The 72,089-nt window shown below is 36.6% G+C and overlaps 4 protein-coding genes across 5 annotated transcripts; 3 read left to right on the plus strand and 1 right to left on the minus strand.

The window, feature by feature from the left end:
• Positions 1-362: 362 nt before the first annotated feature.
• On the plus strand, positions 363-4,623 carry LOC105224581 (endoplasmic reticulum metallopeptidase 1). Its single transcript, XM_049451529.1, has 9 exons — positions 363-1,069; positions 1,137-1,497; positions 2,088-2,477; positions 2,540-2,720; positions 2,789-2,973; positions 3,231-3,374; positions 3,461-3,666; positions 3,769-4,051; positions 4,372-4,623. The coding sequence occupies exons 1-9, from the start codon at positions 387-389 to the stop codon at positions 4,537-4,539; spliced, it is 2,601 nt and encodes an 866-aa protein (XP_049307486.1). The 5' UTR covers positions 363-386; the 3' UTR covers positions 4,540-4,623.
• A 116-nt stretch (positions 4,624-4,739) lies between these two features.
• LOC105224576 (endoplasmic reticulum metallopeptidase 1) lies at positions 4,740-36,888 on the minus strand. 2 transcript variants are annotated; one of them, XM_049451528.1, is made up of 11 exons: positions 36,428-36,888; positions 8,692-9,442; positions 8,419-8,624; positions 7,460-7,614; positions 6,997-7,380; positions 6,755-6,935; positions 6,506-6,690; positions 6,296-6,439; positions 6,018-6,229; positions 5,674-5,956; positions 4,740-5,135 (listed from the first exon to the last, which is right to left on the minus strand). In XM_049451528.1, the coding sequence occupies exons 2-11, from the start codon at positions 9,375-9,377 to the stop codon at positions 4,968-4,970; spliced, it is 2,604 nt and encodes an 867-aa protein (XP_049307485.1). In that variant the 5' UTR covers positions 9,378-9,442; positions 36,428-36,888; the 3' UTR covers positions 4,740-4,967. The 2 variants fall into 2 exon arrangements, with proteins under 2 accessions (XP_049307485.1, XP_049307484.1); XM_049451527.1 differs by having other exon boundaries at positions 35,925-36,888.
• A 9,964-nt stretch (positions 36,889-46,852) lies between these two features.
• LOC105224583 (endoplasmic reticulum metallopeptidase 1) lies at positions 46,853-59,284 on the plus strand. Its single transcript, XM_049451843.1, has 13 exons — positions 46,853-46,973; positions 49,955-50,118; positions 54,600-55,267; positions 55,329-55,531; positions 55,599-55,753; positions 55,820-56,203; positions 56,263-56,443; positions 57,720-57,904; positions 57,989-58,132; positions 58,207-58,306; positions 58,368-58,470; positions 58,560-58,851; positions 58,928-59,284. The coding sequence occupies exons 2-13, from the start codon at positions 50,113-50,115 to the stop codon at positions 59,087-59,089; spliced, it is 2,583 nt and encodes an 860-aa protein (XP_049307800.1). The 5' UTR covers positions 46,853-46,973; positions 49,955-50,112; the 3' UTR covers positions 59,090-59,284.
• A 2,352-nt stretch (positions 59,285-61,636) lies between these two features.
• LOC105224577 (endoplasmic reticulum metallopeptidase 1) lies at positions 61,637-71,507 on the plus strand. The gene is made up of 12 exons (XM_049451787.1): positions 61,637-61,786; positions 64,180-64,808; positions 64,868-65,070; positions 65,145-65,299; positions 67,021-67,410; positions 67,480-67,660; positions 67,718-67,902; positions 67,966-68,109; positions 68,160-68,259; positions 70,600-70,681; positions 70,749-71,049; positions 71,106-71,507. Exons 1-12 carry the CDS (start codon positions 61,784-61,786, stop codon positions 71,271-71,273), a joined length of 2,541 nt encoding a protein of 846 aa, XP_049307744.1. The 5' UTR covers positions 61,637-61,783; the 3' UTR covers positions 71,274-71,507.
• The last annotated feature ends 582 nt before the right edge of the window (positions 71,508-72,089 follow it).

A 72,089-nucleotide genomic window follows, 5' to 3' on the forward strand; every position in this document is an offset into this window, starting at 1 on the left:
CGAATCGAGCTATGTTGACAAAAATGTAGATTTTGTTGTCATAAATACCTCTATATTTAATAAAAAAAAATATAAATATTTGGTTATTTCAATCTTAATTTTATATGCCTTACTTATATTACGTATACGCAACGTATGACGTATATGAATTGATAACTGTTCAGTTACTTAACTATAAGACGTGTCCTAAAAATAACCGAACTTTGTGGATACAAAATAATTTATATTATCTTTGAAAGCTACTATTTATTCAAAATTAGAGGAACCGGCGAACTCTGTTTAAAAGCAAAGTTCATGCTAACTGATCGCACAACTTTTAAAAATACTTCCATTCCTAAAACTTTACTTCTAAAGTCAGATAATAAAAATTTACCTTTCACAGCACAATGACCGTTAAGAAATTCGAAATACACAACAACAATATAGAGCGGAAGAAAAGCAGAAAATTTGATTGGTACTGGGCACCCGTCTACTGTGCTGTCTGGTATGTGCTTTTCTACGCCGCCGTCATACCGAGCTTCTATAATTATCCTAAGACGCTCCAAATCAGCGAAGAACAGCAGCACCCCGACGAATTTATAGGACAACGTGCCGAACAGCAATTAATCACATTAGCTGATATTGGCGTTAAACTATCGGGGACCATAGAAAATGAAATTCTAGCCATCAATTTTCTACTCGGAGAAATTGAAAAAGTCAAAACACAAGCGCGACTTGATCTCTACGATATCGATGTGGAAGTGCAATACGCTTCGGGAAAGTTCGAATTGTGGCAAATGGCTACCAGCTATCGCAATGTGTCCAATGTGGTGGTGAAGTTGGCGCCAAAGAATGTTAAATCCGCTTCTTATTTACTAGTGAATGCGCATTTCGATTCAGAAGTGCACTCGCCGGCTGCCGCAGATGACGGTGTGATGGTCGTAATTATGTTGGAGACGCTCAGAGTGATTGCCAAATCGGAAAAGCCGCTTATGCATCCCATTGTATTTCTCTTCAATGGCGCTGAGGAGAGCAATATGCTGGCTTCTCACGGTTTCATCACGCAGCACCCATGGGCGCAGTATTGCAAGTAAGAAGTTAATCGTAAACTATTTTTGTAGAATTATTTTATGATCATTTAATTAACATAATTTTAGAGCCGTTATCAATTTGGACTCCGCTGGTTCGGGTGGTCGCGAAATTCTCTTTCAATCAGGTCCCAATCACCCTTGGCTCATGAAGTACTATAAACAAAGTGTACCCCGCCCCTATGCTACCACAATCGCTGAAGAGTTGTTCCAAAATAATTTCATACCATCGGATACCGATTTTCGCATATTCCGTGACTATGGCGAGTTACCTGGCCTCGATATGGCACATTCTCTTAACGGTTATGTTTACCACACTAAATTCGATACTTTTGCGAATCTCGAACGACACACGTGTCAGACGACTGGTGAGAATGTCTTGGCGTTAACGTGGGCACTGGCCAATGCACCGGAATTGAAGAACCCAGGGGTATGAAATTTTATGAAATACAGAATGTAACTAAAACATATGAGAAAAGTTAGCATTACATAACGGAATGTAACATAATTACCGTAACATAACTTAAGTTAGAACAACATAACATAACATTACGTAACGCAACCTAACCAAACATAGCTTCACTTAACTTAAATCAACTGAACTTAACATAACTTAACTTAATATTAAGTTGACTTAACTTTACTTAATCTCACTTAACTTAACTTAACTTAACTTAACTTAACTTAATTTAACTTAACATAACTTAACTTAACTCAACTTAACTTAACTTAATTTAACATAACTTAACATTACCTAACATAACATAATGTAACGAAACGTAAGGGAACATGGCACAACGTAATTTCACATAACTTAACTTAACGTAACACGTCACAGTATATGTACAGTTGCTCGTCCTTTGAGACCTATTTTGCTTACATACATATACATATGTATATAGATGAATGTGTGACCTACATATGTATGCATCTGTGAACAGTTGTCGCACCCATTATTTTCAAAAATTTAAATTAAAATTGCCTTAGCCTATCAATTGTCAATCTCAAAATTATTTTCAGGACCTAGCCAAAGGCCACACTGTCTTCTACGATTATCTCGGCTGGTTTATGATCTTCTACACAGAGGATACTGGTGTCATACTCAATATCACCTTCTCTGTTTGTGCCATCATAGCCATCTTAGTTGCGGTGTTTCTGATGTCACGCTCTGACGACGCCGACTCTACCAAGCGGGTCTTCTTACGCTTTCTTACCATATTGCTTGTACAAATTATAACAATAGCTGCGGCAGTGGGTCTAGCAATTTTAGTTGCGGTAACCATAGATGGCATCGGTGCCTCAGAGTGTTGGTACTCAGAGACATGGCTCATCTTTGGCATCTACTTTTGCCCTGTCTTCTTTATTATGTGTTTGCTGCCGGCCATTTACATGCGTTGGACCAAGGAGGGAGTAAGTAAATTTTAAAAGCTTTCATATTTAATATTCATATAAACTGGTATAAATATTTTTAGACCAATATGCATCTTGACGACTCTATTGCCTGCTTCATGCATTCACATTGCCTCATCTTGGTGTGCCTTTGTCTGGTTATGACTGGTTTGAGTGTACGCTCGGCTTTCTTTCCAATGATTGGCATCTTCTTCTATATCATATCGGTTGTATTAAATATAATAAATCACTTGTGGGCCAAGAGTAAGTTTTGAGGCTCACAAGGAGTCATAACCTTTGGCCTATAATTTTTGTGTGCTTTCTTTTTTTAGGCTACTTGCACTTGCCTATACATCTTCTTTGCCAGTTGTTGCCATTTTGGTTTTATACCTATCAAACATTTGTCTTTCTCACAACATTCATACCCATGCAAGGACGCAGTGGACCAACCAGTAAACCGGAATTTATGATTGCTGGCCTTTGTGCTATAATAAGCATACATTTTGGTGGTTTCATTGTAAGTGAGATCTATTTCAGATACGAGATTTCTCAAAGCTGGAAAAGCGATATTTTTCTTAAATTATTCAATTTTGCAATTAATTTATACCTTTCCTCTTCAGAATCTTCCGCCTGTAAAATAGTTTTTCAATACAGACTTTAGTTTTTATCGCTATTATTTTTCAGTGAATCTGAGAATCTTGATTTAGTTATTCTCGTATGTTAAATCATATATTAATATATATTAATTTCCAATTCTTTCACGCCTGCATACAGCTTCCTATATTGCATAAGTTCCGCAAATCAAAAACTTTCATAAGTTTATTTGGAGCTCTATTTTTGATATTCATTATGATTGCTTGCCTGCCTGTTGGCTTTCCCTATAAGAAGGATGTGGCTGTACAGAGAGTTTACGTTTTGGTAAGTGTTTCAGTAAAAAATTTTGGAAATTTAGAAATCATAAAACTTACAAGTATTTTAACTCAACTTTATGCTTAACCAAACAGCACACGGCACGCACATTCTACGACGAGCGAGGTTTTGTCTACAAAAACGAAAGCGGTTTCTATGTGCAACCTGTCGATAAGCGTATTAACTTATTGAAGAAAACCGTTTTACAGAATGCTGAACCAAATTCGAAGATTCAAGAAGATTGTGAGACGGAACTATTTTGTGGTCTGCCATTATATAATTCGCGTTGGATGGATTGGAAGTAAGTGTACATGAACTGTTACTTGTGTATACAACATTTTTCGAAAAAATAATTTTGAAATATGCTTCGATTTACTATTTTTTACTATTAATTTTACTGCAGAAACTCCTCCCGTTGGGTGGTGGCGCCAAGTCCATATCTGCCTATACCAACTGAACTCAAGTTAACCTCAAAGGTTTATATTACTGAGACACGAGTCCGTTATGGCTTTAGCTTAAAGTCCGCAGATCGCGTAGTGATCTATATAGATCCTTATCCAAACACGAAAATTGTTGATTGGACTTTTGATAAGACCCCATTGAAAAGTAATTTCTCAACACCGTACTTTGTGTATCACGTTTATTCGATGGATGATAGACCATTGGATTTCTGGATTGAATTGGACGTAAGTGTCGAACTGTCATAAATTTTTATTTTTTTAATTCGAAGATTTTCGAAAACTATATGTTATTTGTTATTTTAATTTATTTTTTGTTGGAATGTACTTCATTTATAATTCTGAAAGTAAATTCTTCTTTACGAAAATTTGTTGTAGGGTAAATTAGGTTTGTGTTTAGGATTAATTAGGTTTAAGACTTTGCTGAATTGAATTTATAAAATGGTTGCCTACATTCAGGATCATAATATGAATAAAAGTTTTGGAAACCAAGATTCTGTAAGAAAACTACCAAAATATATTTATTCCTCATTATTCTCTACTTTCAGCGCGGTACTCCAGACTATGAGGGCGCCGCTTTGCGCCTTGGCATCGGCGCACACTTTATGTACCATGATGCTTACTACACTGAAGAATTTAAAGAGTTCCTTAAGCTATTTCCCGAGTGGTCATATCCGTTAGACTGGTTAGCTTCCTATGAGAGTCGCATTTTCTAGCAATTTCATTCAACTTTCATTTTTTCTAATTTATTATAAAATAAAACAAAACTATTTTTTTAATTTCTTAACACAACTTAAGAATATTTTTATTTATTTTTTATATAATTATAATTTCAAAAGATATAGAAATAATCATATAAAAACTAATAAATAGATATGTATATCTGATTATAAATATTTTTTTACAAAATTAAAATAAAATATAACAAAAAGTCTTTAAAAGAGTTTCTCTTATGTCAATAAATATCGTGGTGCTGTAAACTTCTGCGGAAAGACTCATGTCTCAGAAGCTTTACGCAAGCACTTTGTTCGTTGGTTTGCGTTGGCTTAAAGTTTATAATTAAAGCTATGGCATCCGTAAATAATAGCAGTTCAGGGTTCGAACGTAAACGTCACCGTGAAGCGAAGTGTTTGGTTCCTATTGCTTAGATACGCCAACTGTCATACGAACTCGTCCAAGCGCTCACTGTGGACCAGGCTGGAAACTCAGCGACGAGCTCACGAAACTCATCTGTGTTTGAAATGTCGTCGTGTATCTTATGGCCTATCACGGCGATGTCCAATGTTGCGCCCGACCAATCTGGACTATTATGCTGGATAATAAAAAAAATGATTAAAATAAAAACAAGTTTAGTGATATAGATCAACGATATAGATTAAAATCTGTATTAAAAGCGCTCTGTAAAGTAAATAGTTTCGTAAACCTTTTCACAACGTTTTCACGAAGTTCGTAATATGCAGTATGAAAGGTCGGAGACTATATAAAGTATATATAAAAATGATTTGCGTAACGGTCTGAATTTTGAGATCGTCTGTCTATCCTTCCTTCCGTCGGTATATACGCGAACTAGTTCCTCAATTTTGGAGATATCGACCTGGAATTTTGCACTCATACTTTTCTCATCACGAAGCTACATAATATATGTGTCGGAACCGCCGATATCGGACAGCCACAGCATACAGCTTCCACACCAAGTAGTGGTTATATAGAAAAGTGTTTTACTTGACAAGGATTTTTTCTCAGAAACCACCGATATCGGTCAGCTATAGCAAAGAGCTTTCATACAACGTAACTTCTTGTTTGAAGAACTTTTTAATTTGACAAGCTATCATCACCGCCCCTTCACCTACCTCAAATTCCATATGAAAACGAAACGGCGCCGGATCCAAAGCATATGACAAATATATAAAGTACGGTTCTTCGAAACGCTCTTGAATTGGCGTACGATCCAATGACCAATCAATCAGTTTGGTATCATTCATAGGTTTTATGAAAATACTCATATGATCAGGACCCGCAACTTCCAAGCTTATGATCAGATTCGTATTTGAGATGCGATCTTTGCGCATAATTCGTAATGTCGGCCAGCCACCTGTTTTCGGAGCAGGGCCATCAATCCAAAAGCTTTGCTCACTGAAAAAAGAAAATTAAAATTAAATTTAATTAAATCTTCAACAAAAAATTGTAAGCATACCGCCAGCCCAGCCAACGCGAACTGTATATTGGATAGCCGCACATTATTTCAGTCTCGCAATTCACCGGTTTATCGATGGATGTCGTATTCATATTCTCAAATATATAATCCACAGAGTGTGGATGGCGATCAACGGGCACGATATAGTAGCCGGCATCGCTGTAGCGTACTGTCATGGCGGGATCGGCATTATGGAAAGTGCGTATTGTGTGCTGGGAGAGAAATTATAGGAACTGTAAATTAATATCTATAACTCGAATTATTATTTTGTGACTTACAGCGACAAAGAAACGCTGTGGCGCTTCACGCTCCTTATACGGAAAGCCTATGGGGGTGGCGGCCAGTATTATGAAAGCCAAACAAACGCCACCGAAGATTGAAATAATTGTTTTCGACTTGCGGAAGAGACACAAAAGTGGTACCTGTATATAAATTGGAACCAAATAAATTATATAAACTTCTACGAAACTTTTAGTCTCCCAACCTACCAAGAAAGGTGCCATAACCAAGCATATTAACACCGTAAAGCCACCGATAAGAATATCTGGATTTTTATTGGCGCCATCGCGACCCTGCATCGGTATAAAAATGACATAGAAAGCATAACAGCAGTAACTGTAAAAGAGGAAGGGCAGCAGTTGACAGACGATATGTGGTATGAGCCAGAGGAAAGCTGTGAAAGAAACAAAGATCATTATTTCATAGAAACCCAAGCAATAATAACAACACACACTCACTTGTTTTGTGAAAGCAAGTGATCATATTCAAGATCACCGACAACACATAGAAGGCGATACAAAGCATTAAAGCAAATGCCGAGCGTATGCCGAAAGAGATCAAAAAGATGCAAACCACCGTTAGTATCACACAATGGGCATGCATGATGAGCTGTATGGCATAGCCCAAAGGAAGACCGTGCTGGAATATAACATATACCAAAAATAAACGACAATTACATACATATCTTTACAACACACACCTCTTTCGTGCGACTCAAATAGACCGCCGGTAACAAGCCCATCATAAAAAACATCGGACAAAAGTATAAACCGAAAAGCATCCATGGCTGTGAGAACCACGACATCGATAAACCGACAGAGTCCATAAATATGGCAATTGTGATCGTTACTAAAATCGCCAAAAGCACAGCAGCGACTTGTATACCCAATAAAATGCCGAATTTGATAAAGACGCGACGACGGAACATGCCCGTCTGGTGTGCCATATTCCAGATATAGGCCAATATAGTGATAATGGCAATGACACAAACAATAATATTTACAACAGTGCCGGTAGTTTCCGAATAGTAGACAATAAACCAGCCAAGCACATCGAAGAAGATTGTGTGTCCCTCTGCGTGTTCCTATAATTATAAAATGTGATAAAAATTTAGTGTTATATAAATATACAGCGTAGAACAAGTTATCAATAAATGAACTTACGGAAGGATCTTCCATTTCGTGTGCATTACATAACGCTTTGGTCAAGGCCAATACATTGTCGCCGGTGAGCTGATAAGTTCTTTGCGGTATCAAGCTGAAGCGATCATATTTCGTATGATAGACATATCCGTTGAGCGTGTGAGCCATATCTAAGCCTGAAAGATTTAAAAGAACAAGAGAGAATTAGACTTAGAGAGATAGTTTCGAGAGTTTTTCATAAAGCAATCAAGAATTCATTTGTATAGCAATAAAAATCTTGATCTATATGGTTTTGTCGCACGCTAACTACCAAAGTTATATGGCGGAATGTAAAGTGGGAACCTCCAAGAACTTCTACTTCCATTGTCCACTTCAGCATATCTTCTGCGAACCTGGCGAATTATCCGAAATTGATCCTCAGTCGTGTCAAAAACAGGCGAAAGACGTTTTGTCGATTTTTGAGACCGTTTTCGATCATAGATAGGAATATTTACGTATCTCAATGGACCGATGTTCTCAGCTTTCATATGGGATCCGTCCTTTTTTTGTTTTCTTGAACCATATTTAAACTAAGCTAAACTGACCTAACCTAACCTAACCAATGACTGTTCACATCTCTACCACACAGCTGAAGAAATCAGTACAGTTAGGTACCATAATGGAATGAAGCGAAAAATTTATGAACGATCAAAGCGAAAGGGCTGCTTTATAGACCCCTTCTAAGCTCCAGCTCTTACAGCTTTATAAGGTTTCGTTCGGACCCGAACCTGAAGGATTAATAACTAAGATGAGAATCACGATTTCTAAATCATTTCAATGACATCTCTGCTCGGTATGGCATTCTCTGTCAGTAAGAACATAGACTATATTTTTTTGAACTTCAGTGATCGAAGATTTCATTTACTTATCAATACGTTACAATCATAAAATATATCTATATATACTACCTGATTATCACATATCAAACCCATTGTACTCACCAGGTATATTTCCGAAATCTCTAAATATTCTAAAGTCAGTCTCCGAAGGTACAAATCCAAATTGAAACAATTCTTCGCCGATCGTGGACGCATACGGATGCTCTATGTGACTGCCGTAATATTTCATCAACCACGGATGATCAGGACCGGACTGGAATAAAATTTCACGACCACCAGAGCCTGCTGAATCCAAATTTATGACAGCTCTATAAGTGTAGAAGTTCATCATTTAATTTACTTTTGACTTTTTTTCTACATTCCTATCGTACTCACTTGACATTGCGCGCCCATTTGTGTTGCGTAATGAAACCATGTGATCCTTGTAATGGATTTTCCTCAGCACCATTAAATAGAAACACAATCGAGTGCTGTAGCGCTGTCTCATATTTAGAAATCACACGCAAAGTCTCCAACATAATGACAATCATTGCGCCCGAATCACCGGCACCGGAGCTACCGGGCACCGAGTCGTAATGGCTGTTAATCAGCAAACTCGATGTGCTATTTGTGCCACGCGGCGTCAGTTTCACCACAACATTCTGTATGCTCTGATAAACGTTCACCATCTTCCAGATGACGTAATTACCAGAGGTGACCTGTACTTCGTGTTCTATGTCGTAGAGATCAGTGCGCGCATCTCTCACTATTTTACTGATTTCGGTGAGTAGAAATTGCACTGCGGTTTGTTCGTTTGCCGCACTACCCACAACTTTAGGGCCGATTTTGGTGAGACGCAGCAGCATGCTCTCCGCGCTCTCGCCAATAAAACGTCCCGGATGTGTGGCTTCATCTTCCAATTTGAGCTGTTCCGGGTAGCTATGATAACTGGGTATGACGGTGAGGTAGAAAAGTAGAAACCAAAATGCTATAAATAACGGCGCCCAATACCAACCGAATTTACTGCGGTTGTATATGATTTTCATATTCTCATATTTCGATTTCATATTAAGCTCGTGCATGATGGCTAATTTTGTCTGTTCGGCTTAGATCGGAGTTGTTGATTTAGATGAAAATTTCAGGATATCTATAAAGAAATGAAAAAAAGGTTTTTATATACAAACTTCTAAAGTTTTAACATTTTTGGTTAAAAATCTTTAGAATTTTCAATTTTAGTGTCAAAATCACTTAATTCGAGTTAAGATAAGTAGCTTAATTGATTCCTCAGCAATAATAGTAGTCGTGATCCTTGATTAGTGTATTATCGAAATTCAAAATCTCATATTCTGAACTATTGTTTGGAATAAATAAGTTTTAGGAAGTCTTAACTACGGTAATTATGCATATTAGATTATATCGACTTATGTCTTTTCGAACATATTGTCAGAGGGGTATTTCAAAGTTTTTAATGACTCACTGTTTGTAATAGCACAATGATCAAATTTCAGTCCGAACCGCTGAAAGGTTTAACTGCTTCAATTGCTTTATTAGGTTTCGGTATAATATGTTATAATTTATATATTTTTCATAATCTAAATATACTGTAAAATATATCTCTTATTTTTGAGATACTAATGTTAAGAAAGGTTTTGGTTGATCATTGCATAGATTTTATTACAATTACCTTTAAGAGGTTAGACCATTCTAAAGCCCTCAAAAAGCGCGTCCTTTGGCATTTTATTCAGGAAGTCAGAAATAAATCTCCCTCTTCTTGCTTTACTAAAAATCTGTTGATATTTTGAATCAAAAGGTCATCTAATGGGACAACCTTCGGAGTCACATTTTCACAGGCGGCTGCAGGCAAGTCGCTACAATAACTCGTGTTGCCTGGAACAAAAGGTAAAGTGCAACACCATCACCTATCTTGAGACCCTGCATACATTATTGAATAATTTTCGACCGAATAGACCACGTCCAGCACGCAATGAAAAAAATATAGCATTCGTAGCTGAGGGTGTACACGAAGCAGCAACTCAGACTGACGTTTGGTACGCCTGTATGGAGCATTTCACGTTGAGATCTTAAACTGAAAGCATGTCAAATACGGCTTGTGCAAAAACTTAAGCCGCTTGAGCTTCCCAAGCGTCCTATATGGGCTCTTTTTTTTTCTTTTTTTCAAGTTTTATGGGCGTGTCAGTTATCCGATTCCACTCAAATACAATAACAAGCTCTCTTGAAACCAAAGAACACATGTACCATATTTCATCACAATTTCTTGCAAATACAGACAGTCATTCGGAATTTAACTGCTCCTGTCGTCCAAGTTTTGTGTGTAACTTTGGATTTTTACTGAAAATTTTCTCTAGGACCATGTATGCATATAAAATCTAGGACAACTTACTACAAAACCGTTGATTTATGGATTCTATTTATTCCAAAAATACATAATATAATAATTAAGTACAAAAAGCAATAACAATTCCATTTGAACTTGCCCTTCATGGACAGACACAAAGTAATAAATAAATGTCATGAACACACACACACAGGCACACAACAGCTTGTGCGTATGTATTAACCACAACAAGTGCTTATCGACAAATTAATAAAGTCACATCATTAATATTGTGCTTCATTTCCATTTAACAAGAACGCACTGAAACTTCACTGTAATTTTTTATATTTTTTTCCATTTTTCAATTTCACATAAATCTCTCCGAATCCAGAGGCCGCATCAATTATAAATAATTATGTTGGTGTGACTTTTCGCTGCATTTTTGTTGCAACGGAGAATAAAAGCTGAAAAATATTCGAAGAAAAACATATTCACTTTCACACTCACTCACAACAAGTAGCTGCAACTTAATTATATAACACGACCGCCAAACTCGTTAAAATCATCAATAACAAGCGTTTACGCGCCGGCATAAAAACTGCATTCGAATTGCAGAACAAAGAGCAGCTGCTGGCACATTAATTGAATTGTCTGGAAGCGGCTGGCATACGTAACATATTTGTGGCATGAAAGGCTCGGGTTACGGCACATACATATTTACAATTATTTCATATTTCACTCGTTCGGGCGTGTGACAAATGCTTGCGGCCACACAATCAAATGCACGCCGTTGACCGCTCGGTGATTGCCGCAATTTATGCATTATTTTTTGTGTTATTCCATTAAAGCGAAATATAAATGTGAAATTATGGGAAAAAATATTCAACGATACAATTATACACACATATAACACTGATGAACGTGTTAAAAAAATAATTGTTTTTAAATAAAATACCACTGATTAAGCCACGCATCGCTTGATTGAGATTTTGATTGATTAATGTACGTACATTTTTGTATTTTCAAGGTTTTATAACTGCGCTTTAATCTCATAAGCTGGTTTTAATGTACGCTTCAACCTTACATGCGTGATGTATGTCCTTGGGAGTCCTCCAGCCAGCAAAATACTAATATTCAGTAGTATACAGATATGTACAGTGGCGAGCAGATGCGGATACATGTTTGTCACTTTTGCACTCTTTTATTAATAAAACCGTTAATTTTCAATGAAATGCTTTCAAATTTTCAGTGTTTACTCTTCATTTATTTCTTAAAAAATTAAAAATTTTTCGTGAACAAAAACAAAAACAAAAAGCCAATTTAATAAAAAAAACTTCTTTTAACGCTATTTATCCAGTTATGCTCGTGATTAAATATATTTCTTTACGACAAAAATTTAGTATTTTGTCCATAATCCTTTGTTGCGAATTACACTTTTGACCCGCTTTGGCATACTTTCTACCAGTTTTTCAATAGTGTCCTTAGGAATATTTCTCCATTCTGACTGCAAACGTTCCCAAAGCCCCATCATGTTTGTTGGAGCTCTTTCATGTACTGCCAAGCGCCTTTTCAAAATTGCCCATAAATTTTCGATTGGGTTAAGGTCGGGGCTTTGTGCTGGCCATGGTAACACTTTGAACTTTTGCTCGGATAACCAATTTTTAACGATCTTGGCGGTGTGTTTCGGGTCTCCGTCCTGCTGAAAGATAACCTCCTCTTCTGGGTATGCGCTCAAATCAATGAAATCCGGAAGGTTGCCTTGAAAATACCAAGATAGTCTTTCTTCTTCATTATTCCTTCTATTTTCACTAAAGGGCCAATATGCCACCAAGTGAAACAGCCCCAAACCATTATGCTACCTCCGCCATGTTTCACGGTCTGTTTCACTTGGTGCTTCTGAAGAGTTTCATTTTCACGGTGCCAGTAATACTCTTTTCCGTCTGACTGAAAACGATTGATTTTGGTCTCATCTGACCATATAACGCGTTTCCAGTCTTCAACGCTCCAGTTTTTTCGTTCCTTACAGAACTTCAGACGAGCCTTTATATTTTTATCTGACAAGGCAGGTTTTTTTTGTTTTACTGATGCAATAAGCCCGATTCGCCGAAGTGCTCTGCGAGCTGTCCACTCACTTACGGCCTTGTTGATTCCAAAAGCAGCTTTCTTAGGCGTATTAAATTCTTTCTGTCGCATTTTTTAGGGCCACCAGCGTTGGGCGCAGGCTTGATATTTCGTCTTTTTTGCGCTAAAAGGACTGTACGGTGGCAAATGTTCAATTCTTTAGCAATGGCTCGTGACGAATTACCACTTCCAGTCAAAACGACTATACGGTTTTCTATATCTGATGATATTTTCTTCATTTTCACTAGCATCGATCTATTCGATGTAAAAACGCGTTTATAAGCACTAAAATTACGTTTTAACTAATTAAATCACCTTCAAAGAGGTCAAGGATGAATGAACAAAAGAGACATAAAAAACAAAAACAAATTACAGCTTCATTTTAAACTGCAATTGAAAAATAAAAAACACGAGCATAACTGGATAAATGCCGTTAAGCTGAGCTTTTGCTAAAATTTTTGTTGTTGCTTTATTTTTGTTATTTTTAAATAAGCTGATCTAACAACAATAGAATGAAGACTAAAACTCCAAAGTTTGAGAGTATTTGAATAAATATTAAAGTTTTTATAGATGAAAGAGTGCAAAAGTGACAAACATGTATCCACATTTGCTCGCCACTGTATGTATATAGCATATATCACGATCTTAGTTGAAGGTTCGGTTCAATAAAACTCTTCGAAATGATGTCAATATTACGCTGAAATTCAGGCAAAGGTAAAGGCTTCATTCCTTAGGCCGTCGGGTTTTATATTCGAAACGAACGCTTCTATTGCTAATTTTCAGAAAACTATTTGAGGAATATTTTATGTTACGTACATACTTATATATCAATGACACAGAAAAGAGAGCGAGAGAGGAATAAAGAGATAATAAAGAAAGAGAGAGATAAACATTGCTAGATAACTTAGCGAAAAAGCAAATGAATAAACCACGGAACTCCGAAATCGAAGAAAATGTAAGATGAATGCTACTTCCAGATATGTACGAAGAGCTTTATGTAAAAGAAGAAATTTTAACTTCACAAAATCAAAGAAAAACTTGGAAAAAATTATATTACTTTTAAAGATATAATTGTGTGATCCTTTCTCTCAAAAAAATTTATAAACAATCTTTGTTTCCAATGAAAAAAAAAATTAATTTTTATAGCAACATTGACATTTCTCTTCAGCATGATTAACCATTTCATCATGAAAAGATATATCAAATAACGATTCGAAATTATTAAAATTTACAACCGAAATTCGGAATCAGTGGCTTCAACTTTAAGAACGCTACGTCCAAATTATGGTCGTCACAATCGTCCAGTGAGATCAACCACGGCAGTGAGACAAAAGAGTGCCCGTAGTGTCGAGAATATTACTGCCGCTAGCGCATCTATAGAGGAAGACTCAAATCAGTCTCTTAGACATTTTTCTTAAATTTTTTTTAAGCGTTGGGCATGTCTGTGACGTCGTTGTGTGAAAATATTTTAGTCTACAACCTAAAAAGATCAAATTGACACAAGAACTGAAGCCGCAAAATCGTCGGATCTTCGTGAATTGAGCTGAGCAACAACTTTAAAATGATCCGGATTTTCATCGAAAAATCATTTTCCGCGAAGAGGCTCACTCAAAAGAAATTACCCTGGCAGTACCCGGAGTGACTGAAGTACTTTCGCATAGTACACCATTCTGCAACTGAATGGTTTCGTCAATAACCAAAATATGTGTGATTGGTCAGGCAGCAATCCACACGTACTCCATGAGTGACCATTGCATACAGGAAATACGGCTTGGTGCGGTTTATGGGCCGGCTACGTCATTGTGCTATACTTCGTAATGATCAAGAAGGGCACGTTACTGTGAATGGGAATCGCTGCCGCTCGATGATAACCGAATATTTTTGGTTGCACGACGCCACAAGCCACACAGCGAATGTCACAATCGATTATTGAAAACCAAGTTTGTTGAACCTGTTATTTCACGCAATGGCCCAGTCAATTGGACGCCTCGGTCGCGTGATTTGACGCCGTTAGATCATTTCCAGTGGAGCTACATACGTCAAGTCTATGGTCTATGTCAACAAGCCAACGACGATTGATGAACTTCGTTCGGATATCGAACGCGAAGTTGCAGCAGTATCGACCGATTTATGCTTGAAAACCGGCGAAAATTACGTGTGGCCATACAAAAGAAATAGAATTCCAAACATAATGGCATCAAATATTTTTTTTTTGTATTTAAAAAATTTTTATAGCTCTCTTATTGAACAACCCATTATTTATTTTTCCATCCAAAAAAAATTTTGTGTCTAAAACGTTAAAGCACCCTAATTTTAGGAAAGTATTTTTTCAAATGATATAAGAATCTGGTCAAATGTGATCCGGACTGACAAAAAACAGCATTTTCACGTATTTTAATAAAAAAATATCTATTACAGCCTTTAAACAGGCCAACTGTTATCAAATTTTCCATACAGTAAGTCTTCTCTGGGACAGCCTTTAGTAATTTTAACGAATTTTTGCTTTTTTTCGGTTTCGGCTCATTTCTGTAACGCCTTTTGCCAGATTTTTGAAAGAGTTTCGAAACCCACATCACACAACCAGTAATGATGTATTACGCTGAATGTAAAGACCTCAACCTCGTTGTCAAGTATCTCTTTGCGACTCGACGTCGTTTTTGCAATAGATTCAGGTGTTTATACCCAAAAAATTAACCAAAAGTCTGAGTCTGTTTCTTTGACTTTTTCGTTGTTTTCGCTAGGTGTAATGGACAAACGACTCGGATTGGACAAGTTTTCGATGCCTTCACGACTTTTTCTGAATGCTTTATGCCACTTGAATACGTTTGTTCGTGATTTAGTTAACGCACCAAAACACTTCTGCAACATTTTCAATGATTTCGTCACCGAAACACAAATTTTCAAGCAAATTTCGGATATTCTTGAGAATTTGAGTTTAATGCTGCTTCTATGTTGGCGCTTATGCAACGTTTGTGCAATTTATTTCCATTTACGGCGTTGGTTTTCAATGTGGATAGGTTGTTTGTTTGGTCGAAACCCAGAGATCAGCATTGTTTATAACAACGGAAAAAGTTCGACGCCTAGTCTTGCGATGACAGCGGTCTCTACAAACCACAAAACACAACATGGATCATTTTAGCTCGACACAGGACCGCTTTTTAAAGCCAGCAATAAACTGTTCATATATAACAAATTCAATGTAACAATGAGGCTTGTCTTGTTCTCTAACAATCACTGAGTTATACACACACACATGTATGGTAAATAGAACAACCTATTATAAATATTTTGTACACTTCAACTTCGTGTAATTTAGCGAAAGTATCTACTGGTCGCCTCCGTTTAAGCCCTTCGGTACTTTTTCTGTTAAATAAATAGCGATTTATGGCCTTAATTGACTCAGTGACACTAATCTGTGTTAATAAAATTTTAATGCTCTTGAGAAAATCAATTATGTTTTAAACTTAATTATATTTTACAATTTAATTGCTGCTGATTTTATTGCCTTTTCCCTTCTTGAAACAAACCGCCAGAGAAAAAATATGATCAAAAGCAAATATTTACCACCCAGCTGACGGTTATCTGCACAAAAAACACAAATATTCGACTGGACAAGAAATAAAGCAATTATGTACCGTTAAAACTCATAAAAATCGATTAGAAGCGATAGCGTTTATAATTACTTATATATGCAGTTGTGTGTGTATGTTATTAGGAAATATTTTTTTTTTTGCTCTGAGAAATTTATGAAATTTTCCACCTCTGAATCCGCCACTGATAATATGGCTGTCACACAATTGACCGATCAAAATCAAGCACTTATATCAAAAACTCTTTTATTTGTTAAGCTATCTTCACAAAATTAGGTTTCATCCTCGAAGAAAGTCCACATTTGTGCTGCAGTCTCCGCCGGAGATCGCGTTTAGCTCGAAAATTAATCAATTTTTTTTCTCAAAAAGTTTACTATGTGTTTGCAATATAATTTTAAGACAATTTATATATTCTTTTCTTCTTTCTACCTGAGAAAAAATTACTCAGATTATAGAAAACTAAAAATTCTTCTCTCATTTAGTTCAGAGTTAAACTTTATCAATTTTCCGCACACTTCCCTTCAATAAAACTAAAAACAGTTATCAGTGTCTACATTCATATACGCATGTGTGTGCGTATAAAATTTAGTTTAGAATAACAGTTCATTAGCTCTGGTGGCCATTGCTTTATCACACAACGCGCGTCTAAATGCGCATTCAAGTTCATTGCTGTCGATAAAAAGAAATGAAAAGGAATACAATATAATTGCAAAATATGTAGATAAATGCGCCAAGCAATAAATATTTGTTTGCAATTAAAGATATGCACTCACACACACACATACAGGCACACATATTGTATATAATGACTATTCCTGTTGCTTGCCTCAAACTTGCAGCAATCTCATTTATTATTGCTTGCTTGGCTTGGCTGGTTGCAGTCATAAATTTTTAATCGTAGAACAATTAAATAAATATTACGCTCATACCCCGTTATAATACCAACATGAAGCGTTATAAATGACCCCAAATGACTGCACACAAGCGAATAAAAGTCAAATCGTAAATTGGTCAATAATTTCGGTCGTGAGTTCAAGCGCTTCAACTGCGATTCGGGCAAAGAATGTTCGAATGAAAAGATTGATGGTACATTGTCACACAATTACCGAAATAACGGGTGATTTTTTTGAGGTTAGGATTTTCATGCATTAGTATTTGACAGATCACGTGGGATTTCAGACATGGTGTCAAAGAGAAAGATGCTCAGTATGCTTTGACATTTCATCATGAATAGACTTACTAACGAGCAACGCTTGCAAATCATTGAATTTTATTACCAAAATCAGTGTTCGGTTCGAAATGTGTTTCGCGCGCGTGTTTTGTTCAGCGATGAGGCTCATTTCTGGTTGAATGGCTACGTAAATAAGCAAAATTGCCGCATTTGGGGTGAAGAGCAACCAGAAGCCGTTCAAGAACTGCCCATGCATCCCGAAAAATGCACTGTTTGGTGTGGTTTGTACGCTGGTGGAATCATTGGACCGTATTTTTTCAAAGATGCTGTTGGACGCAACGTTACGGTGAATGGCGATCGCTATCGTTCGATGCTAACAAACTTTTTGTTGCCAAAAATGGAAGAACTGAACTTGGTTGACATGTGGTTTCAACAAGATGGCGCTACATGCCACACAGCTCGCGATTCTATGGCCATTTTGAGGGAAAACTTCGGACAACAATTCATCTCAAGAAATGGACCCGTAAGTTGGCCACCAAGATCATGCGATTTAACGCCTTTAGACTATTTTTTGTGGGGCTACGTCAAGTCTAAAGTCTACAGAAATAAGCCAGCAACTATTCCAGCTTTGGAAGACAACATTTCCGAAGAAATTCGGGCTATTCCGGCCGAAATGCTCGAAAAAGTTGCCCAAAATTGGACTTTCCGAATGGACCACCTAAGACGCAGCCGCGGTCAACATTTAAATGAAATTATCTTCAAAAAGTAAATGTCATGAACCAATCTAACGTTTCAAATAAAGAACCGATGAGATTTTGCAAATTTTATGCGTTTTTTTTTTTTAAAAAGTTATCAAGCTCTTAAAAAATCACCCTTTAGTTTTATATTTATTCTGTGTTTTTGTTGTAACATTATTTTTAATGGTTCCAGAGTATACAAATTCCGAAAATGTATGCTTTCATATGTATTTTAGAGCGGGTCCATTTTTTGCTATAAAATCGTGTTAGTGGAAAATAGTCTACGGATCATTCTGATACTATAGATCTAAAACCGGTATCGAACCAGCAATTTTTAAAAGAAGTTTAAAAATCCAAATAATCGTTTGTATGGCAGATATGTGATGTAGTAGCTCGATCTGGCCAGCTCCGACAAATGATCAATAGAATATCAAAATGTAGCTACGTATTAAATTTCATTCGGATATATCAAAAACTGTCGAAAAAACTTTTAAGATCTCTAAAGAACTTTGCCTTACAAATCGCTGTCTCGAAACAAGTTTTAGACCTATATTCTCTTAGTGAAAATTGTACAGAATGGTATGTAGGACCCGCATACGCTATTTCTCCGTTCTCGTTTTGCTCCCAGTAAATCAACACGCTCTAATGTACATACAGACATATGTCGTTCATTGATTTATTACAATTTTTTTCGACTCGTCGATAGTTTTCTTATGGGCATACAGGTAAAAAAATCCTACTTCGGGTACGGTTCTTTATTGCTCTTACATTTCTAGACATTTGAGAGGGCGGGACCTACTTTTTTACTACATAGACTGCACGTCGACCATTTGGATCTTGGTTGCAGGTTCAGTTCATCAAACCTCGATGAAACATTGAAAGTTCATTACAGATTTGTCTCCAAGAAAAAGGTGGGCACTCCAACCAAACGGGGTATATTGACTCTACGAAATGGTAGTCAAACCAATAATAATCTATGGTGTTTTCGTCTAGAAGAGAGTGCTCGAAAAAGCCACACTTGCTAAGCAGCTTGAAAGTGTCCAAGTTTCGGCGCTCATTGACATCTTTTGTGCACTGCAGACTACACCAACAACAGCACTTAATGCGATTTTGAACATAGCATTCGTCGACATTGGCGGCAGGTATATTGCTGGATATATGAAAGGATCCGAAAGGGTCTTCCTTCTGCTGCATTCCTGAACATTTGGATCACTGCGTCCCAGAGCCACTCGTGGCGGCTTTTCCTCTGCTCAGATACCAACGAGGTAAATATGAATGGGGAGAGGTCGCTAAAGAAGAGGCGCAGTGGTCTTTTTCATCATTGCGCCGAAGCTAGGAGGAGCAGAGTGACAATACAAGTGCTGAGCTCGCTGACTGTGCCCTCAAAGCTAGATAAGAAGTGTAGTTCTTCTTTGGAAAAAGCGGCAAGCTAATTTATCACATGACTCGTTTGGATGCCTGCGCATGACGGTAGAGGTGTAAACTACAAAGCCGATAAACTAGCCAAAATGGGTCACTTTTGCCTCGCTCACATCGGAGTGAGACCGAGTTCGATCTCCGTTGGTGTCTTGCGTTCTGGCAATGGACCAATGGACCTCGTGCGTACTAAGCAGGAATCTGAGGTATCACAATGGACCGGCGTTGTAAGCTGACCAAGTGAGATACCTGTTAGAAACCTGTCAAAATGTGAATGCTATTGAAAGTCATACCTTTTTTATTTTTTCTACTCATTTACAAATTAGTTTGCAGTAAATATTGTCTCATATATTTTTCTTACAATATTTTTTCCTCATCGCAAAGATTTATGTTCACTATTTGCTTTTTACTACCGTTGAAAATATTTCTGCCAAACATAAAATAAATTATCTAAATGCCTTCCTCAGCAGCGTTTTACTAATAAAAGGCTACCTTTTAATTATGAGCTTCCAAAAATACACACCGACAACCCGAGCACAAAGCATATGTAATCATGTAAATTTAAAGATGACAACAGGCGAAAATTTCATCTTTGAGGCGGCTAAAAATAAATTGTCATGTTTTCATTACAGCAAAGCGGCAAATGACAAAAGTAAAAGCAAACCGCTACACGATGCCCCGGTATTGGCGCGTTTTTAATGAATGAAAAACAACAAATGCGCTGAGGAAAAGAAAACAAAAACAAAAAATAAAACGGTGTAAATTGCAAAAGTCACAAATTGTCGTCGTCTTGTGTTTTGATAGAAGCTGGTGTGTGGTGCGACTAAAATACAAAAACATTCACACCACAATAAATATAGATCATGCATAGGTATGTTTGTAGGTGTGTATGTCATAGCAATTTGTTATTATTGTTGTCATTAGCCGTATGTGCTAGTTAACGATTTTGTTTTTCTTTAATATTTTTCTGCCGTTTTCCATAAAGTATTTTTGGTGTTTTGTGTATTTTGTTCAGCTCAAATGTTGCATGATTTTCATTTGGGACACGCGTTCAGTTTTTATTTTTTCAAAATACATATCTACATACAAACATACTGATGTTTTTACGAGTTTAGCAATTTTATGACAGCGAAATAGCGAAATGAGAACTGTTGATTCGCATGACTCAAGCATAACGGCACATCAAACCATGAGAAAAATCATTTTGAAAGAAGATATTTCGGAAAATGCAAAACAATTATATAAAAGCTATTAACATACATAAGAAGTCTCACATATGACTAAGTCGGTCCACTTTTTGCTAAAATCTGCTGTCAAATTAGTTTAGCGTATTTCACAGCAATTTTTGGGATTTATTTTCTTTAGCGTTTTTACTTTCAAAATAAAATATTTTATTTTGTAGAAAATCGTGTAAATTTCATCTATTAATAGAATCATTTATTGAACAACGCCTGGAAGCGGCATGTCCTATATAAAAAGCAAATCTAGTAGGACTAGGAATCAGAAAATTTGGCATGGATCATGCCAATCCTTCATTCTTGCGGAGCAGCTACTTCAAGGTATGGAAACCAAAAACAATGAAAGGTTCGACTCCTACCATGTAGATGTATGCTGCGAAGTGGACGAGCTCATCAGCTACTGCATTTCCGACTATGGACTTTGTGACCTAGCACCCAGATGAGGTGGACTTGGTTACGATCTGATAGACTCTTCAGCCGTTCTATTCACTCCAGCACCAATAACGATTTAATCTCGTACTCAGAGATTGCTTTAAGTGCCGCTTGACTGTCGCTAAGTATGGTTATACGTTCATTGCGATAGTTGCGTTGGAGGTTTATCTCCACACACCAGCTTATGGCAAAGACCTCTGCTTGAAATATGCTCTGAAAACTTCTATGGAGAGTTTAGTGCGTGGTCCTCCATCTCCTGCACCAATTTCCTTCGTTGCTTTCAAACCGTCAATATACCACTTCATTTTACTATGCCTGAATAGTAGTTCGAAATCGGAACCATTCAGCCTTACTACTGAGGATCTTCTTTGATGAATTGATCTTCGTAATGAATTTTACACTTTTGTTAATGCTGTCCCTTAGGAGAAGAGCCGGTGGTATTTCGTCACTTAAGTCCTTCATGCGCTGGGAAGAGATTACCTTATATTTGCCAAACCATTCTGCTGTCATTTGGAGCAGTGAGTGTTTGGCTACCTGACCTATTACCTGGTGAAACGGTGAGATCCAGCATTACTTCATGGACCACTGTCTGACATACTTATGTGAATTATATCTGGCACGCAGATGTAGGCGAGACGTTGCAGCTTCGATAGTTGAAGTACTACCGAACTCTGCGATGCTTCCGAGGCTCAGCCCACCCCTCTAAACGTGATAATCGGTCGCACTTTCATGGTGTACAACCACCTAACAATTCTTAGCCTGCAGCCCCAGGATTTACCAGCCAGCCGATTGCACATTATAAGTGCTTTAGCAGGTTCCAGCGCAGAGTAGAATCCAGCATGATACCAAGGTATTTGACCGCATTAGTCAACTCTATCTCTCTACAACAAGGAGAGTGTTTTCAACTTTCCCTCCAGCTACAATCTACTCTGTGGGCCGAGACGAACTCCGGCATCCCTTCTGTGGTTTCATCTGTGTCTGCGCATCGGTGCCGCCACATTTCTTTTACCATTACCATTAATCCATAACAATGATGAATTTTTTTTTTTGCTTTTGGATTTAAGATAAATTTAAACAGAAAAATCGTATTCACCGCCACACATCTTTGTTCAGAGATCCTCTTGGAGATCGGTTATGGGTTCAAAGGAATCCAAAATTTTCAAAAATTAAAAAATCGACTTACAGAATACATAAGTATATTTATCTACAATACTTGTAGAATGTGCATATCCATATTACTGACATTTAAGTTTCTTCAGCGAAATCAGAAAACTTGCTAATTGACTACATTAGCACGCTGTAAAGTTAATCATTCACACACTTGTGCCAACGAAAATTAATAAGTGCAAATAACTAATTTGTTGACTCAATTTACAACCTAACAACTACTAGAGAAGTTGTACTGCGCGTAGTAATTAACATCCACAGACATATACCAAACATTTGCACTTTAAACTACAAACCATATCAGCCTTTTCAGTTTTATCAAATGAGCAGTGGCGCCTACAACTGATTTGCATTGCAGTTAGAACTCACAGACGCTTGCTGCAACGCAATCAAGCTAAACAGTTGTTCGTATTTGTGAAACATAAGTAATTACAAATGTGCATATGGGATATATATATATATATATGTATTATGTAATATATTTATATAATTTGTTTAAAACATTTGTGAAAGTTTCCGCTTTGCTTCCGCATTGCTTGCTGTGAGTCAGAGCGAGTTGCTCGTAATTGCATGGAAAACATAAATTAAATTATGCTGTTAAAAAGCATGCATCCAGTACTGACCGTTAAATGAGTTTCATTTATTTTGATTCATTCAATTAAGCAGTTATATATTTACCCGCCTCTGACAGAATATGATTTGCAGTTGAATGCCTCAAAATAATTTAATTATTTAAAGTTTAATTTTTAAATCAATTGCATTGCCAGACTTAAATTAAATGAAGCCTTTGATATGTAGACCGTACCAAATGTTACTTAATACATCGGGTGACGAAATATAGAGTTTGATGTAGCATGACGTCTTAAAGTATATTCCACCAAAAGTTTGGTGGAGTTAATTCTAAGGCTAACCTTCGAGACATGTATGGCACTCGTACAACTGGAGACAAAAATTTTTTGATGTCCACGAGTCCTGAAAGTGGATCTCATACTTTATTGATTGGTGTATCTCATACCTTCAGGACTCGCGGACATAACAGAGGATTTGTTTTCACTTCGTCAAAATCCTTTGAACACAACACTAATCTGCTAAGTCAGTTGTTTCAATCCAACTACGTTATCTTGTTGATTGACGGTGTAAGATTCAAAATACTTATATAGTTTTACCAAATATTTTATTTCTAATCTATCGGTAGCCAATCAGCAAATCTAGAAATATAAGATCATAACAGTTAAATATTGTACACTTGTATAACACGTAGTTTATAAGTAGATAGTAAGGCGCTGCTAACTGGTCACTCTCAGGATGACGCTGACAGATCGAGAAGACTGCAGGAAATGTCTAGAGCAAGGCACTAGTGAAACAGTGGAGCATCTCTTGAGCGCTTGTCCCGCATAGGCAAGGCTACGATGTAAGCATCTGGGTGCCCACGGTATGAACACTGAAAGAATTATCGATAGTGAGGCCATAGAGTTTGTTGAAATTCGCGTCCAAGCGGATGACTGAACCAAGAACGGAATGGACGAAGTAACTGAACTCCATCTGGTATCGCAAAGGACCAAAACTGGTTTATACGTGCCTCATTGGCCTAGCAGACTAACCTAACCTAACCTAAGGCAATGTTACAATCACCACAGAAATTGTTCAAGTCGGATTACTATAGCATGTTGCTGTCTTACAAACTGAGCGATCAAAGTTCTTGTAAGGAAATGTTTGTATTTGTGAAGGGTATTTTGGCTTCAGTGCATCTGCACATAATGTTTTTTCTTGTTTTTATAGTTCTCTCGATTTTTTTAAGTTGAACAATTGAGAGAATCAGCGACTTATTTATCAAAATGCTCTGATAAACTGAAATGTTTCATTAAAAAACTTCATAAAAATTGTGAAACTTTAGCAGCTACATTAATAGTTAAGGGTATTTGAATTTCAGTGCCAAAACAAAACATAAAAGTAGTTATTTTGCGACAGTATAGCTGTATAAACGAGCCGGAGCAGCGCTGCATCGGATTTCATTTCATTGGCAGCACAAATGATACCACTCAACCCGCTAGGCGTGACTCGCAGAACGCATCGAATGAATTTAATAGTGTTTGTTCAAGGAAAAACCAACTGCAAAGCACAACAAATGCCACAAGGCAACGCAGCACGTTGATGCAATGTGTTTCAGACTAAACAGGAACGCAGCAGCCAGTCACAAAGCAAATCACAAGTGGGCAATCGCAATGAAAGGCATGCCACTTATAAATAATTGCAAAAGCACGCAAGTATATAGCATATATGTAGATGAGTATATGAGTGTGTGTGTGTGTGTAGTGGGTAAATAGAGGCTCGTTGTTTGCCAGGCTTGCTTCCTAGCTAGCTAGCAGTCAGACTGACTAACTGAGCGATGCAGTCGAGCAGCCGCAGCAATAATCTGGCAATTGTAGAATTTTTTAATCGCTCTTTTTAAGCTAATGTCGACTGGGGAGCGTGAAGCGTGGTGCGTCGTTAACCCAATTCCAAATGGAGGCGACAGTCTAAAAAAATATACAGAAAATTAGCACTAAATTTGCTAATGCATCTATTTGCCAGAGCACGGAGAGGTCGTTAGCCCTCATGAGTGCGAGCGCGTGCACACACCCACACACACGCACACGTGCGTCCACATGTGAGCGCCTCCGATTGCACACTTCATTGCATCGCGTTGCATATGTATTTATGCAAATGACACGCAGTCGTCGGTGTGTCGTCGCCACCTCAGCGCGTCACTTTGCGTCATTTGGGGCACGCAGAAGTTGCACACGCCGGCCAATGTGCTACGGCCCGCCTACCCCCAAATACATGTGGCAATATGAAATTTCCAAATGCTTTTTACACTCTTGCAGCCTGTTGCTACAGAGTATAATAGTTTTGTTCACCTAACGGTGGTATGTATCACCTAAAATTAATCGAGATGGATGTAGTATGCGTGGCTTATTGGTCTACCAGAGTATCCTAACCTAAACTTACCGAAAATATCGGTCAATAGGTGAGATATATAATTGAAATTCGGAGAGAATAATTTCCCAATAATAGTATCTCTGGGTATCAAACATGATTTGAATCAGGTCGGGTCCCCATATACCTAATACGAAGAAGTAACCAATATGTGAGTTATCTTAATAAAAATAAGAGAGCGTGTTTTTCTAATAACAGTGCATTTTAAGTAAATACAATCGTCTGAAAACTCGCTCTAAACCCCACATAACCAACAAGCCTTATGTACCTGAAGATATTACATCGGCTTTAATCCTTGCAAGTAGCAAGAGCACGAAATATTCGGTTGCACCCGAACTTAGCCCTTCCTTACTTGTTTCCCTTAGGTTTCTAGCACACATTGCGCTTATATGCAGATTCATATGCAAATAACGGTATGTGTCGCATAGCTGTTTGCTGCATTTTTCACTAAACCAATGCGACTGTATTCGTCGTCTCGGTGCAACTCATTAATTTCTTGCATTATTTTTCCTTTCGCTGCACAAAATAATTGCGAGCTTAATGGGAAAGTGCAGAGAAATATTTCTACAAAATTACTTAAGTGATATGAAAAACTACAACAGTATAATTGGTTTGCAGAAAATAAAGTTTCGAGCAAAAAAAATATAATTTTTTCATTTGGACTTTGGGTAAATTTCAAATAGTCGCCCTAATTATTATTTTGAAAATGATAATACGAGTAAGACGATCTCCGATAACTAATAAACGTGCTAATGTAGAACTACATACATATAATCCTTCTTCTTCTTTACTGGCGTAGACATCAGGCTGTCTGTTCTAATTGCAGTTTCTTTCTCGACGTGGACCATCCTTGTGTTTGTTGACGTGCCTTTTTTGCTGCACAGAGGCGGTTGTGTATCTTGGCTGCAACAAGATAGTGGTCCGAGTCCATGTTAGGACCTCAGAGCGTAGGCACATCTAAAACACTGGAGACTGTGGCTTCTCGATCCAGAGACAGCCAGGTAGCTCGGTTAATTTTTCTATGGTGGAATCTAGTACTACAGATAACCATATTTTAGACCCCGGTGAAGTCGATCAGCTTCAACCCATTTGGGTATGTTTCCTTGTGGAGGCTGAATTTACCAACTGTTGTGCCAAAGATACCTTCTGTCGCTAAGTACGATTTTGACATCGCAGTGAGGGCAGTTCTCATTGGTGCGCTCCAAGCGCTTATAAATAGAAGGCATCTTTGTGTCATCGTTCTTCTCTTCCGTCGGGCCGTGGGCGCAAATCAGTGAAATGTTGAAGAACTTCGCTTTGATTGCGTTTGTCCTACACCAGTTTTTTGTTCTTTTATCTGGCCAATATAGTAAATGCCACAAAGACCTACTCGTTTCGATCCTTGTCCCGTTCATCGCATTTCTTGGTCGGTGGTGATGTCAGTCTTTACTCTAACGAGGACATAAACCAGCTGGGCAGCGCCACGTTCTCAATTAAGGGACCGGACATTCCAGGCGCATGCCTCAAATAATAATCCTTAACACGTTTTCATCAAAAGTGGGTTCATTTATCTGACGCTGTTGTTTCCTTTTCATTGGTAGGGTTTTTTACATAGCGGGTCCCAAGCCCAGCGCACAACCCTGGGGAGTGGATGTTTCGCCTACTTTCTTTAGCTCGTTTTCAAACGGATGTTGTTTAGCTACACAGAGGATACACTAAGACCTAAGTGAATCGTAATAAGAGCTATTTCCTGACTTGCGTGAACTTCTACACATGACCCCATCCTACCTACATATATGTATATGTAATTAGTTCCAAATATATCAAGCCTATGCGGAGATAAAATCTTTCTGATAGTCTTCTTACTATTGTATTATATACTATAAGTAAATATATTCAAAAGTTAAGAAGGAATTATAATCTCAGTAAATATATACTCCATCCTGAAAAAATCTTTCATAAGGCTTTGGTGTGACTTAGAAGCTTTATTAAAAACTATTTCCGCTTATTAATGGGGAAAATCATAAAACAATAACACTAATTACAAAATCAAAGTACAATATCCAAAACTGATTTTAATTGTAAACAAATACCTTCAGAAAAACCCTCATATTATCGATACAAAAATATAGTAATCAAAACCATTTTTCATAATTTTTGCAGAAGACAAAGGTCTAACGTATCAAAGTCTTAAATAACTTGAAGGTAAAAATATAAATATCGGTGGTTTATCAGCTGTGATTATGGGTGATATCGGTATCGTATAGCATAAAAGTATCTAATTGAAATATTTGTTATCTGATAGCAAAAAATACACATGTGACTCTTGCAAGTACCCCCTGTCAATATTAGATATAAGTCACACTTTGCTTCAATACTAACACTAAGATAGCGATCGACAATTGAACAGGTCGGTTTTCATATTAGTTATAAAGTGGTTAGCGTAATCGAGATCTCTGAAAAGAGCCGTAAATATAATAATTTATTGTGAGAGTGTGGAAAACAACAACTAATTTCTCACTTTGAGGATGTTGACTACTAGGCCAATCTTCGGAATCGTTAAAAGAACCTGAACTTCCTGAAAAAAATTAAAATCTAGAAAAGACGCTTACTTCAATATTTCATATAGCATAAAAGAGCGTAAAAAGATCTTAATCTTGAGTTTGCTCGCTCAGTATAGCATACAATATGCTGCAGTGGTCCGACAATCGATTCGAAGATTGTAACCTTGTTTAGGAAAATTTTTATGCTAAATTTCATGAATATATCTTAAAGAAAAAGGTTTCCATACCAGAACTTTATTTTAAGCGGCGAAGTTGTATCGCAACTATATCCTATAGTGGTCCAATATTGACGGTTCCGAACGAAGAGCAGTTTCTTGAGGAAAAAAATTGACTCAGCTGGTACTGCTGATTATTTATCTTCAAGTATTTGTATATACTGTATAGAGTCTCTGAAGTTTGCTTCTAGGTTTTAATAACTTCGTGTAGTATTTAATACAGCCTGTTCTGGGAAGGTACAAAAAGGGACCCTTTGAACTAGATAAAGCTTGCTAGTGTATTATACTTTATGTATTGAACTCTTTTAAGAGACTCTATAGTAAGTTTTAAGCAAAAATACTAATCGATTTTTCTAAAGTAATAGACTAACCAAAGCCCTAAATATAAGTATTATCTATAGAGACATATTATCTTCCATCAATTAAAAATGTAAATACCTTCGCGGAATGTGAGAAAATTAAGCCAACCAGCCACATATAAATATATATCATATAAGTATGTATGTATCTATGTAAACATATGAACATACGCATATACAAATATGTACATGTGAGTATCCCGCGATATTCACGTATCATTAGTTTTAATGCCCTCAAGCGGAAAGGTGGAAAATTGTGATTGAGTTTCTCAATATTCTCAATTCCAAGCGATTAAATACGCCAACACAAATCAATTGACGATTTTGTTTTCAACTATTTGCTTTATCTTCGCCCAACACTTTATTATCAACGATATGCACACGCGTGAACCGGCGAAATGAACACACACAGCGGCCAGCATGCATAGCTGCATCTAAATGTACATACATAAATACAAACAAACATGCATACATACATAAATGCATATTTAAATATACATATAAATATAATATATGTATGTATATACCGTATGGAAATGAGAGAAATGTGTTGTGTTGAGCAATCACGACGTCACATTAAGAACCGTTGCAACACCCACACAGGCATTGCGCATACATGCAGCCACACAAGTGTATAAAGTCATACAAACACATACATATATACATACATACAAACATGTGTAAATGCACATTTATTTTGCTTTAGGCTGGTATAAATATTTAAAATTACTGCAACATAATTGTGACGATTGTTGCTCCGATCTCGGAGGCTGTTTTCTTTCTTTTAACACGCGGAGCGCACACGAGATTACAAATACGAGTACATTCATGTAGGTGAATATGTATGTATGTAAATAAGTAAATTATGGCGCGGTGAAATACCAAAAGTGCAATCAGCCGTGGCGGCGAGATGTCAGCCAAGTGCAGCGAGTGGCTGCCAAACTGCCAATGCGCAAACGAGTAATCAAGCTGACAATATGGAGCGACTCTTCGCGGAGATAAGCTGCTGGCTGCAGCATAGTGTGGTACTTAGATATATGTAAGTATGAGGACATCTATATTTTTCTGTATACGATGTATGTGTGTATATACATATATTTTATTTTATTTTTTGATAAGCAGTATCAAGGGAAAATGCTGAGAAAATTATTCTTCTTTCAACCAAATGGATTTTCAACGCTTGAGTGGCACTTTTCATATAAATTTCATTTGATATTTAACTTTTTGGAAAATAAAAAAATTCCAGGCTGAAAATTTTGTCAAATAATAGGTATAGTGGTGATCATTGATTGTGTTTGGTAGCGAGGATCACTATACGTATATCGTACGGGCATATGGAATTTGGCGTTACTTTTGAAAACAAAAACAAAAATAAAACAAATGTAATTTTTGGAAGAATTCTTCAAACTCAAACAAATACCTTAAAACTACCATCACTCTAAGAAGAATTCTTCAAACTCAAACAAATACCTTAAAACTACCATACTGTAATACTAACAGGATGATTTTAGAAAACATTTTCCGCATGTTTTCAATGTAAATCACTATAAGAAAGATACATGTATGCTACAGAACACTCAATGAATTCTAAATGTCAAAAGTATATCTCTTAACTCCAGTAATTACTCAGTTTCAATTAGATTTTGCTGGTATGAAAATTGTTATAATTTTAACAAAGTGCAACATGTTGCTACAGAGTATAATACAATAATTGTTGGGTCACCGAGCGGTTGTACGTATCACCTAAAACTAAGCGAGATAAATATAGGGTTGCATATGAATGCAATATAAATATTGACGAGAAAAGTTGAATTCCGGAAAAAAACTAAAAAATATTAAATATAAAATTATGCTAAAGCTTTGACATTGTAATAATATTTTACTGAGTTAATAGCTTAACAATTAAAACTAAAAGGTATTGAAAATTAAATAAAAAGTTGGAAACAAAAAAAATATTAAGAAATATACATATTTCTAAATTTTTTACGTTTTTTTTTTTAATTTTAAAAAATTTTTTCTTTACTTATCGTAAAATTAATGTTTTTAATAAAAAAAAAAAAAATACTTGTGACAAAAAGAAATAAAAAAAAAATAAAAAATATTTCTAATTTCTTTAATTTTTTTTTTTAATTTTTCTTAATTTTTTTTTTTAATTTTGTATTAATTTTTTTTTAATATTCAATTGAAAACTTGCTCTCAATTAAATGAAATAAAAATCAAAAAATCCATTTTTTTTATAAAAAATTTTCAGTTTATTACTTTACTTGTAATATTTGTACAAGTCAATCATTTGACAGTAAAACACCCACTAAATATTAAATAATATTATATATCACTGTATTTCCTCACTGGGAGAACGTTAATATGTCTACAGAGTCGCGCAACGATTAAGGCACCCACAACACGAATGCAAATACATAAAACCATGCATAAGAAGTGCATTCACTTACATACGAGCATATGTAAGTATGTGTATATGTATGCTCCATATGCCGTTAGTTGATTTGAAAAGCAAGTGAGCATATGGTTTAACATGCAGCCGCGCTTGTGTGGGAGAAAGCATCCGCCAGATAAAAACAAAAGCGAAATCGGAGAAAAGAACAGCGCCGCCACAACAATGACTTGTGAGTAGAAACAAAACAATGCAACAACAACAATGCAATCACAAAAACAATGGCATACGAGTAAATACAATGAACGGGAAGAGTATTAGCAGTCCAATAGTTGTATATACATACATACATACATGTATTATGGTAGTAATATACATGTGTATGTGCTTATAGTGCATAGATATGTATGTGTGTATGTGTGTGAGACGTAAGCCGCTGCATAGCGCTGCAGTAAGTCATTCACCTCACTGTCAGCACGTCAATGATATACACTGGGGCAAAGATTTGTGGGTTCAAGGAAGAACCCATACGGAGAGAGGGAGACTTCAAATGTGAGACAACTTTCAATCAAAAGAGACTTAAAGAGTTCCAAAGTAGCTTTAGTAGAGCCAACTTGTAAGAAAATGGAGTTAATGTCTCCGTTAGTTTAGTTATGGAACCGAATTAAGACAAACTGACTCAAGCCATGGACGACACAGGGTAAAGAAAGTCATATGTGAGTTCAGCTCCATCGCTAAATTCGTTAGTAAATTAAAATATAAGCACTTATAGTATTATTCTATCGCTATTCGTTTATTCTATTACATGTCACTTATGACAGTTGTCTGTTCGATTCGCCACTTTCGTAGTTTTGACAAGTCAAATAAAGCTTCGGTCTTCGCTGAAAAGCCGCAACAAGTTCAACGACACAAAAAAGATTCTAAACTATTTATAAAATTTATAACACTTTTTATTAATTTCCCTGAAAATGTTTCTTTTTCACAATACTCCATTAAAAACCTACCGCAATGTGCCTCCAATATGCTGCACTCTGTCAACCCGCCATGCCGTAGGGCAGGCGTTCAAATGCTTTACGTCTGCTGTGTAGCGCAATTGCCGACGTCAGTATGCCTTTTCTTCGCTCTCTAATTTGCTGCCAAGACAATGGCATACAAACAAACGCAAAGAAGTAAGAAATCAAAAGGAAAATCCCCCACAATGCAAGTGAGTGCCATTAGCGGAAGTGCAATGCCGCTGGCTGTGGCTTTCGAAAGGGGCACATGGGAGGACACATGAAACCATACAACTCGTTTAAGTTTACTAGCAGTCAGACGAAAAGCGGCTGACTGACTCACTAGCTCTTATTTCACCTAGAGCCAACAGATGCCTGTATATATGTATATAGTGTGGAAATAATTATGGTAATGGCCACAAAATGCAGCTAAGCTGTCGTACACGAGCATAAACAATGGTATGTATGTGCGGGCACTCGCTTGTTGCAACATGCCGTGTCAAAGTGCAACGTCACAACAGCTTAAATAGCTTTAGTTGGATTCTTGTCAAACTTTTTTTTTATAAACTATATATTTTTATTTGCTTTTTGTTGTATCTTTTTGTAGTTTGACCTGAAAGAAAGCAGTACGGACAGTTTGCAGCAAACGACTCAGGTATTATCTGCCAAAAATAAAGTAAAATATATTTTTTTTTAACAAAATGAGTGCGTATATATATAAATAGTTGCTATTAGTTAAATTGGAAATACTATATAGTTATGTATACTTGTATCTAATATCACAAGCATACAATTATGACTAAAGGGAAATGCGTAAGCTCCACAAAGTGGTGTCTAAAGTTCAGTTCAGCTAATTTCGAAGAATATTTTCGACAAACTCTGCTCATAAATCAAAGAAATTCATTTTAGATTACTGTGGATTACAATAATGGTTATATAAAATTGCAGTTTTACACTCTTGTAAAAGATTGTACCTTCTCCAGCAATAAATTGAAGGAGGCACACGATAGGGAGTCTCTTTGTCTGTAACCTCGCTTGGTGTCGAACAAATCGTGTGGGTCAATCTTCCTTTCACCGGTATTTTCCATCGTAGAGGTCCTTCCCGATTCTGACAAAGCTTTTGATGTTGTTCAACGTCAGTTTACACAGCAGTATTAGCTTTGCGGGGATACCAAGTTCAGACTTAGCGGCGTGCTGTTGAAGGCGGCTTTAAAATCAACGAAGAGGTAGTGTGGAGTCAATCTTCCTTTCACGGGTATTTTCCAAGATTTGGCCAACGGGGAAAATCTGGTGAATAGTACATTTTCCACGTCTAAAGCCACACTGATAAGGTCCCATCAGTTTGTTGACGGTGAGTTTCAGTCTTTCATACATAATCACATCGATAAGACCTTATATGCGACATTATCCCACAGTAATTGGCGCAGATTGTGAGGATGGAGCCATGTGTAGAAGTTCACGTAAGTGAGGAAAGTTCTTAGACCAAGTATCCTTTGGGTAGCCAAAAAACATCCGTTTGAAGGCGAGCGAAACATTTTTCCCAGGGTTGTATGTGAAAAGAAGAAGAAACGATTTTTTCTTCATTTCGATTAAAAGAACGTTCTGTGAAATCACGCAGCAGATATGTAAAATTAGAAAGGCTTTCACTGCTAACAAATCCCACCCACCAACGGAATTCCCAACAAATTACAGGCACAAAAAGTGATTCCTTGAAATTTATAGTTCGCACACACTGTTTTTTCCTTGACTTTATTGTGACGTGTCATAAAGGTATGTAGAAAAATACCTTTTATGAAGTTGACAATAACACGTTTTATATAATCCCCAGTTTTATATAATCTTAGTTAAAGAGAATTCATTGGTTACTTACAATATACATAGATAAGGCAAAAACGGGGGTTTTCTGTATATGAGAACAAGCTAATTTTTGTCGAGAGAGAAATTGCATACTGATATTGCTGAGGGATCAGCTATCTTACCTTTTTAACCCAGCTGTTAAGGACCATTTGGTTCAATTATTTTTTTTTTTCTTTGTAACATGCTAAACGGGGGAACCCCTCGCCTAGTTTTTATTTTACCAGAGTTGAGTTAATAATAAAATAATAATATTTAGCAAGTATTGAACCAAACTAAATATAAATACTAAGATTAAATTGTTTTTTTGTATGAAAACTGCAGTATGGACCAAATGGTCCTCTAATCTAAGATTCGTAAGTTTTTTTACCTAACAGCAGGGTTAAGAAGCTCAATTTCGAAATTCGGAGGCATAACTGATATAAGGTTGTATTTCTTTTGGAGACTAACTTGGGAAAATGGTAAAAATAAGTTTTTACTTGCATTGCAACAAAAAAAAAATACTTGGAAATTGTAAATAAAACCCAAAATCGTTAATTATTCATCAATATTTATATTGTCGCCTTCAATGTAATGTTTTGAGTTTCCGTTTCGGAAAACATTACGGCAAAAAATCTCTATCGAATTCGGACGTGATGTTTATATGAATCTAACCGGATCAAATTTGATATTATGAGTATAATATTGTTTTGTTTTTCAATACAGTTTTGTTTATTAAGATTTTTGATATACTATATAGTATTATGCAGAAATTTTAACAAATTCTGCTTTAACAAATTGTTTTTATAACGGGTGATTTTTTTGAGGTTAGGATTTTCATGCATTAGTATTTGACAGATCACGTGGGATTTCAGACATGGTGTCAAAGAGAAAGATGCTCAGTATGCTTTGACATTTCATCATGAATAGACTTACTAACGAGCAACGCTTGCAAATCATTGAATTTTATTACCAAAATCAGTGTTCGGTTCGAAATGTGTTTCGCGCTTTACGTCCGACAAATTTTGTTCAGCGATGAGGCTCATTTCTGGTTGAATGGCTACGTAAATAAGCAAAATTGCCGCATTTGGGGTGAAGAGCAACCAGAAGCCGTTCAAGAACTGCCCATGCATCCCGAAAAATGCACTGTTTGGTGTGGTTTGTACGCTGGTGGAATCATTGGACCGTATTTTTTCAAAGATGCTGTTGGACGCAACGTTACGGTGAATGGCGATCGCTATCGTTCGATGCTAACAAACTTTTTGTTGCCAAAAATGGAAGAACTGAACTTGGTTGACATGTGGTTTCAACAAGATGGCGCTACATGCCACACAGCTCGCGATTCTATGGCCATTTTGAGGGAAAACTTCGGACAACAATTCATCTCAAGAAATGGACCCGTAAGTTGGCCACCAAGATCATGCGATTTAACGCCTTTAGACTATTTTTTGTGGGGCTACGTCAAGTCTAAAGTCTACAGAAATAAGCCAGCAACTATTCCAGCTTTGGAAGACAACATTTCCGAAGAAATTCGGGCTATTCCGGCCGAAATGCTCGAAAAAGTTGCCCAAAATTGGACTTTCCGAATGGACCACCTAAGACGCAGCCGCGGTCAACATTTAAATGAAATTATCTTCAAAAAGTAAATGTCATGAACCAATCTAACGTTTCAAATAAAGAACCGATGAGATTTTGCAAATTTTATGCGTTTTTTTTTTTTTTAAAAAAGTTATCAAGCTCTTAAAAAATCACCCATTAGTCAATTAACTAGCGCTCTTTGGAAGCCATGTTCGAAAATTCCATTGAAGTACATAAAATTAAAAACTAAAAAATTTTTATTAAAATTTTTTGATTTGTTTCGATAGTTGAAAAACGTTTTTGACGCGTTAATCAGATTATTATTTTTCGCAATAGTATTATTTTATATTTTTTCTGTTTTTAGAAAACGCAATTTTGTTTAATTTTAACAATATATATTATCCAAACACCATTTATAGTTTTCAATGTTTTTTTAGACGCTTCAACACACAAATTCGTTTAAATTTTTGGTCAAAAACTTTTAAATTATTTATATTTTTATTTTTTCGAAAATTGTATTCTCAAAACACTTACCCAAAAAACACCGAATTACTGCGAAATTTCACGCTTTTTCAGTCATTAATCATCAAATAAACAACAACACACACAGTAATTTCAACAAATAATTCAAATATTTATACGAAACACCGCTCCGTGTTGCGCAAAAAAGATGAGTTCAACTTTTTTTTATACACAAACAAATGAAACACAGGCATAAATATTGAAATAGACGCACTAACAAAAATAAACACTTTTTTCGACACTTTAGAAAGAAAAAACTTTTTCGGCACCTTTTGGTTGCTATACATTCACACAATAATTAGTGACAGGCGCTGTGCAACAACAAACACTAGTCGGAAAATAAATATTTTTAATTTTCAATAATTTGCCTACACTCGCACTTGCCACATATTCAACACATTATTTTCGAAAAGAAAAAAATTTAAGTAAACTTTTGCTCATTTAAAGGTTTCAAACATTTTAACGAGTATTTTTTGTTTTATTTAGAATGATCTTTAATCTTTTCAATAACGCACCGTGTCTCCGTGTCTCGGTATTTGAGCACCGCGTAGCCCGGCGTTTTCTTCGTATCTGCAGCAGCTGGATGCAGCCGTCAAGCTGTTTAGCAGCAGCCGGTAGATGCAGAATGCTGAGCAAGCGATGCTAAGATCAACAGCAACAGCAGTTGTGATCTACGGAGAGAGCGACAGCGCGCTCAGTCACAAAAACAACAGAGCGACAAGTGCTATGCGCGCATGTGAAATGTGGTGAAGATCACTGGGTCGCTGCTGGTGCCTGTTGTGCCCTCTTATGATTTTCTTTTTCTCTTAAGCCGTAATGTGTTACTCTTTACTTTACTCAAAGCTCACAAGCAGCGGTAGGATCTTCGTGGCTTTCTGCAGGATGTTGTCACAGTTCCTACTTCTTCCTCTACGCGTTATATTACACTTGCTTTTCGTGTTTTGTGCTCGGAAGTGCGACAACTTTTTGGCACCACAGCTACCGACTTACAATTGAACAATTTACTGCTACTGTTGATCGTTTTATAAGGGTATTGCTTAGGGGGTCTTGCTACTGATAGCGCTTAATCGAGCGATTAGCTAAGACAATTTAAAGGTGTAACATAATGATTATACACAAATACAGCTATTATCCAAATAATAGGATTGCTGTTGCAGATTTACTTCTTTTTCGCTGCTGTAATTATAATTATAACTGTTTCGTGTTCGTTTTTGGCATCATTTCTTTGAATTTTTGAACAAATTATGGAGAAGGTTAATTTTTGCGTTAGACTTTTTCCGGTTCCTGGGTTTAATTTTTGGCTTTTCGAAATAATAGCATCACACAAATTTATTGCTTACTATCCTTGAAAGTATCTAGACCTCTATTTTTTACTAAGGGGTTACATAGGTTTCCTCGGGTAAAAAACAGCCTTTATTCAACAATTTTTTCTCAAAAAAAATCATGTTTTATTTTATTATTTTTATTTTTACGAACATATACCATTAACAAAGAAATTTTGAAATTTTTGGAAAAAAATATTTTTAACTCGGCAATTCCGACGCCATTTCCGGTGACCTCTCGAAAAAAGATACAGCCGCTTTGGCAGGATAACTCCTTACAGGATCATCTAAGGTGAGAAAATATATGTTTTAGTTAAAACCTTAATAACGGGTGATTTTTTTGAGGTTAGGATTTTCATGCATTAGTATTTGACAGATCACGTGGGATTTCAGACATGGTGTCAAAGAGAAAAATGCTCAGTATGCTTTGACATTTCATCATGAATAGACTTACTAACGAGCAACGCTTGCAAATCATTGAATTTTATTACCAAAATCAGTGTTCGGTTCTTTTCTTTTTTATCGACAAATTTTGTTCAGCGATGAGGCTCATTTCTGGTTGAATGGCTACGTAAATAAGCAAAATTGCCGCATTTGGGGTGAAGAGCAACCAGAAGCCGTTCAAGAACTGCCCATGCATCCCGAAAAATGCACTGTTTGGTGTGGTTTGTACGCTGGTGGAATCATTGGACCGTATTTTTTCAAAGATGCTGTTGGACGCAACGTTACGGTGAATGGCGATCGCTATCGTTCGATGCTAACAAACTTTTTGTTGCCAAAAATGGAAGAACTGAACTTGGTTGACATGTGGTTTCAACAAGATGGCGCTACATGCCACACAGCTCGCGATTCTATGGCCATTTTGAGGGAAAACTTCGGACAACAATTCATCTCAAGAAATGGACCCGTAAGTTGGCCACCAAGATCATGCGATTTAACGCCTTTAGACTATTTTTTGTGGGGCTACGTCAAGTCTAAAGTCTACAGAAATAAGCCAGCAACTATTCCAGCTTTGGAAGACAACATTTCCGAAGAAATTCGGGCTATTCCGGCCGAAATGCTCGAAAAAGTTGCCCAAAATTGGACTTTCCGAATGGACCACCTAAGACGCAGCCGCGGTCAACATTTAAATGAAATTATCTTCAAAAAGTAAATGTCATGAACCAATCTAACGTTTCAAATAAAGAACCGATGAGATTTTGCAAATTTTATGCGTTTTTTTTTTTAAAAAAAGTTATCAAGCTCTTAAAAAATCACCCTTTACCAAAGAATTTGGACGAAGAGAAATTTAACTGAAAATTATATTTTTGGCAGACATTTTTACAAAAAAATGAAATTTCAGTGAAAATTTCGCCACATTTTTTCAAATAGTTGTCATTGAAAAAAAATCCTACGTCCAAGTCTTTAAGAATTATATCTCAAAGAACTATGTAAAGTTTCATGAAGATCGGCTTAGTAGTTCTCGAGAAATCTTGTCACACGACTTCAAAAACACAGATTCAAGGAAAACGCGTTTAAAGACGGTAGTCCCGAGCACACAAGTTCTCAAGGTTGCATCTCCGAAACTATTATTCGGATCAACTTGAAAAGTTAGAGTAATGTTCTAGAGGTGTTTTAGAATTTAATAAGACAATAAAAAAATTGGACATTTTGAAATCCATAAACCCATGTAACCCCTTAACTTGTGAACGAATCAGGCTGATATATTATTTGACTTGTTAAACATGAATTAAACCAAATATTAAAAAATCATCCAGCGCGAAGTTTTGATGCTACGAAATGCTGTTAGATACACCATAGGAGCAGTTTTCTTTGCAATTGACCCCGAGTAACATCAAATAAACTTAAACTTCATACACGAGACACCAACCTTTCTCAAGCTTAAATAAAAAAAATGAAGGATGAACTAAGCTTGTGTGCCAGTTTACAAGATTCCAAAATTCTTCATACAAAGAAACACCTAGCAGCAAAATTCTCAACACATTAGCTGGTCACCAGAAAAATTGCGTTACATACGTCAGACGAATCTAAAACTATGCAGTTTGGCAGAACAAGTTTCTCGTCTGTGTGTGAGAAGACCAAGAAGATCAGTCAAAACCTAATTTACTCTAAAACATTGCTTAAAGCTCTTAAACTTGGTGGAACAAATATAATGGCGAGCACTTACTTCTCCGACTTGGTCCATAGGACCAATAACTTGAATCAAGAATATTGTAAATCAGTCCGGTTATATCAAAATTATGCCGGAAGCCATGCTGCTCTATGCCAACAATGGAATTTCATTGTTTTGGGTCTACCAGGAAGATAGTGACCCGAAACATACAAGCAGAGTTGTAAAATAATATCATCGAGGTGCTTGAACGGCCTTTCCAGCCTTCAGATCTCAATCTAATTGAAAATATATGAGCATTCATAAAAGAAAGAAGTCGCTAATAAGGCTCCCACGAATTTTATGGAGTTTTGGAAGACATAAAACGCAGAAGCTCAATTCTCCCAGAAAGGTTTTTTTGAAAATTGATAAGCTTTGAATAATTTATATATGTAACTTTGTATTATATGAAGTCTTAAAAAAAAAAATTCAGATTACTAACCGGAGTATATCTTAGGAATGCTATTTCTGTTATAATTTCATTATTATTTTTTTTAAGAATCATATAACCCACATATGCTGTTTTTATTTTTTTTTCACTGCTCATCATTTAAGTTAAAAACTATAAAAATTCGAAACAATTAAATCACATTTACAACATTTTTGCCTTAATCATAAAGTAAATTTGCACTCCTATTATTTTGATAACAGCTGTCCACACATACTATATGTTTAATTCGTGCTCCAGTAGCTGCTACAACAACAAAATGGTTGACTGAAGTGAGCAAGACGCGAAGAAGTATGAGGGCAGCATTAAGCGTCATTTTATTATAGTGAAAAAAATGAAATTGAAGAAAAAAATTAACTATTAATTGTTAATTACGCTCATAAAGATTGGCACGCACGCTTTCATGTTTCGAAAAGTGAATCAACAAAAACTGCAAAGTAATGCAATAAACGTAAGATATTGAAACATAGTAGTACAAATTTTTTAAAATAGCTTATACATATATACCAAAAATCATGTGTATATAAAACGGGTGATCCAAGTAGTCATGGAAAGACTAACGCCTGAACAACGAAAATTCACGTTCTGTAAATAATGAAGGCCAAATGAAAGACGAATAGCAAACTGAAAATATTCAAGAGCTCCCATTTTATTCAATCAACGGTTTGGTGTGCCTTGTGAACCGGTCGAATTTTCCGTTCATATTTCTTCAAAAATGATGCCGATGAGAACGTAACCGTCAATAGCGACCGTTATCGCGCCGCAATAACCGACTATTTGATGCCCGAAATTGAAGCACGTGATCTCGGCGACATTTGTTTTCAACAAGAAGGCGCCACTTCGCACACATCGCATCAATTAATGGATTTATTGAGAGAACACTTCGGTGAGCAGATAATTTCACGTTTTGTGCCGTTTGACTACCCATCAAGATGGTGTGATATCACATCGTTAGACTTTTTCTTATAGGAATATGTAAAGTCCAAAGTCCATGCGAACAATCTCGCTTTAATTCAAGTCTTGGAGCAAAACATCACACGTGTCATTCGCTAGTAACAGTCGAAATGCTTGAACGAGTGAACGAAAATCGAACTCAACGGATTGACCATCTGAGACGTAGCCGTGACCAACATTTGAAAGAGATAATCTTCAAAAAATAAATAAACATTAATCATTAAATTTTAAGTTTCTGTGTTTGTTCTTTAAAAACGTAGGGAACCTCGAAATGGATCACCTTTTGTTAAGAAAAATTTTGGAGCATACAAAACGCGAAATGGATTCGTCAAATTATTGCACTTTATCAATAAGTGTGTTCCTTTTTTGACGGATGACATCATATATTTATATTGACATACATATAGAATACTATATGCATATACATATATGGTTTATAGTAGCCTGAAACAAATAAATTCTTTTTAACTGTCGAGCAGTCATTTTCAAATAAATAATGGGTGTCTCTATATGCTATTACTTAAAATAAATTTTTATATTTTTTCCCAGAAAAGCATATATTAAATTTACGAAAAAGTTTTTTTATATATGCGAACTAGTCTTTCAGTTTTTAAGATCCGATCCGAAATTTTACACACGTCCTTTTCCCTTCAAGAGAGTGTTCCTTTGACGGAAGCAAAGATATCGGAGCACTTAACATATAGCAGTCATACGATCTGATTAATCAAAATCAAGTCCTTGCATTGAAAATGGTTTCTATATACAAGTAATACGATATCTTCGAGAAATTTGGCATAGACTACTTCCCGAACAAATTTATAAGATCGACCCATTTTATATGCATATATTCAGGTGGGTGAATAAAATAAAAAAAAAAATCGCTGAAGTCACTGACGAGACTTATAGCAAGTATATAGATAATTGAACAAGCGTTAGCACACTTGCTTTAGTGCAGAAGAACCCTGTTATGCCTATATAGCCTATAAAAATTGTGTTTAAATACTTAAAAATGAAAGTTTTTTTCTTACACCGAGTCAAATCAGGTGATAAAAATGTATTACACATTTTGCAGCACCCTTTAAACGTAAAATATCTTGGCAATTGAGTTAAGATTGTAATGCTTAAAAATTCGATACAAAATGTATATATGTAGATTAGTCTAGTTATATTATACTAACTTTTTTATCACAAGCCACTTAAGTGGATTGCCATGGTCTAGGGTTACGAAAAAAAAATTGAGGTTATGGAAGACGTTGGAATATCAAACAGCTCTCGTAGTGATAAAAAATTAAATATTTAAAAATTTATTGCGTTTTGAAAGATTTTGTTGTTAAGCAGTTTTGAATGAACTTCAACTTTCGTCCCAACTCTCCAAATGAAATTTCTCTCTTCAGCCAAAAAAAGAACAAAAACAAAAAAAAATATAAAAATAATTATAAGCCAGTAGCGAAGTTCAATACAGTAGAATCCGGTTATAACGACTCCGCTTATAGTGTCCGTCCGGTTATTGCGACGAAAACTCGATGTCTTGGTTGGTCCCCATACAAACTTATATGAAAGGGCCTCCGCTTAGTACGTCTCCGCTTTTAGCGACTAACCGCTTATACCGACGAAATTTTTCAGAATTCAACGGGATATAGCGACGAAAAAAAAATTCATCGAAATAATGTCAACAAATTTAAGCATCAAACGACGTAATTAGAAATGTATTTATTTATCAGTGATCGGCACCTTTGCTTGTGTGCGTAGCAGCGACACAAAAGCTCTTATGAAAGGCATACACGCACCAATTATTGTACCAATTTCATCGAATTGTACAACTGATTGTTACGTATGTACTTATATGGGGCAGTTGTATGAGTTGTACCAACTGATTGGATGAACATCAAATTTTTTATGATATTTTGTCAATTTGGTTGTGTTAGTTGGATTGTGTTTGGGTTGGTCGTATGATTTCAAACGATTTCGCCATTTAATTTCGGCTATCGAAGAGAGCGCATCATATATAATAAGTAAAGCAACAACTTTCGAACTCATGTTTAAGCAACGAAGTGAATATTCAAAATGAAGTTGACCTCAAAATTGTATTAAAAGTTGTGTCGTATGTAGCGACAAGGGCAATTTCTAGCCCAACTCAATCAACCAACTAATTGGTGCGTGTATGGCTTCCATTACACTCTCACTACTCTCTGCCAGTTTTAGCCGTCTCTGTTGAAGAAAAAATGCAAATTATTTGGCGCCTGGAAGCCGGTGAGCGCAACTTTACTCTGGCAAAAGAATTCTGCGTGAGCCACACAACAATTGCCACAATCAAAAAAAAATAAACAAAAATTAAAACGTTATTTAATAGTAATATCTTAAAGCCGAAACGCGTCAGAGCTTCAACTCAAGATCAAGTGGACAAAGCATTGTTACAGTGGTTCATATTGCAACGCAGTCGAGGAATCCCATTAAGTAGTCCACTGCTTCAAGAAAAAGCAAATTTTTTCGCTAAGCAATTTAAAATTGAAAATTTTAATTGTACCGTGAGTTGGATAAGCCGCTTTAAGGTCAGGCATAATATTGTCGGCGGTACAGTCAGTGGAGAATCTTTGTCTGTACACAAAATCGATGTTAGCGAGTGGCTTACAAAGGTTTGGCCTATACTACGAAAAGATTTCACTGATGAGGAAATTTTTAATGCCGACGAAACTGGACTATTCTACAAATTAACTCCAGACAAAACATTAAAATTTAAAGGTGAGAAGGAAAATTATTTTGAAGAAATCTGTTTATTGAAATTTTAATTTATAGTTGAAAAATGCACTGGAGGGAAGCTGTCCAAGGAAAGGATAACTGTACTTGTTGTAGCCAATATGAGTGGTAATATTAAAAAGCATTTATTGGTTATTGGAAAATCAAAGCGACCTAGATGCTTTAAAAATGTTCAGTCTTTGCCTGTTGACTACTATAGTAATCGCCGGGCATGGATGACATCTACAATTTTTATTAATTGGGTACTGGATTGGGATACTGAACTAAAAAAGCAGAAAAAGAAGATATTGTTATTAGTTGATAATTGTCCAGCCCATCCCCAAATTAGTAACCTAACGAATATCACATTAGTTTTCCTTCCACCAAATACGACATCTGTATTACAACCAATGGATCAAGGCATAATTCGAGTGATTAAATCAACTTTTCGGAAAAATCTTGTTCTTAAAATAATCAGCAATATGGATGAAAACAAAGATGAAAATTACCCGAAAATAACCATACTTGATGCCATTTTAATGATAAATGATGCATGGCAACAACTTTCACCATTGACAATTGCGAATTGTTTTTAGCATTCTGGGCTTTCAGAAGAAAATTTAGATGGTTCCAGCAGCTCATGCTCAAATGATATTGAAATCGAAGATGACAATCCTCTATCGGTTCGGGCAAGAGCTCTAAAAAATGAGCTACTGATTTCAAAGGAAGAAATGGATGAATATGTTCTTATTGACAATGGCATGGCGACTTGTGAGGAACCTTCCGAAGATAGAATTGTTGAAAATATATTAGATGATGGACAGGATAGCGATGACAACGTGGAAGATCGAAATGAAGATGAGTCAGCACCTAGCGTTTTGGAGGCACTGAAGTCTGCAGAACTACTAAATAGATTTGTCCATTCGAATTTTAATGACGAGAGTTTAACGCACAGCATCTCTCGTTTATATAATGCGGTGCGCGACTGTTTTTACATGTCAAAACGACTGCAAAACAATCAAAAATTACTCATTATTTAAATTAAGAATAAAAAGTAAAAGAAAAGAAATTAATCTAGTTATATTAAGTTTATGAATATCCCTTATATGTATACGACCTATTTTGAAAAACCAAGGTTATTGAATTAAATTTTTGGTTTTGATTTAAAAATTAATTTGTTTTATTTTAAAAGCCTATTACGAACGTGGCAACCATAAAATAAAAACAAAAATTTTTTTTGTTCCTTCTGGTTATTGCGTCCTCCGGGTATAACGACGTAAAATCGTCGGTCCCTTGAAAGTCGTTATAACCGGAATCTACTGTACTTCCAAATGCTTATACATATGTACATATGTATGTTCCTCCTACGCTGACATATTGTATACAAGCAATGACCAATGTTTGGGTGAGTAACAAAAATAGATTAACAAAAAAGGTAACCAAATGCATTCAACCGCAACGGACAATTGACTGTTTAGTTTAACAAAATAAAACAAACTTTAATGTCACTTTGCAAATAACTGAACTATTTACCCATCACTGTCGGTAAGTGCTCCGATTGCCATGTGAGGTACAGTGTGTTATTATGAAAGAAAATAAGTTAAATAGATATTTTTCTGCTCTCATTTTTGGTCTGTTTGACCTCTTATAATATATTAAATTGATTTAAAATCGGTTAATGATTTGGTATACGCATATTTTTCAGATATGGAATATCCGTTAAGAAAGTCGAAAATTTTTTTTTTTGCACTGAAATAGAAAGAAATTAAGGACTGAGTCTCCCAAGAGGGATTCTGTTTTAAGCTGCAAGTCTATAGACCGTTTAGTGAACAGTCAAGCCGCAATATAAGAATAAAACGAAACGATAAGGCAAACGAGTTGCCCCGGGCATCTAAGAACACAATTTCTGTAAACCTCCATAGACTATTGTGCTCCTTCAATAGTTGTTTAAAGCAATGGACCCTAGCTGAAGAGCTCAGGTTTTGAAACACTAGCAACACAGAGCATACTACGAAGTTACTTTGGAGTAGTGTTGAAAGGCCACAGAACAAAACTGCTATACTCGAACTTCTAAACAAAGGGGAACTTAGATATTACTAAGGGCTCCTACCCTTAAGAAGTGAATTCGACGAAATGAAGAGCATGAGCAGAGGTTAATGAGACCATTATTTGGAATGTTATCTTTGCGAAATCCCAGCCTTCAGTCGTATGAGACGTGATATATTCGACGGCTCCCAACTGTTCCAACTTAAGAGACATTTCGTACCTGGATTGGAAAAAAAGTTTTTACGAAATCCACTGAGTTGCTTGATAAGGCTTAACTCGGTTATCACCTGAAAGAACAATGTTCTTAATGATGATTTAAATATGGCTGCCTACGATTTGCCGCTTCTGCGCCTCCATTTTCGATCAACCAAGTCTCCCAGGGATTATCTCTGTAATAATAGTAGTTAAACCAGCTCAGAATTAGTGAATACTTCTATAGTTCTTTTCTTCACGATCTAACGAGTAAAGATCTCGAAATGGTTTTTCTTCCTTGTTAACATCTACGTTACAACCTCCAGAGCAATTTTAGTCGAGTATAAAAATCGTTTCTTTGCTACTCTGCCATCATCAAATATTGTCAGTTGTTAAAGAACAACTCATGGATTTTAGACTAGACTAGATTAAGCTATCAGAACCTTAACCAAAAACTTCAAATAAAATATTTAACGAGCTGCTAATTATTTTCTCTCCTATATTTACTCACTTGCTAACCACTGTGCGACATTTAATTTCACAGTAATTTACACAGCCGCTATTTGATGTGCAGTGAACATTGAAATTTGATGGCACAAACAAATGTAAATCGAAAGTTTTCGAAATAAATGTCAAAAATAAACAACAACAAATGGCAATACAAACAAATACGATAAACAAAAGCACCCAACCAGTGATGATGCAACAAATCTCAAAGTGTGGGTGGAAAAAAGGTTGGTCAGTTCGCGGGCAGACGGGCAGTGAATCCGCAATTTTTTCAGCTATTTGATACAACAATTAAAACTGATTTACAACAAAAAGTAAACAAATAATATTTAAAAAAACAGCAAACAGCGGAAAATCAACGCGAAATTTTAATGAAAAGAATCTAAACAAGTGCAACATAAACATTTGGGGAGTGGCCGGCTGGCTCGATTTACACACGTAAGGCAAACAATATAATTGTCGCACGTTCGCAGTAATGAGCGACCCGTAATTGTGAATCTTCTTCAATGTTGACAAGTTTGTATTGTGGCGTCTTTCCATTAGCCACCAGCTTCACACAGTCAGTGCAAAACCGTGCATTCCAACGAAAGGTGCATGCAACGCCGCATAAATTAAAACAGTATTCCTGCTCAGTGTGCGGTAGAAGAAAAAATATATACATACATATGTGGTGATAAATACTGGGAAACCCCGAAAAATATTTAAATATTGTGAGGCTTTGAAAAAATTTTATTAAAAAGCAAAAAACTGAAAATCAGAAAGTAATATTCGTAATAACCCAAAAAAAACTTCTGAAGTCAAATAAAACTAAATAAAAAATATATTTGTGAAAACAAGAAAAAAAGTTAACTTCGACTACACGGAAGCTATAATCACCTTTTAATAGCAAGAAAGAACAGGAAGGTTAGGTTAGATAGCTGATATAGAGAAATCGCACGTGCACTGCTATAAACAGTCCTTTATGAAGCCATAGGAAAAGAAATGGTCCTGTTTTCGAACTTAAAAATTGGCGAAACGCAATTTTGCATAGACGTTTAATTTTCATTCCCGACAGTTCAGTGGGATGTCTAAAGGTACGCGCTTTCAAGTGTTAAAGTCTTGACCTCCCAAACACGGGACAGTCAAGAAGGATGTGTTGAGTTATTTCCACCTGGTCTTCTTCCATACAGCGTCTGCAAATGGTGTCTGGTAAGATTCCCAGCCTTACAGCTTCAACACCAATAAGACAATGGGCTAGTCTTACTGAGGGCAAATAAATAGAACATTAGATCTCTTGCGATCGCTCTTGAGCTAAAAGGATTATACGACAGCGCATAGTCCGATGGTGTACCAGCACTGTCAAGCTGCCACGAAGCTCAGCTATCAGTAGTTGAACACCGGAGAATACGGAAGCGCCCACCTGCACCCATTCTACTGATAGCGGTTCTAGTGTGCGTTTTCTTGCCTTCAACTTTACAATTTCTTGCGAATTCGCCGTACCCGTACCAGTCTTATCACTAAGAGAATCGATACTATTAATAGCAAGGTTAGGCACTCCATGACCAACCCTGAACGTTAATGAGTTCAAGGCTAGTATTGCCGCCCTGCTATCTGATTGAATGGTTACTTCTCTGAAGTAGGCTGCACTCCGGAACAGTAAATCTACTGCTACCTTAATGGCTAGAACCTTAGCTAGGAAAACACTGCAACAGTCTGGAAGTCTGAAGCTGGAGTTGATAAAGAGTTCCTGACAGTAAATCCCTCCACCAATCTTCCCCCCAAGCTTTGACCCATCCATGAAGAAGCTCACTGCCACTCTCCTCCAACAGCTTCTTCGAACCCACTACTACCTCGTCAGTATATGGGCAGAGAAGAAGATCCAGAGTTTGGTTTGGCGACTCCATGATGCAAGTGATCTGGTATGAAGTCAAAGTGCCAAATTTTGTGCAATTATCTCGTCAACTACAAAGGTTTCCCATACAAGGACTTGAGTTGGATCGGTCATTTTGTATGATAGCTATATTATATTCTATAGTGGTCCGATATCCACTTATCCGACAGAAAGGTATTGACCCGAATTTTTCATGAAACCACTTTTGATACCTTTCAAAATGTCCAGGGCTATTTTCCTATATTTTTTGTTTTGTGAAATCTTATAAATATGCTTCATATTGTATGATAACGTGTTTAGTATAGCTGCTGACTAAGTTTATTTGAACAGATAGCCGGTTCTCTTCTTCGAAACATTTTATAGTCTCCGAAGAAGCTTAAAGCAATTCCTGCTGCTACTTGGGTAAATAATTATCCATTAATTAGATAGCCACCGTGGCGATGCGACAATTGTTTATGACTTTACTTGCAATAATGTCATTAATCCATATCTCTAACAAGTCATATATGTATATTAGAGAAATAAGAACAACTTGGGTACCTCGTAAAGATAAAAATGTTTAATGTTTATCGTAAAATAAAGTCACAAAAAAAACTACAACAAAAGCGCCAAATTTTAAAATCCTTGTATTGAATTGTTGAACGACGTACAGATTCGGTTATAAAAACGTTATTTTGGGTTACCAGATAATATTTATGATATGAGAAAGCTATATAAATTCGGTTATTGAATTAATGATGTCCAAATTATTTTTCTAGCGAAGACACAGTCCCCAATATTTGATTAAAACAATAAACTTATTATACAAATAGACAATATATAGTAAAAAGCAGATAAATAATTATTTTATGTAGATTTGACATGCTTTAGATGACATTATCTCCCTTTTTTTGTTAATCCGGCCAACAAAATAAAACAATGTTGCCTACAATTAGGCGCATTTCGCTTATTTTTAGCTAAGACATGCTCCCAAAATCGGGCGGAACAGATATTCAAGCCTTTCGAAGATAGAACAAAAAAATTATTAAAAATAAGTTTTTTTTTCAAAAAGTTTACTCACGAAATTTAAAAAAATGGTACATATTATATATAAAAATGTGAAAATATGAAAATAAGAAATATTTAAAATTTTGAAAAAAATAATAACAATGCTTGATTATTCCAACTGAATTCCTTACGCCAAAATATATCTCAAAAAGTATAGAAATTTTATCAACACTCATAAATGTACATATGTATGTACACAGCTATATAAAAGCACAGTATTGCAGATAGCACTAGTTATAAAGAAATCAATACTGTCATACACCAATTTAGGTTCATAAAAAAAATTAAGGAATGAAACAGAAATATGGATTTCAACGCTGTAGTGTGTCGCTGTTTTATCACTTCAGATATCGAAATTTTTAGATAATTGTTGTTATTTCTGTTTTACAATCCCCAAACACTATATTACAAACGACAATACCGTCGAAGCATATTTATATACACACAGTTATACATAAAAATTTATGATCATTTGTACCCGTGTTATTTTTCCAAATCAGTTATTATTTGAGCTTGGTGCGTACGAATCAAAACTTCAATTCGATGTGAAAGTCGGTGGTTGAAAGACGTTCAACTAGTGTAGTCGGAAATCAAAACAACACTACGCGGAAGTGGAAAGTGAAAAATTCAAATCCAAAAGATTTGCAAAGCCTGTAGATCGTACAGGATCTCGGGTCATTTGTGTTGTTTAGCTAACAATCTGAAAGCAAATTTAAAAAAACGAAAAATTTGTGAACAAAGATAACGAAAAATAGTGTATATTTTCTAAAACAGTTTGTACAGTGAGTTCATATGGCATGTTTTTATAAAAAAGTTTAACGAAACTTTGTGAAATTATTCAAGCGATATTTCCCAAAATTGTGTGTGGTTTTGTGAAGTTGTGAAGAAACATTTGCTGTTGCCGGTTAAGTTATTGGAGTTCTAAAACAAAAATGAGTGTAAGTATAATTAAGTACTAAAAATTAAAAATTAAAAAGAAAAAGTAAAAACTTAATACTTGAATAAAATTTGGAGTTAAACGGGTCATCCGAAGCGACGGTTTCAAAACATCGTTTTAGTTCTTTGCACAAATCCAATCTAGAGAATTCATAAACTGCACTGGTAAAGTAATTTTCCAATATTTAATATAGTTAGTATGTTACAGGTATAATGAAATAAGGTCTTCAGAGCGCATGGCTTACACAACTGATTTTCAAACGTGTTTTTCTGGAAACTACACTTTTAAACTAGGCTCCATGATTTCTCAAACAAGGCTCCATCGTTTGCTTTAGAAATTTAATGGTAGATTCATCACACAGGGCGCTATTGCATCTACTAGTATTTTTTGAAAAATATCAAAATTTCTTTTTTCATAAAAAAGTAGTCGCAAAAAAATCTGAAATTTCGGGTTTTTATGTTTAGAAGAATACAAAAAATGAAATTTTTAAGATTTGTAAAAGTTCAGACGATAGTCATCTACCTACAAATTCGCCTACCTTTTTTCATCGTGGCTGCCATTGGAGCGATAAATCTCGCAAATATTTTTACTCAAAAAATTATAATTTCAGCTAAATGCTTAATAAGTAAATAGTAAAAAGTTAGATTCTGCGTGTTTCCTCATTCATAAAAATGCCGAAAAACCTTTGAAAAAAGGAATGTAAATTTTCAGGGGTATTCTATTCTAGACACATGAATTTCAGGCAATTTTTGAAATGTCGTAAAGAAACGGCAAAAATCTTTTTATTATTAATTTTTTTTATTAGTTATTTATAAACATTACAAGAATACATAGGAAAAACCCAAAAATTAATAAAAAAAAACGTCAGAAATTTCAAAAATTAGCAACTGATGAAGTGGGGGGTCTCAAAAAATTGCTACGTGACCATACCCACGATTTCAATTCTCCTAACAAAAATAATAATTATTAATCTCGAATGACGACACAATGTCTGATTCTACGGAAAAGGTGAAACAAAATTCCTCATGAAATGGCGGCTGCCTGGAAACATACAACTTTTTGGTAATTTTTCGAATTTGTGAACAATAGTAATAGTTCCAGACATGAAAAAGTTTATAAAGAAGCATCTTTAAAAATATCAGGTAAATCGGTTTAGTAGAAGCTGAGAAATCATGGGTAATATTTTGAAAGATATAATTTTGAGAAAAAAACAGTTTAGCGTAATTTATTTTTTTAATTTTTTTTTTTGGAAAAGACCGACCAAACCAGTTTGGATGCCAATGTCTGCATAAGTACATATATTTCCGAAAACAATTCGAATTTTCAAAAATCATCTTGTAGACATACATACATATTCTTCAATAAGAAAGTAAAAATGTTCCATTAAGAAGTAAAATAATAATCGACAGCAAGTAAAAAGTCAAACGGTTTTCACTAAATTTCAAAGAATATTTTGAGAAAAACGCTTAAGAAACTACAGCAAAAAGCGTTTTATACACCAAAGCGTTTCTCTACTCAAAAGTAATCTTCTGTTTCTGATAAAATATAATATGTATGTATAGTATATCTAAAAGGTAGGCACTGATTATCCCACATTTTTAAAGGAAACCTATATTAAATCGAAAAAATCGACCTCATTGGTTATTAGATTGACTGATAGGTTTTTAACTTCATTGAGTCACGTCCTCAGGATCTGGACTCACTGGACTCTCTTTTATGCACAAAGATACACTGTTATGAGTAAAACACATTCTGTAATTTTCATTGAAATAATTCAAATATTGACTGATATATGCTGCATAAAGTCAGCCGGAAGTTCGAAAACCTTTATATAAGCTATATGGGAGCTCAGGGAAGAATTGACCCGATTCATCCCATTTTTGACACAGAGAAATACTATAGTCAGAATACGATTTTTCTGAATTTCAATAGTATTACGAGTATATATCACACACATTGACCGATATTTCTAAAATCAATAAATAAAATCGAAATCTGTTCATCGGGTCCCGAGATAAGTGATTTCATTAAAAAGTGTACGGTGTCATGCTCCCATAAAACCTTCCCATACCATCTCGGAGCTAAATTTAACGTCGCTGGCATATTTAGCTATTGATTCATCGCCCTTTAAGTAGTTTTGAATAGTATCATTATTTGAAGAGTGAGCAGGGTATCTTCCGATATCATCCATTTTACATCTATGAACTCGTAATTATTTTGTACTAAGTTAAACAAAACTATTATACTCTGTAGCAACAAATTGGAAGAGTATAAAAATAAAATCTATATAAATACAATACAAACCTTTTACTATTTGTGACATTTTGATATTTGGCAAAATCTGAAATGTTTTAAGAGTAATTAAAATAACAATCCAAATATTTAATCGAGTATTTTTGCGCTTCATTGAGCACTACAAATAGCAATTATAAAATGCATTACATCACCAACCGAAGTCACTGACCATTAAATGTACTTCTGAGTAGTCTATATTGGCTCCTATTATAAACATATACATACATACATATATGTATGTATGGCATACACCACACTTTCGTTGAAATAATTGCCAATATTTTATGGCCTTTGGCGGCAACAAACGCTCGTGCAAGAACAAGCAAACTTAAAAGAGGATAACTTCAAAGAAAAGCGCTAATAAATATTGCTTTGCTTAGAGACACACGATTCACCGAATCATATTAGTATTTATTTACAGCACTTCTACTTATCTTTTGTCGCCGCAGAGTTGACCACAGAAATATTGCACGCGTCTGAGCATGTTGCTGTCGCCCATTATTGTTGACCGTTGATTAGATTAGCAAGCAATTAATTAATCATTTAAAGGATTAATTGCTTTAATTACTTTGCATTATTGCTTTTGCTGTGTTTCGAGTGCCTAGCAGTTATTTGCTGGAACCACAGATTCTAGCATTATTTGTAGACATAAATACAAATGCTTAATGGCAGTCGTAATCGTAGGCGCATTTGATAATATATATATGTAAGTATGTATACACTCAGAAAAATCAGCTAATCTGAAATAATCGCTTCAAATGATGATGATTATACTTGTATTTAAGGTAATTGTAAAGCATTATTGCGAAAGGTTATGTACAATTATTTTTACAACATTTTGCAAGGAACTCGCGGCTAAATTTTTTTGATACCGTAATCTAATGCAAATATGTGACCTTGAGTACTTGAATAATAAGTTCATTGAATTGCTGAAATGTAGGCAACTTGATTTTTTTTTTTACTTTTGAAATATATGTTAAAGATATTGTTTCTTTATAGTTTTGAGATACCTTTGCCAACACATAAGGTTGTCAAATATCCCTTCCGCTTTTTTGCTCTTTTATTCAATGCGTTATAAAAAGTGTAACAGTGATCGGATTTAGTTCAAATAAACGCCGTTTCTTTCGATAATCTGTTTCCATCTAGACAGCAACTTCGTAATACCCTCCCCGTAGAAGCACCCTCCTTATTTGCGAGGAACTCGGACAGACACTCTCACAAGCCTCTTTTGAGTTCAACATTACACCAACAAGGACGTTCCCCATGGACACGAACAGGTGGTAATCACTTGGCGCTATGTCTGGGCTATATGGTCGATGCGATAAAACCTCCCATCCGAGCTCCCTTAGCTTCTGACGAGTCATCAACGAAGTGTGCGTTCTGGTGTTATCCTGGTGGACCACTACACCCTTCCTGTTGGTCAATTCTGGACGCTTCTGGTCGATCGCCTGCTTCAAGCGGTCCAGTTGTGCGCAGTAGATTGTAGAATTAAGCGTCTGGCCACATGGGAGCAGCTCATAGTGGATGATGCCCTTCCAATCCCACCAAACACACAGCCAAACCTTTCTGGTCGTCACTCCTGGCTTTGCCACTGATTGGGACGATTTATCGACCTTCAACCACGGCCATTTTCGCTTGATATTATCGTATGTGATCTATTTTTCGTCGCCAGTCACCATCCGCTTCAAAAATGGGTCGATTTCGTTCCGTTTCAGCAGCATATCGCAGGCGTTGATTCGGTCGAGAAAGTTTTTCTGCGTCAAATCCTGCGGCACCCAAAAATCAAGGTTTTTTGTGTATCCAGCCTTCTGCAGATGACTTAAAATGGTTTGATGACTAACTTCCATCTTCTGATCGATGCCACGAGATGCCACATGCCGGTCTAACTCGATATTTTCCGCAAAAATACGGAAGGGAGATATTTGACAACCTAACATTAGACCAGCTCCTTCACAAAATAACAGCCAAGTAATCGACATATTAAAAACTTCTATTAAATGTTGCCTACAATTAGGAGCGGGATAAAAATAGATGCACTACCGGAAGCTGATGACTATCAGAAAGAAGAATAGTGCTAAAGTAGAGTTTGTTACAATTAACTGCCGCAAACTTTTTTAACATAAATTAATTACAAACATAAACTATGTTAATAGTAAAGTATTCCCAATTCTCTGCTATTAATTCCAGTTCAAATCGAAGTATCACATCGATGTTGATTTTGAGGTACCAAAAAAACTGGGCTGGTATTATGCGCCGCTTTTCACCGCCTTTTGGTTTATACTCTACCTGAGCATAGTTCTCACACAAGTTGTACGTTTACCCACACCGCTAACACTTAAAGATGAGGCCACAAATTCCGACTCATATATAGCCGAACGTGCCGAACAAATTGTAGTCAACTTAGCACGTCTCGGTCCGAAGGTGGTGGGCAGTGAAGCGAATGAGGTAAAAGCTGTTGAGCTGCTAGTCGCCGAAATCAACAAGGTTAAGGCACAAATGAGCGATTATTTCGAACTGGAAATCGATGTACAAGTAGCGACCGGTTCATATATTCATTGGACCATGTTGAATATGTATCAGGGTGTACAAAATGTTGTCGCCAAATTGAGTGCGAAAAATAATACAAGTGAAAATTATCTACTCATAAATGCGCACTTCGACAGCGCGCCAGGTAGTCCGGGTGCTGGCGATGATACTTCGATGGTGGCAACAATGCTGGAGGTGTTACGTGTTATCGCCAAATCGAGTGGACCACTACAAAATCCCATTGTGTTCCTTTTCAATGGTGCCGAAGAGAATCCGTTGCAGGCGTCACATGGATTTATAACACAGCATAAGTGGGCCAAAAATTGCAAGTAAGTAGAGAGTGGAAATAAGAATATTGATCTTATTAACTAAACGCACTTGCTAACACAGAGCACTAATCAATTTGGATGCTGCCGGTTCGGGAGGTCGCGAATTACTATTCCAGTCCGGACCTGGCAATCCATGGCTCATGAACTATTACCGCAAAGTGCCACATCCCTTTGCAACTACCTTGGCAGAGGAACTATTTCAGAATGACTTCATACCATCCGATACAGATTTTCGAATTTTCCGTGATTACGGCGGTGTACCTGGTAAGCTTTAAACAGCACTACCTAACCGGTCATTTTTGTTAACATTTTTATTTTTTTAATTGTTTAGGTTTGGATATGGCTTATACCTATAATGGTTATGTCTATCACACGGAGTTTGATCGTTTCAATATCCTGCCGAAAGGTTCACTACAAAATACAGGCGATAATATCTTACATCTAGCCAGATCTATAGCTAACGCACCAGAATTGGAAAATCCAACAGTAAGTCCCCGTAATAAAATGCATTACCACTTTACATAACTCTTCTCGCTATTAACTCCCACTTAGGGCAATGAAGCGGGTCATGTTATTTTCTATGATTTTCTCGGTTGGTTTATACTGTACTACACGCTAAACACCAGTATCATTGTCAATAGCGTTGTTTGTGTGATAGCTGTATGTGCCATCGGTGTGTCGCTCTTCTTCATGTCAGCACGTTCGGGTCTTGGCTGGTTGGCCGTCATTCGTCGTTACGCTCTCGCGTTTGCCGTACAATTACTCTCACTCTCCTTGGGCGCAGTTTTTGCTTTAATTATTGCCGTATTTATGGACGGTGTTGGACGCTCTATGACTTGGTTTAGTCAAACATGGTTAATATTTGGTCTCTACTTTTGTCCAATATTTTTCTGCATGGCCATCTTTCCGTCATTATTCTTGGAGCGTACAAAGAAGGTGAGTTCTACAATTGTTCTAGTTTACTGAAATTAATATCATTTTTGTTTTACTCAAAGGATCTGCTGAGTTTGGGCTTTCGCATTCAACTTTTCATGCATTCACATTGTCTAATGCTCATTTTGCTAACGATCATCCTTACAGCGTTTAATGTGCGTTCGGCTTTCATGTTTATGCTCGCTGTATTCTTCGACATAGCAGCTCTCATCATTAATTTGATTACAAAATGGCATCGTAGAGGTAAGCAAATTGTGTTTTTCTTTGGTGGAGTGTTGGTTTCGTCACGAAGACGATATAGGTCCGTTTCAGATATAGCTGACGGGTTTTCCAATAGGAACGCTAGAAAATTCGACCGATAGGAACAGCATATGACGCCATATCATTCCACGTTATTTTGACATTTCTTTTTATAAAGATTTTCCATTTTATCATCGAAAGATATACCGTCCAACAATGAGTCGAAATTATTAAAATTTACTACCGAAATTCGGAGTCAGTGGCCTCAACTTTAAGAGCGCTACGTCCAATTTATGGTCGTCCTGTCAGATCAACAATTGGACGTTTAGTGGAAAAATGTGAATCCACAGGCATAGTACAAAATGTTACCGTGCCAGTGAGACAAAAAAGTGCCCTTAATGTTGAGAATATTGCTGCCGCTAGCGCATCAATTGAGGAGAGGCCTCTCCCACGTCGTTCTCAAGCGTTGGGCATCTCTTGTGACAAATTTTGCAGAAAGATCTTGGCCTACATTCTTATAAGATCAAATTGACGCAAGAACTGAAGCCGCTTGACCACCAGAGTCGTCGTATGTTCGTAAATTGGACTGAGCAACAGCTTGAAAATGATCCAGATCTTCATCGAAAAATCATCTTCAGCGATGAGGCTCATTTCTGGCTGAATAGCTGCGTCAATAAACAAAATATTCGTTATTGGTCAGACAGCAATCCACACGTACTCCATGAGTCACCGTTGCATTCCGAAAAAAATTCGGTTTGTTGCGGTTTATGGGCCGGCGGCATCATTGGGCCGTACTTCTTCCGGGATGATCAAGACCGGCACGTTACTGTGGATGGAAATCGCTGCCACTCAATAGTAACCGAATATTTTTGGCCTGAATTAGATAATTTAGTCATGTCCGCCTGTGTCTGTCTAATAATATATACTAGGGACTAGTCCCTCGACTTTTTAGATGTCGATCTGAAACTTTGCTCACGTTTTTCTACCCAAGCATCTGCCCATTTGTCTGATTCGCCGGTATCCACTCACTGTATTATATAGCTGTCATACAAGCGAATCGATCAAACTCAAGCCCCTGTATAAAAACTTTTTTATTTGACAAGTTACCTTGACGAAGTATTTTCCGGCTGTTAGTTTTTAAGAATATTTTAGCTTCCATGCAACCAAAGTTAACGTTTTTCTTTGTATTGTATTTTTTATTATTTTTTAATATTCATACTTCTTTCTATAAGTTATTACTACTTTTATTAAAATACATATGTACTTCTTCCTCTCGCAGCTTATTGGTTCGCCATCGCCGTTATTATTTGCCAAGCGCTGCCGTTCCTTTACTATACCTCAGTAGCACAAGAAATTTTCTTTACAATGATACCGATGATGGGACGATCAGGATCTGCTTCTAATCCAGATATTATAATTGCTGGAATAGCGATTTTATTTACATGCCTATTCGCCGGCTTCATAGTAAGATTAACTTATTTAGTGCTTTGAAGAAAATGCATAATATTCCATAAAATTTCTTTATTCTCTACTTGATTGTACGCTTAGATGCCACTCTACTCGTTCTTCCGCAAAACACGTACGATCGCGCTTTGTTTCTTAGGCGTCACACTATTCTTCATAATACTAGCGGTCACTCCAGTTGGTTTCCCATATACGCCCAAAGTAGCCGCACAGCGTTACTCGCTACTCGTAAGTATACACGTAAATGGAAAATAAAGATACTGTTATAATTTAATAATAATTTTTATAATAAAATATGACAGCATGCCAAGCGTATACTACATAATGCCGACGGCACTGAACGTGTGAATGAATCGGGCGTTTATATATATGCGCAGGATCGGCGTATACACATTGTGGATGGTAAGCATTAAAATTATTTTGAGACATTTTTGATCATATTTTGTCAATGAAAATATTTCAGAAAATATCAAGAGCATTGGCGAAAAGCATAAAGTAAATGATGTCTGCAACAATGAGCTCTTCTGTGGCATGCCAATATTCAACCATCGTTGGTACAAAGCAAGGTTAGTAGTCGCGCTTTAAAGGGGCAGTCTTAGAGGGTCTAAAAATAAGATAAGATTCTAAATATAATTTTTGTTATATTTTTTTACAGAGAAAACAGCTTTTGGATACCCATCGATGAGGAGCCCAATATACCCGGCGTAAAGCCAACACTAACGTTGACATCCAAAACGGAAGTGGACGCATCCAATACCAGCCGTTATAGCTTTACGCTTACCGGTCCCGATCATATGACAATATTTATCGGACCGAAGGAACCAGCTAAAATTACTAATTGGTCGTTCAACGATACAATGATTCGTGATAATTGGGAACCACCCTACTTCATCTACTACTCATATGGCAATGATACGAGTCCATTAGATTTCTACATTGATATGGAGGTAATCTAACGAATCACTATACATAGTTTCCAAATTATTTATTAATTAAATGTTTGTTTACCTCACACTACTTTAGACTACTGACTCCACCACACAAAATTTGGAAATCGGCATAGGTGCTCATTGGGTACATCAGGCGGTGGTGCGTACCGACGGTTATGAAAAGTTCATTCAAGGTTTTCCGAGTTATGCCTACGTGGCAGACTGGCCGGCTTTCTATGAAAGTTGGTTATTTTAAGGCGTGTTGGGACTGCATAGTTTTAATGTTAGGCTGTAATGTCTGTTTTGAAGAAATTCTTCAAGTATGCTATTGCATGTGTATAGTAAGCATTGTTGTTGGGCACTGAAAATCATTTGTAAAGATACTCGTAGTTTATGTTTAGTTATTAACAAGTTTTACTAAATAAATTAAGAAAAAACGATATTTAAATTATTTTGAAAGAAAGTTCTCTACTTTATAATTTACATTCATTTTTGGAAACTTTAATCGTAGGAAATTTCAGCAAAGTAAAATGTGATCAAATTTGACTCAGACTGGCGCATTCAAAATAGCATACTGTACTAATTTAAGAATGCCAATTCTTAATCCATTCCTTTATACAGTTGCTGTAACCCAAGCATCGCTTTTGCAACCTCAAGAGACAGCTGAGGCTTCCATTTTGAAATTATAAATATTTACAACTCCCTTAACCACTATCAATAGTGCGACTAGTGGAACAGTAAAGTAATTTATATTTAGTAATTAGTTGTATGTTTTCAAAATTGTTGATAGCTGTGAACAACACATAAATAAGCTGAAATAGGATAACAACACAAAAGGTTTGAACAGGTTGAGTTGTTTTTGATAACACCGAAGTACAAAATTTAAACTGAAGTAGCGGTTGAATTGTTTTCGAAGGATTAAAATGCAAAATTAGAGTTGTAAGTTGAGTAAGCTAGTTGAACAGTAAAGTAATATTTATACTGAACTTTTAATTATTATAGGTGTATGTTCAGAAAGTTATAGACATAAACACAAAGTAAAAAGTTGATCACAAGTCAACTCTTGTCATATTGAGTTGATTTCGGTAACACCGTAGTGCAAAATTTCAACTAAAGTAAGGTTGAGTTGAGTTGTCAGCAATAATTATTGAGTATTGAAAATATCTTGACAAATTGAGTTTTTTTTTTGATACACCGAAGTGCAAAATTTCAACTAAAGTAGAAGTTCAGTTTTTTTCGCTAACATGGAAGTTCAAAATTTCAACTAAAATAAAGGTTGAGTTGTTTTCGAAGCATCGAAGTGCAAAATTTCAACTTAAGTAGAGTTGAGTTGTAAGATATATTAGCGGCATAATTAGTTTTAATGAGTATTGGAAATACAGTACTATGAAGAATGTACCACCAATGCTTCCAATAGAATTCTTTTGTCCATTCAATTTAAAACTTTAAAATTACCGTTATACATATTACGATCGTCACTTATATACATATGTATGTAGACATGTTTGTACTCAACTGAACTCAGCAAAAAATGTCTCATTTGTAATGGAATTCATTTTCGACAAGACGTCTCTTCCTTCAGAGCGAAAATACTTTTCCAGTTTATGAGATGTAAGTATGTATAAATGTTTCACTTATGCGGGGGGTTTTATATGAGTAGTTTTATTCATCAAAATATTAAAGCGTCTTACAATACCCAGACTATTTATATAATATTTATATTTAGGCTTAGTATTCCGAATATTTACGTTGAAAAATTCTGTAAAGCTATTTGCAAACACACTAATCTTTCTCAGGTGACACTGTAAATACATTGTGACAAAAAAGTATCAGGAAATTGGCACCAGGAATGATATTTCAAAAATATATATTTTGCTAAGTTTCTAGGACTGTCCTTAATTACTATGGTAAATATGAGTGCGATCTGTCAACCAGTTTGCTTACAACCGCTACTTAATTCGGTACACCTCAGTAAGGCGTTTCGATATTTACAATGTCGAACAAAGAATTAATCTCAAATTTTGCATTTCTAACCAAATTTCGTGTACGGAATCGTTGCCAATGTTGTAAAAGGCTTGCGGCGCTTCAGTTTTATCAAAAACACAAGCCTTACATTGGTACAAAGACGTTCGAGAGATCGTCGAAGACGTGATTCGTTCTGGGCGACCTTCGATTTCTTCAACTGATGAAGACACATACCAAAAAAGTGAAGGATATAGTACTTGAAAACCGTCAAGCAAGTGTTAGAAAGAATGGCAAGAGAGCTTGACATTTCTCGCAAGTCCGTTGGAATTATTTGGATAGATTATTGAGTATGAAACGCGTCTTGCTCGACTCTTCCCGATAAAGCTGAATTTTTTTCCAAAAGTATGCCGTAAAAAAGTCTCTTTGGACATGCTTGATCCTGCGAATTCCTATGCCACATTCATGATCGAAGAGATAAAGTAAAATTCGATCAAGGAGCTGAAGGCCATCCGAAAAGTGTTTCGAGGACTCGATATCTCGTTAGCATAATAGTATTACATCTGCTGGGGTTACTTTTAAGGCGACAAAATAAATATTGATGAATAATTACATAAATATTTTGCGTTTTATTTACACTTTCAATTTTGTCACAATGTATATAAAATTAACGGTACTTGAGCGTTATCACACAAGTGTCTTGATAATATATCACTTACAACTTCACTATCGCTATAATTAAGAATACAAGTACTTTAGATTTCACACTTAATCAATTTATAATTCGAACAACTCGTGATTTTGTGTGTTTTTTTCTCTCTCATATCGCTGCAATTTATAGTAACAATCTTATAAGAAAACCATGTTTCCATTCATCAAAACATTTATTTCGTCGTTAGTGCCGGTGTGAATAAGTTCATTTTTAGTGAGGAAATAATTCGGAAATACAACCAATCAACAATAGAGTGTGGATATTGAATATATATAAATGGTATATGCAATTAATGTATTAGTGAAATAAGGAACATAAATTTATAAACGCATATTTCAATACCATAACAACCGATAAAAAAGACATAATATATAGAACATTGTTCCCACGGCAGTCGGGTCTAAGTAACCGGCACGGCCCTGGGTTTTTATCCAGCCAAGGACTGTCAACTCGGCACCATCCCTCGAAATTACTTCATGAATGTTTTCTGCCGTTACCACAAAAACAAAAAATACGAATAAAAACAAGATTTGCAGTTACTCGAACATATACACATTGTTTAATCAAGTGATATGACATGAGAATTACTTGATAGATATACAGTGGGGCGAATTGATTTACAGGGAGCCAAAAAACTAGAAAAATCGCCTATGCAGCATGTGTTCTACGAATCATTCTGAAAAAAAAAGCCTAAAAAACTATCGGTCTAAAACCGGCGAGTTGTTGTTAAGACGAAGTTTTTTTTTGCCAGTTTTCATTATTTGTCGGAAACGGCCAGATTGGGCAACTATATCACATATCTCCCATACAACCGTTTTTCAGAATTTTTAACCTTCACCTTAAAAATCGCTGGCTCGAGCTCGGTTTTAGACCCATTTCCTCGTAGGCAAAGTTTTTTAGAATAATCTAAACAACATTTCCCTCAGTTTATAGAAAAAACCGGCCCGCTTTAATGTACAGTGAACTTGTGTGTGGGATTTTTGAAAAAAATTATTTTTATTGCTGTATGCCAATAAGAACATAAATATATCCTCAATTTTAGCATTGTAAATTTTGAGAAAAAAGTTTTCTCATCCGATTCGGGCAACAGTCTCTGATCGAAAAAGTTAAAAAAAAATTACAGAAGCAGTGCTTGAAAATTCTTGTGTTGGCATTAGAGAGATGGTATTTGAACATATCTTATAGGCTGAGTCAACCATTTTGATTAATATTTTGGATATAAAGCTTGTCAAAGCTAAACTCATACCAAAAGATGTGAAATTTTGCAAAAAGAATGTCGAGTAGAGGTCATCAAATGCACCATTATTGGTGACGAGATATTTTCTCTACGACTTTTCTTGCTTTCTCGCTGCAATAATCAAGACAATCGGCCGGCCGATCCATAATTACGTCGCACCAATATGATCGTCTGGACTGCAGTGGATGGCAGACGAGAAAGCTACAGACATGTCGGAATACTGCACTCCGGACTAGATGCCTCTTGATGTCTCCTATCAAAGTCCTGCACAGTGTACGAGTATGTAGCCCGTATGCTCCTAGCTAAGGAACATAATAAAGCTTTCGTAGAAATCACCCCTGCTGTCACCTGATTGTAGCGGAACCGCCTTCTAGAAGCATCAAAAGGTCCATCCCCAACAATACGCCGACCAGACTTCAGACACAACAACCTTCAGTAATGCACTAACCGCCATAACACATCCCCTACCTCTCAGTGTATGGCGTTCATGGAGTCAAACCACCACACATTGCAGACGACGTGCTCGAGTTGCCACGAGAATCGAGAGTGACCCTTGCGCAGCTTCGTTCTGGATACTGTAGCAGGTTAAACTCCTACCTATTCAGAATCGACCCTAACTTATCAAATATATGTCCAGCGTGCAACGAGTCCCGGCATGACTCTAATCACCTCTTTGCATACCCTGCCATTCCTACACATCTAAGAGAGAGGTGCTCTCCTTATGGTCCGACACCGTCGAAGGAGCACATTTCCTGGACCTACGATTGCATGACTTCGATGACAACTTATCTAATCCATACTAACCGAACGAGGACTAGGTAACCGTTACAATAGCAATAACATAGGGTCCTAGGATTGCGACATCGAGACTGCTCCTGACAGCCTGACAAATAGACGTGATTCATCGCCTAATGCATTTGAAGAGCTGAGAATGATTAGGTTTATAGGGATGTTACTTTCAGTACTTTCGGTTGGAGATCTTCTACTCGATTGCGAAGTAGACCTTATAGATAAATAGTTACCGCATATTCTTATTATTACATGGGAGTTCAAAAAAGCAGCTTTCTAGAGCAGTTAGGAAAAAATTTACGAGCTTTAGCTCTCTGGTTTCAGTGTTCTAATTGTTATTGTTGTCGTACCGGTAAAAAACTATCACCAAATATTTTTGTTTGAGAAATGTTACCGAATTGATAATTATTAATCATACACAAATCTTGGACCGTTCCGGTTATGGAGACTCGACTGACGTTAAAATGGCGATTCTGCTCGATTTGAGCTCTGCTATGGTAGCTACAAAATATTATTTCCAAAGTATATATCGATCTTAAAATTAAACCTGTATTACTCATCAAATATTTGTCAAAAACTATAATTATTGCGTTTTCTTTTCATCCGACAACTATTTTTCTTAATTTTTGTGAAAACGAATTTTTAGCTCAGGGGAAATGAAAAACTCAACTGGTATTATGCGGCTTGCTTCACTGCATTCTGGATAATGCTGTATGCGGCAATAGTGGTCAAACAGGTATATCACCTGCCCATACCGCTCACCCATAAGGATGCAGCAACCCACGCAGGCGAATTTATTGCTGAACGAGCTCAGGACTTCCTCCTTAAACTAACTAGTCTCGGTCCGAGGGTAGTCGGCAGTGAGGCAAATGAAGTGCAAGCGGTGAAATTACTAATGGATGAAATTAGTGAAATCGAAAACCAAAAGAGTGATTACTTTGATTTTGAAGTGGATAAACAAGTGGTCTCAGATCAATACTCAGCCACACGTTTGTACCAGAGCGTACAAAATGTGATGGTCAAACTGAGTGCCAGAACCAGTAAGAGTCCAAACTATTTACTCATAAATTCACATTTTGATTCCAAACCAACAAGTCCCGGTGCAAGTGATGATGGCGCAATGGTATCCGTTATGTTGGAGTTACTACGTGTACTGGCAGCATCCAATGGACCACTAGAACATCCGATAGTGTTTTTATTTAATGGCGCTGAGGAGGAGGTACTCTCTGGATCGGTCGGTTTTGTTCGCCAACACAAATGGGCAAAGAACTGCAAGTCTGAGCCGTAAAATATAATATAGAGTACATTTCTTAATTAATATTAATTTTTCAAAGGGTCGTAATCAACTTGGATGCCGCTGGCTCGGGCGGTCGTGAACTACTATTTCGTAGTGCTGCTAATAGCCCTTGGCTTATCAACTACTATAGCCGCGTGCCACATCCGTTCACCAATGTCCTGGCTGAGGAACTCTTTCAATTCAATTTAATACCATCTGATACAGATTTCCGAGTTTTTAGAAACTTTGGTCGTATGCAGGGTTGGTGTGCTTCCATTATTGTCATGATTTATAAATGTTTACATTCCAAATAAGTAAATTTGTAATTCTTACAGGTCTTGATTTGGCTTATGCTTATAACGGTTATGTTTATCATACAAAATTCGATAGCTTTAGTGTTTTTCCGAAAGCCTCCCTCCAAAATACCGGCGATAATGTGCTAAGTTTGGCGAAATCTATCGGTAATGCGCCTGAAATGAGGAATACCATGGTAAGTAAGCACGTTTTGAGTCAAGGACTCGAATTTTAAAATTTCGGTCTAATCTTCTCCTTCTTTACTGGCGTGAACACCGCTTACGCGGGTACCGCCGAGTTCGGACGACAAGACTTAGCCATCGTAGCAGAACTATATCAATGTCTTCGTATAATTAAATAATACAGCTCACCGTTCCATCGAATGCGATTTTCGCCGTGACCAACTCGCATGGGATCATACTTCTTCCACAGAACCTTTCTCTCGAAATCTCGTAACGTCGACTCATCAGTTCAGTCAGTTGTCAACGTCCATGCCTCTGCACCATATAGCTTACGGTAATAATGAGTGACTTATAAAGTTTGGTATTTGTTCGTCAAGAGAGGATGCTTATCCCACAACAGATTGTGGTTGATTGTTGGGTCCCCCTTTTTGTGAATTGGGCAAAGGACGCTTAAATTCTAATCATCGGGCATGCTTTCGTTTGACCATATTCTACAAAAAAGCTGATGTATGCTCCTTATCAGTTTTTGCCGCCGTGTTTGAATAGCTATTCGGCAATCCATCGCCCCGCCGCTTTGCTGCTCCATTGTCATCGATTGGGGAATCGGGTTCGCCATCTCCTGATTTTATGCCTTTGCTGCCATTCCGCAGGCTGGAGAATTGTTCGCTCTGGTCATCGGTTACTAGATCACCTCTGAGGGTTCTAGAAGAGTATGTTCTGATGTTGAAACCCTCTATTAGTCGCCGCATCTTTTCGTAGAATTTTCGAGGATTACCCTTATCGGCCAGGTTGTCAAGCTGTTCCTACTCACGCATTTCGGCCTTTTTCTTTTTCAGTCTGCAAATGTGTTTCGCTTCCCTATTCCATTCCACACGTGTTGTGGTCTATCCTAACGTTTCGAGGTAAGCAGATTGTTTTCTCTCCGCTGCAACACTGCACTCCTCATCGTACTTTTGCTTTTACGAAAACCAAAGGTTTCGTTTGCAGCTGTACGTAAGGAGCTTGAAATGCCGTCCCACAGTTTCCTTATACCCAGTTGCTAATGAGTGCTCTCAGAGAGCAGGAGTGCAAGTTGAGAAGAAAACTGTTCGGCTGTCTGTTGTGATTGCAGCTTCCCGACGTTCAACCTTCCTTGTGTTTGTTGACGTGCGTTTTTTTCTGCACAGAGGCGGGTGCGTATTTTTACTGCAACAAGGTAGTAATCCGAGTCGAAAGGACCACAGAGACGTATTTTCTGTCTATCACAACATGATCGATCTGGTTGGAGAATTTTCCATACGGAGACAGCTAGGTGGCTTGATGAATTTTCTTATGCTGGAATCTAGTCCTACAGATAACCATATTTCGGGCCCCGGTGAAGCCTATTGTTAAAGTCGCCAAGCACTATATTTACATCGTGGCGGGGCAGCTCTCATAGGTTCACTCTAAGCGCTCATAGAAGGCATCTTGGTCACATCGTTCTTCTCTTCCGTCGGGAGGTGGTCGCAAATCAGCGATATGGTAAAGACCTTCACTTTGATGTTCATCCACCGGAGTGAAAGCGAGGACTCGGCGACGGAGTCTCTCTCCCACCACGAACCCCACACCGAAATGCGCTCCTTTATATGGCCACTGTAATAAATGTCACAAAGACCTACTTGTTTTAGTGTGTTAGTCCTTGTTTTCGAAACTCCTTCGTGACAGTTCGTAATACAGAGCATTATTAATAATATTTTCCTTTATTTTTATTCCTCAGACTAGTAACTACCAACCTGAATATTTAATTTTCTTCGATTTCCTCGGCTGGTTTGTGCTTTCTTATACGCTGAACACCAGCATTATCATCAATCTGGTTGTATGTGCGGCCGCTTTGGTAGCGATCGCAATTTCACTTTATTTTGTTGCCACGAAAGCAAATCTAAGCTGGCTTCCATTCACCACGTATTGCCTACACACACTAATCATACAAATACTCTCACTCGTATTGGCTACTGGCATACCGTTACTCATCGCCTACTTCATGGATATTATAGGGTGTTCCATGTCGTGGTTCTCTGCAAATTGGTTAATATGCGGTCTTTACTTTTGTCCAGCATTTTTCGCTTTGGGCATTTGCCCCGCAATATTCCTGGAAAGTACAAAGAAAGTAAGTTAACACCGTTATAATGTTTAGCAGCGTTTTTATTGATTTTTGTGGAATGTTTATCTTTTCCAGCACGTGCTTAGTTTGAATTTTCGTATACAGTTATTCATGCACTCACATTGTCTGCTGCTAATTATTTTAACGATCACTTTAACATTTTTGCATATTCGTTCGGCTTATATGTGCATGTTGCCGGTATTTTTTTATGCAGCAGCTTTGATTGTTAATTTAATAACACAACTGCATTATATCGGTAAGTGCTGTTAGTTGCAGTGTTAGTACACTGACTTTATAATCTAATGTCACGCAGGTCATTGGTTTGCCATTCCCGTTATAATGAGTCAAATAATGCCGTTCATGTATTTTACATATATTGCGGAGTATATATTTTTCATATTAATACCGGTAAGTGGGCGCAATGGCAGTTCGACCAATCCGGATTTAGTAATTTCTTTGGTTGCCATTATAATTACGATTCTATGCAGTGGATTTTTGGTAAGACAATTATTAATTATTACACATTTCCTTGACAAATTTTGATTTTTCTGATTTCGCCAGATACCACTGTATTTTTTGTTTCGCAAGGCACGTTCGATCATAACTTGCTTCTTGGCTGCCACTGTAGTTTTCATTATATTAGCTTCCACTCCGATAGGCGCACCCTATACCGCACAATTAGCACCACAGCGTTATTCAATTCAGGTAAGTTTCGACAATCAAATAAGCAAACTTACGGTTTATTTGTTTACCAGCACACAAATCAAATATATCATAACCTCGATGGCAGTACACGCAGCAACGAGTCGGCGATATATGTCTATCAACAAGATCGACATACTGAGACAGCGGAAGGTAAGATGTTCCCGAAGGGGTAAACATTTTTAGTAACAGAATATATTAAAAATATTCAAACTCGTATTCAACCACAAAAGAGTTTAAAAGGTTGGAAGATTTTATAAGACATTGTACTTAACCGAAAAGTTTAACCTTTGTCGACTTAAATTTATTGTAGAAGAAATCATACCGCACTTTAAAGCCTATATTCTTTGGAAAAAGAGAGAACAATGAAAAGCGTTAACTTTGGCTGTAGGGAAGCTGTAGTACTTCTTCTTTACTGGTGAAGAAGCGAAACCAAGTCCTTCTCCGCCTGGTCTTTCCAACGGACTGGTGGTCCACTGAAGGCATTCCTGCTGTTCTCTCTCTACCTTCTTCTCCCTTTATGTCCCGGCATCCACACTGATAGGCGGTTCAGTCTTTCTATGCACTCCTCTACTAAAAGCGATTTAACTACATATGCTGAGATCGCTTTTAGAGCTGCTTGGCTGTCGCTAAGAATGGCTATACGCGGGCTGCTATATATATTTCTGGCCTAATAATGAAAATAGGAATATTTATCAACGAAAATGGTTTTTTTTTTCGTTGGATTTGGCTCGTCTTGGAAGACCCACACGGTCGATTGCTGTTTTGTTTCGGGCTCATACGCATAGATCCATGATTCGTCACCTGTGACGATCTTATAAACGTCTTTTGAAGCACCGTGATCGTATTTTTTCAGCATTTCTTTACACCAATCCACACGAGCCTTTTTTGAGCGATTGTCAAATTGTGCGGGATCCAACGAGAACAAACCTTTTTTACGGCCAGGTGTTCATGCAATATCGAATGTATGCTGGTGGGAGAAATGCATAGGCATGCCTCTATCTGAAGGTATGTTACATGACGGTCTTGCATTATCAGTTCACGTACGGCATCGATGTTTTCTGGCACAACGGCTGTTTTTGGACGACCTTCACGGAATTCGTCTTTGAGCGAGCGTCGGCCACGATTGAATTCGTTGTAACAGTTTTTCACAGTGCTATAGGATAGTGCTTCATAGCCATACAAAGATTTTAGTTCATCGATGCACTCTTGTCGTGATAATCCACGTCGAAAGTTGTGAAAAATAATCGCACGAAAATGTTCACGAGTTGATTCCATTTTTTGGTCGAGATGAATTTTTTAATCACTGTAAATAAAACAATTCACGATTAAATGACAAAACGTTCTGAGTGATGTTATGCTAAAAGATGTCAAACTTTCCAATGGAAATGTCAGATTGCGCCTGACAACACTTAGTGTTGCCTAGTCCAGAAATATACATATATAGCAGCCTATGTACGCTGGTTGCCATAGTTTCGGTAAAGATTGAGTTCTACGCACTGAGATAGCAAAAACTTCTGCTTGAAAAATGCTTGGAAAGCGTCCCATTGGTATGGATAGCTTGATATGAGATCCCGCAATGCCTTTTTCAATGCCTTCCGGTGTTATCGAGCCGTCAGTGTACCACTGGATAGTACTGTATCTCAGCAGTATCTCAAACGTGGAACTCAACTGATAGGATAATAATAGTGCGGCTTTAGACAAAAATTTACTTTGTTGAATTTTTCGAAAAAGTTGTGACTACTTAAAATGGCCTTAAACAATTGTAACATATCAGTTATAATTTGACAAAACCTTTCCAAGCCGCTTAGTACCGCATTTGGGAATAAATATTTGGGCACTGCAACCAAATATATGACTAGTTTAAGGACAAATAGAAAGGATCTACTGGTGAATGAAAGATACACCAGAATTTTTCTGTGATCAAATAAACATAGCGTCTGACTATGACGGTCGAATGGAATCTTAAGCTCCAGTTATGTTTAAATTTTGATCCTAGCCCGAGATAGCGGAGAAATGGTAGGCTCCATAGTCGTTCGAAACAGCGCCTGACTCCTATTGAGATCGCAATTTATATCAAACTTTCAAGCTCCATATCCTTCATTTTCATAATATTTTCGATAGTTGAAGAGGTCGAAGGTCGTCCTGAACGAGGCATGTTTTCAACGATCTCTCGACCGTCTTTGAAGGATTTTTACCACTTGTAGGCTTGTGTTATTGATAAAACTTAATCAGCGTAAGTCTTTTCCAACATTCCCAACGACTCCGCTCACGTAATTTGGTAAGAAATACAAAACTTTAGACACATTTTCTGTTCGATATTTTTATCCATTGTAAAAATCGCAACGCACTACTGACAATGGGTAATTATTTCTAGAGAACTTTAGCAGTTATTACTAGACGCGCAAATGTTTTTTTTATAGGGACATCATATACTTAGACATATATTTGTATAGAATAAACTACACACAATTACACCAAATACATTTTCAGACGTGATAAACCGCTTCGGAGCAATCTATGAAGCCAGCGTTGTGTGCAACGATCCATCGACTTGTCTACAAAACAGGCCCAGGTTAGTTCCACATACATTACAAAATTCATTAATGTGAGTTTTAGTTCAAATTATTTATTCCTTTTAGCATTTTCTATTCACCGAACAGTTTGTGGCTACCCGTCAATGAGTCACCGATTATACCCCGTGAAAAACCCGTGCTAACGCTTACTTCCACAACTGTTTTGAATTCAACCAATACGCGACGTTACAATTATACTTTAACCGGACCAGATCACATGGCGATTTTTATTGAACCGAAAACGCCGGCCAAAATCGTGAATTGGTCCTTTGATGAAGCAATATTGGCCACAGGAAGAAAGAATTTTGCCATCACATTTTCATATGGCGTAGATAGCAAGGCCTTTGAGTTCTTTATAGATTTAGAGGTTTGTTATTTGATACAGTGATCATGCGCGCTAATTTTATCCGCTTCTAATTTTAGCACACCACCAATAATGGAAGCTTGGGTAATTTAGAAATTGGTATTGCTGGTAATTGGATACACCAAAAAATTCAACGCGCTCAAATTTATGAAGAATTCTTAAAGAGTTTTCCGGATTATGTAGCAAGCGTCAGCTGGATTGCCAGCTATGAAAGTTGGCTATTTTAATGTCTATGTTTATTAAGACTTAGGTTAGATTAGGTTATACTGACCTACAGGTCCTTAATAAAGTTGAAGTTCTGTTTAATTTGAGGTAAAGTAATTATCATATATGAGACCAACGCTTTTTACAAACTTTAGGAGCTACTTGATATCTAACTTTAATACTTCGTCAAGTCCTTTAATGGCTAACAATGAAAAATAAAAAAGATTTAAAATAAAGTCGAACACAAGAAAAAGTTATCTTAAATGTTTTCTTAACGAGCTATGAAATAATGTTTTAACGATGGCCAAACCAGGATTGACGGTTAGAAAGCATTCGCTATGTATTTGGAGAGATTTGGTAGAGAATCATCTAGAATGAATTGCTCGGCTTCAGACAAACTCTTAAATCGGACATGTACTGTAAACAATTGGACCCTATGAAGGAAGTATTCGCCCAGAAACTGCCAACTTTGGCCAATAGGAGTGAAATCGTACTCTATCACGACAACTTCAGACCACACACATCTAAAGTGCCTCACCTCTGAGAGCTTGGTTCGCAGGTGCGCCACCTCCCAGCTTGTAGTCCAGATCAAGTGATTAATATCTGCTACTACCTGTGCCGAATGATTTTGCTCGTGAAAAATTCTCGTGAAAAAATCTTTTCTTTTAATTTTAACCCCAAAATAAAAAAAAAGTTACGTATTTGGCCTAAAGCGGATCATTCTAAAGTATTAATAATGTCCTTTTTGATTTCAAAACTCCAAGATCGTGTGCCGGAGCCACTCTTCGAACTTATTACAAATCAGTCATCTAATTTTTATTCCATCAATATCCGGCCGC

The sequence above is a fragment of the Bactrocera dorsalis genome, chromosome 3, assembly GCF_023373825.1.
Source record: "Bactrocera dorsalis isolate Fly_Bdor chromosome 3, ASM2337382v1, whole genome shotgun sequence".
NCBI classification, from domain to species: Eukaryota; Metazoa; Arthropoda; class Insecta; order Diptera; family Tephritidae; genus Bactrocera; species Bactrocera dorsalis.

What these genes read in the sequence shown, in the direction of transcription:
- LOC105224576 (XM_049451528.1), bottom strand. Translation starts at nt 9,377, where the DNA reads ATGCACGAGCTTAATATGAAATCGAAATATGAGAATATGAAAATCATA. An exon ending in CACTTGCTTTCACAAAACAA is followed by an intron (nt 6,691 to 6,754) that starts GTGAGTGTGTGT and finishes TTTCTTTCACAG; the next exon opens with CTTTCCTCTGGCTCATACCA. An exon ending in CACAGCGTTTCTTTGTCGCT is followed by an intron (nt 6,230 to 6,295) that starts GTAAGTCACAAA and finishes TTTCTCTCCCAG; the next exon opens with CACACAATACGCACTTTCCA.
- LOC105224577 (XM_049451787.1), top strand. An exon ending in AACACAACTGCATTATATCG is followed by an intron (nt 67,661 to 67,717) that starts GTAAGTGCTGTT and finishes AATGTCACGCAG; the next exon opens with GTCATTGGTTTGCCATTCCC. An exon ending in AGTTCTTTATAGATTTAGAG is followed by an intron (nt 71,050 to 71,105) that starts GTTTGTTATTTG and finishes TTCTAATTTTAG; the next exon opens with CACACCACCAATAATGGAAG.
- LOC105224581 (XM_049451529.1), top strand. Translation starts at nt 387, where the DNA reads ATGACCGTTAAGAAATTCGAAATACACAACAACAATATAGAGCGGAAG. An exon ending in AAATCACTTGTGGGCCAAGA is followed by an intron (nt 2,721 to 2,788) that starts GTAAGTTTTGAG and finishes TTCTTTTTTTAG; the next exon opens with GCTACTTGCACTTGCCTATA. An exon ending in TCGCGTTGGATGGATTGGAA is followed by an intron (nt 3,667 to 3,768) that starts GTAAGTGTACAT and finishes ATTTTACTGCAG; the next exon opens with AAACTCCTCCCGTTGGGTGG.
- LOC105224583 (XM_049451843.1), top strand. An exon ending in AAGTGGGCCAAAAATTGCAA is followed by an intron (nt 55,268 to 55,328) that starts GTAAGTAGAGAG and finishes TTGCTAACACAG; the next exon opens with AGCACTAATCAATTTGGATG. An exon ending in CACAGCGTTACTCGCTACTC is followed by an intron (nt 58,133 to 58,206) that starts GTAAGTATACAC and finishes AAAATATGACAG; the next exon opens with CATGCCAAGCGTATACTACA.